The sequence below is a fragment of the Natator depressus genome, chromosome 7 (genome assembly GCF_965152275.1).
Source record: "Natator depressus isolate rNatDep1 chromosome 7, rNatDep2.hap1, whole genome shotgun sequence".
In the NCBI taxonomy this organism is placed as follows: domain Eukaryota; kingdom Metazoa; phylum Chordata; order Testudines; family Cheloniidae; genus Natator; species Natator depressus.
The window spans coordinates 34,662,851-34,734,939 of NC_134240.1; the positions used below are offsets into that span (position 1 = coordinate 34,662,851).

Below are 72,089 nucleotides of genomic sequence, written 5' to 3' on the forward strand. Positions count from 1 at the left end.
CTCCCCCTGGGGAGTAACTTAATTCTTCTAAGGCATGATGGGAGATGATCAGTTACTAAGGTCAGCTGTACCTAATTAGCTTTCAGCTGGAAGAGCTTCCCTGTGCTAATGCTACACTCTGTTTGGGAATTAACCCCTTGAAACCACAGGCCACTGTATATCTTGGCAGGGCTTTCTCTCAGGAACACCATTAGGGTGACAGTCAGAAGGACTGCAGATTCCCCACCCAGGGGGCACAAAAATCCCACAGGTCCTCTCTCAGCATGCTCAAGACTGTGTCCTGGGCTCACTTCTAGTGTTCCCAATTTTGGTTGGAGGGACTCCTGGAGCTTTGATCACATGACCTAATATTTAATTAAAGATTAATCTTTAATTCCTGGCGACTCCCGGACAATCCTGGAGGATTGGCAACCCTACTTGAGATTCTCAACAGAGCTTTCAAATGGTTTGTAAATTCTGCATTTCAAAATCTAAAACTGGTCTAAGTCCCCAGTATTGGTCCTGGCATTCTGAATGCCAGAGTCCAGACACTGAGGGACATAGGCAATGGGTTACATGGGCCCCTGGCCTGCCAACATTTTGGAAAGCAGGCCCAGCCCCACCAATGTTTGAGCTGGGTTGCAACCAGAATTTTGCTAAGGCTAGGGGCCAGGTTATCTGCCTGGCTACCACCTAAATTTGAGTGACATTGCAACTTGGTACATTGGGTTGCCAGACGGTAGGGTAGCTGGGTTAAATTTGAGTGGCATTGTGAGCAGGTGCACGGGTGGCCCTGCCGCCCCTCCATCATCCATGCCTACTTTGGGGGTTTTACTCCTCAGGCCCTCAAGTATAAGGGCTTGGCCACTTATATCCCTACTGGGGGCTTTGCCCCTGACCCCCAGCAAAAATTTTACAAACCCGGCACCTATGCCAAGGGACTCTGTTTCATCCTTCCTGAATCCTGACCTGCAGCAACTGCTTACATAATTTACCCATCCCAGGATGCACTTCTGCAGCCTGCTATTTATTATTTGTTTTACTATTCACTTGGCAGTCTGTAAATGAAGTTGTAAAACTGAGATTTTAAAAACAGGCATTATGGTGGTGAGCCTTGTGATGTATTACAATAGCAGACAACAATGTACCCTGGAAATTTGTAAATGTTATTTATTTATTGTATTTATTGTTTTAAAAACAACCATTTAGGACATAAGTGTATTAACCTCTCAAATTCTGCCCCTGAAAAGATTCCCCAGACTGACTATTATAGGAGATGTTTTGACAACAGAACAGTGCAGCTATCATTAACCTGATAAAAGGGAGCCAGAATTTGGAATATTGATGGTATGTGTTTCTAGGATCTAGTTACAAAATGGGCTTTTAATCACATTCCCTACCATGAATTTGTGTTGTAAGTGGCCATCTTTTTAAAGCTTTCTTTTTTGGGGGTAACTTTGGATCTTTATGCTTATGAAAAATAAGACATCAATAACCCTGACCAGAGCCAAGCACAGTGCAAACTTCCTTACTTGGTTTAGCCAAGGCAGCAGTGAATCTATCGTATGCAGAGTGTCACTGTTGCTGGCCTGTTTTCTGGGTTTATGATAGAATCCAAAGGACTATATCAAGGTGACCAGACTCATCTTGCTCTTCTGACCTAATCCATATTTGAGCCTACAGTTTCACAGCTGATCTGCTAGCATATTAACTCACTGCACCACCTAAATCCTAAAAGCAACCCAGATAGAAAATTAATAGAAAACAATTGTGGAAACAAATGATGAATGATTCAAGGGTCTAACTTGGGCCTTGTCTTTGTTCAGAAGAAAGTTGTCGCTGCTAAATAAAGAGATGGAAATGCATTCTTTGAGTAGCATATGATGACAGTGAATGTATCAGATCTGGAAAAAACGGCTCCCACTTCTCCAGAACATACGCTTTCTCAGAATTGTGAACATCTTGCAAGAAAGATGAGGGCTGTTGGCAGGTCCAGAGAGCCCCAGGCCACTTCCAGCTTTTGAGGCCCCTAGCCATAATAAAAATAAAAAATGATGACACATGAAAACAAAATAAGGCACCAAAATAGAGTGAGACAATTTGAATATTTTTTTATTTGACAAATGCTTTTCTAGCCTTTTTCTGTGCAAACACACTAATTATTGAGGAAAAATCTACCTTTTGTGCAATGTCACAGTTGATATTAAAGCATGGTGAGTCCATTCAGATGCTCTTGTCCCATAGTTGAATGGTGATAGTTCTTTACTTGCTTCGACACATTGAAGGTGCATTCACCGGAAGCCACTGATGCAGGCAAATTGACAAAAATACACAATGCAATTGTGATATTAGGAAACACCCCAGAGAGTCCAAGTTCAAGTATTTCTTGAAGCAATTCCTTTGGCTTGCAATCCAATTTAAAGTTAGTGGAATATATTCGTTTGGGGAAGATGGCCTTGTCACTGAGGTCTTTTGAGATTTCTTTGTTGCGCTGTTGCTGAAATTGTTCAGCTGCAGAAAGTAGATCTTCGTTACTCAGTCTCTTGAACTGCCAAAGAAACCCCAAAAGGGAGCAAATTAGTTGCAGTGACTCAAATCGACGTGTAAGACCTGATTGAATAGAGTCAATGATGACAAGGAAGAAGCTCGGCATCGGATTCAGTAGGTAAGTTGAGATTGGTGGAGAGCTCATGAAATGCCAATATTCTGTGCTACTAATTTGGACTCAGTCAGGATCGCCTCCCATTGTTCACGAATCTGTTGAATGGCATTGATAAGACTTTCAGTGTTATCCCTCTCAACATCAAGTGTAGCATTGCATGCTTCAATTACCAGATTAGTTTGGTGAATCATTGCAAGTAGCTTCATCCACAAAGATGACATCAGAATGCATTCAAATTTGGACATGTGCTTCTGAATAGGCTGAAGTTCAGTTCAAGCCTGTGCAGTGAGATTGAGAGATTCAAGCTCATTTAAAGCCTTTCTCACTGAATTCAAATGCTGCACAACAGGTTGAACATCATCAATCCGTAGACCATCTAGTTTTGGATATCCCATGCAGTGAAAAAGGAAGATATTGCTTCAGAATTTCCCACCTTTGTGGACTGCTACAGAAGAGATCGTACATTTGCTGAACAGTTCCAAAGGAAGTAATAGCCTCCTTGCATGATTCAACACAGTCAACACCTACAAGGTTTAGTGTGCGGTTTCCACAGCTGGAGAAAATATAGTTTGAATTATGCTCAAGCAGAACTGCTTGTACACCTTTGTACTTCCCAGCCATATTAGATCCATTGTCATAGGCTTGACCAACGCAGACTTGAAAATCTAACTAAAAACCTTCTAGAATTGCTAGTACTTGAGCAGCAATTTCTTTCCCAGTTTTTCTTGTGAAATTATCAAACAAAATAAACCTTTCTTCAACTGAAAATTTTGAACTGTTTACAATCTTAACACAGCGAATAAACATCGTAGTCTGTTCCTCCTGAGAACAATCTGGAGTGGCATCAACAATGTTTGAAAAATACTTGGCATTTCGAATCTCATCAAGAATTGTTGTTTGTACGAATGACCCACATTACACATCTCAATAAACTTGTTTTCTATGCATGTGGAGAGATAATGGACTTGCATGCACTTTTGACTCTCTTGCAATTCTCGAACATGTTTAACATGCTCTAAGAAAAGTGGGCCATATTTGCTGAGGAGCTCAACTATGCCTAGAAATTTGCCATTTGCATGATTACCAATATGTTGACTGGAACCAAAGAAAGCCAATCCCCGCTCAGAAAGAAAAAGGATGACATTCAGGATGTGCTCAAGAAGGGGTTTTTTTTTGCCAGTTATTAGTTTCTGTAGAGAGTTCAGTCAAGAGTAAATTCTCAACTGAACTTTCAGCTAATGCTGCCCTACTGGCTGATTTCCATGCAACATAGTTTTCTTTGTGTGATGTTGAACTCTCATGTGATGGTATTCGATCTTCCAACTTCCTCCAACCTCTGTTCATGCTCCATCCTGATTGATCAGAGAGAACTGATGCATTTGCAGCACTTTTGTTCAAAATGAAGCAGGGTGCACAGTACAGAGATTGTTCTTCCATACTCCAGCATAACCAGTCTCTTGTGCAGGTCTCACCATTTGGAAGTTTTTGTCAGCAGACAAGTAGGGAAAGCATGGTTATCAGCATCTCATGGAATGTTACTTGGAATTTCAAAACAACTAATTTGAAGAAAAGATTGCATTTGGGCAGCATTGCTCTTGTCAATAATTCCAATGTCTGTCACAGTTAAACCTGTAGTACTCATAAATTGCTCTTGCTGTGTAAGATCTACATCTTCCTGTTGCTGTTGAGTTTCTTGATCGTACACAGGATCTTCTGCTGCATCTGTTACTGTTGGCATATCTCGTTCTTTACTACTGTTCCCATGTTCAGGTATTGGCATTGAAATATCACCTGTTGCAGTTCTGGAGTTTTCATTATCTCTAGCATTGTTTGTTGGGTAAGGTGTGGTTTCCAGTGGTTTGAGAAATGAAGTTATTGGCTTTGAGCTCTTCACTGCTGCTTCACTCAGTCTCTTGCTTGCACCACTTTCTAATCTCCTCTTCATAGTGATCTATCTGGTCAATATGTAGCCTATCCACACTTGAAATATTCTGCTTTAAATAAGTAGCTTATCTACTCTTGAAATCTTCTACTGTAAACGTACACAAATGCTGAATGGTACACAAATGCTGAAAAGACTTAAAATGAAGGAATACTAATGAAGACCACAAAATGAAACAGTAAGACAGGTTATTATCCTTATCACTGAATCAAAACTCAAGCACGCAAGGTATAATATAACAGGCTGAGCTGAAGACAAAGGGATGACATGTATATAGTAAACACAGCCATGGATACAGACAGAGGGATAATGTCCAAAAATTTCAAATATGTGTCCTCACAAAACTCACTGTACAAGACGGTCCTCACAAATTTTGCCTTGAATCTGAGCCTATAGACTACGAAAGCTTAAGATGATGGCCAAGCTGCCAAGCTAGGGCTCAACCAACCAACCAGTCACGTCTTTTAGCTACCATATGAAGATAATAATGAGGAATTCTCACACATAAATAATTCCTTAGTCAACTCGACGTAAAATTATAAAGACACTAAAATGTAACAATTCTCTACCTTTCAACACACACGTGATCCAGCACCAGCCACTAGTAGTGGTTTGTTTATATAATTAGCTGATCTGAAAGGACACGTTCATCACAGTCTAATCTTGTGCCATCAAACCAATATATTTTTATTAATATTTATGAACATTTTTAACTCTTTAATATGACAAAATCTATATTGGTTAACAAAAAAAATTATGTCTTTTACCAAATCACATCTCTTATTTGCTTAAATTTGCAGCTCTAAGCTGAGAGAGTGTGTCACATTTTGGTCCGATAGGGATGCGCATAAAAACAAGTTGTGAAACTTATCAAATGCCAAAAAATTAACATGTGTCTAAATTTGAGGCACCCTTTGAGCCTGAGACCCAGGCCAAGTGGCCCTCCTAGCCCCCCCTCTTATTGGCTCTGGCTGTTGGTCTGAAGAGAGGGCTGAGAGTCAGGAACTCACAAGTTCCAGTCCTAATTCTACACGTCAACTCACCCTATGGCCCTGGACAGAACACTTAGCCTCTCTAAGCATTAGGTCTCTTCATCTGCCATATGGGAATAATGGAGAGACAAGGTGGGTGAGTGAATATCTTTTATTGGACCCACTTCTGTTGGTGAGAGAGATAAGCTTTTGAATAATGGCAAAATGGAGTTTACCTACCTCACCATGCAGCCCAATACCCAGCAAAGTATTATCTTACAGAATAGGTGAATATGTCAGTACTATTAGTTAATTATTATTTGTATTATCATAGCACCCAGAAGGCCTCGTCATGGACCAGGACCCCATTGGGCTAGGCATAGTGAAGCCTTTTTTCTAAATGATCAGGTCAGCAGAACACAGTCCTGCTGGTTTGGCTCCTTAGGCCAGGAGCAAGTATCCAGTGTAACAGTCCTCTGAGATTTCCACTTGTTTCCAGAAGACCAAATGACAAAATTTACAGTCTTAGTGTTGGTAAAAAAAAAAAAAGCTACTGATTGAAACAGTAGCAGGGTGTAAGGCAACATTCTGAGGCAGGCTGGCTCAGTGGCTCTAGATTCTATCAGGGTTGCACCATGGTTAGATTAATAGTCTCTGTTCAGGATTTTAATCTTTAGAATACTCCCCCAGTGAACCATGGGTTCTGAGGTTCCTTGTCGACTACTTTTAAGGCCCATTTATATTTTGGTTGTGGTAGGCCTTGCTGGTTTCTATGCTCCCTCCTTTGTTCTCACACCTCTGTGGTATATTCGCTAGTCCCTTTTTTTGCCCTGTATTTGTGTTAACTTTCCTGAAGTCCACAGGTTTTGCTCTTGTACCACAATTTTCTGTTGAAATCAATGTTGTATTTCAGAGGGCTCCATATTTTTTTATTTTAATGAGTTGTACTGGTTTTATTGTATAGTGTTTAAATGCTATCTAATAGGCACACTATAAAGGAAAATAGTGCGTATAGACACATTATAGGCTAGGCAAAACAAGTGAGAAGTCTAGATTAGGCTCCAGAGACTGCTGGGAGGGTCTATAGAGCAATTTAGGACTAATACACTATCAGACACCTCACCAAGCCAGATACCCTGTCTTCACACATTACACTCTGCAAAGGCTCACTATATACACACACCTCAGCACAAAGTAAATATCATGTGAACCAACAGAATAAGAGAAAGTCAACAGCACAGTAAGCGATTTGACTCCACTTTCTGAGGAGGGTTTTGTGCTTCATGCTTTTGCTGTGGTGTTGAACCATAAGGAGACAACAATGTGCTTGGTCTTAACCTAGACTGTTACTTCTTCAGACACCAAACAGCTGACCTAGAGTTTTTCATGCTACTCATATCAGCTGGGAAAATCAAGTGTTTCTAGGTTCAGTATCAGAGACAACAAAGAAAGAAACAGGGACTGATTTCTAAAGAGCTCCTGAATTTTATCTTATTTTGAATATCAAATTAGAAGACAGCAGGGAACATGAATTGAATCTGGAGTGAGCATTTTAAATTACCCTCTTATTTCTTCAGTGTTTAGAGATGAGTTTGGTCTCAACACCCAGTGTACATTTCTGAATTTATAACAACTATGGCTGGTCAAGATCTCAGCGCTGTAGACTGGGTATAACCTTCCACACAATCTGTTCCCATTATATGTGGAGTTCAAGCAAAAGTGTGGGTAAGAGAACTATTGTTTTATAGCATCATTAGAAACATCAGTATTATTGTTAATGCAGCACTTAAATTTGAAATGTCATTTAAAACTTGCTTTGGGTGGAAGCACTAACCCATAGGAAAGATATGATACTGTCATATATATACATGCATCGATAACTATTGTTAGGGCAGAAGTCACCAGATGGCACTATTACACAGTCTCAAGAATTCTCTCAGTGTGTGAACAGTGTTGAATTTTTGATGAAATGCTGCATTGTTGTTAATTTTTTTATGTATATTCTTTTAGGGGGGCTGTGGCAAGCAGCAAGGGAGCTTGTTTTCTGCATTAATATCTTTAACTAGTCAATTTCTTGGGGCAGAAATTGGCTCAGGGAAGCAGATTTTGGTGTTTGGGCTGAGATTCCAGAAAGGGGATTGTCTGCCTGCTGTTTGTGATCACATCTGTTCAATGACTGTTGAATATAGTGTAAATAAAACAAGTTACACTAAAAAAATACCCAGGCTCTGCATCACTGATTTCTCTTCCAATGAGAAACAAAACTGCAAGGCTCCGAAGTCTACCACCACTTGGCCGAGGAGCAACAATATACAGAAAACCATGCAAGGTCTGGAATTCTAAAAAGTACAGAAACAGGAGAACATTGTGTACCTCTTTAACGTGAATACAAAACCATTTAATCACATGTCAGCAAGACAGAAGAAGAAGAGCTCTCTGTAAGAGCAAAAGCTTGTCTCTCTCTCCAACAGAGGCTGGTCCAATAAAAGATATTACCTCACCGGCCTTCTCTCTCTAATATCCTGGGACTGATACGGCTACAGCACTGCATGACAGCAAAGTAGGAAGAGACAAAAAAACAAAAGTTAAATAACAGTGTTGTGAAAAAAAGTCTTGGGATCATCCACATGGAAGTGGGGGGATTATTTTCATATGGGAGGCTTGGAGGTGCAGTTTAAGTCTGTCACAGTCTGGCTTCCTTGAGGGAGGTTTATAGGGCACTTAGTGGCCAGGGTAATGGCCTCCCACTCTCATGTAAGGCCAAGATCCCTGGGTAGAAACTCCTCAAATCCCATGGAACTTTCGGTATTATTATGGCAGTAGTGACTAGATGCCCCACAGTCATGGATCAGAAGCCCATTGTGCTAGGTGCTCTACAAACACAAAAAATATGGTCCCTGCCCTAGTTCAGTACAGGCAAAGCATATGCTATGGTAATAGGTACTTTGGAAATGCAGATAGGTTAGAAAGATAAATTGTGTTTCCAACATCTGCAGCACTTCTGCACAGTGTAAAATTGGGGGTCTGGGAAACACAGATAGTGCATATGCTTCCCTACTAAACCAATGTAACTTAGGTGTGAAACACATTCACGTGAAAATGCTCCTCTGTGCAACACTGTCCTATACAGTCCAAATAGGCTGTTTATATACTCTCCAGGGGCCCATTTGAGTACAAATGCGATCAATTCTGAGAGTGTGTATGTTCAGGACACCATGCTCTCCAAAGTACTCAGCATGCCTACTACAGAATGCTATTGTCCCCCTCTTCCACAGCTGATCCATATGGCAGTAGATGGTGTTACATGCATTTTCCAGCATGATAGCCAGAGGTGGGGCTCACTGTGAGAAACAACACAAAGTGATAAGCCATGCTGATCTGAGGGGATAATGCAGTGCAAATAGGAACAACATTTTTATGCATGCCTTTTCATGGATTTCACCCTTTTCCATGGGTTTTCCTACAGTAGGAATCATTATAATTAATATTTTATCATTAGTATCTAAAATTAACATTTATTTGCTGCCTTGCTTCTAAGAAATATGCCCTTTGAGGTGCTTGGAAAATACCGTATGCAATATAGAACATGTGTAATACTGCTCTGGACATGGTGCTGGGTAACTTTCTGACCTAGTGTAGGTTGTAGTCATACCTTAAAACATTTTCCATCTGAGACTGCAAATGCCTTGGGCAGGAAACATGGCCAAAAAGTTCAAACCCAAGTGCCCAAAGTTAACCTCCCAAATCCACAATTAGGTATCTAAATGAAAGTGGCCTGATTTTCAGAAGTGCTGAGCTCCCACTGATTTCACTTTTCAATTTTGACTCCTGTTTTTGAAAAATTGAGCTGTCTTGTGCAGTGCAAACTAGACTGCCAGTGCCAACACTTCAATAACTGATTTAAAACACCACCAAAAAATTTCTGTCTTATCTGAATTCTGGGTTCCGCAAGTTTTTTTTAAAAGCAGAACATTTTAGTTGAGACCAAAGTCAAATCCCCCCGTGGGGTTTACTCATAATTTTCTCTCAGATACTGACGTTAACATTTAGTGCTAGATGCAGGACCCATTTTCTTCCACTAGATGGTGCATTTACAAAGAAAACTTACCTTGTCTCCTCTCTAGGTATTATCAGAACAAATCTGTGGTTCATCTGTGCTTCAAATAGTCCCCTCCCCCGTCCCCCCCGGTGTGTGTGTAAAGTTTGCACATGTGGTTTCCCCCCATATTTTATTTTGTTTTGATCACAAGGTGCAGAGCTGATCATCCACGTCATGCAGTCTGAACCAGGCTAAATATATGCGTAAGGGAACAGTTGCCAAAGAAACTTGATATAAAAATGAAACTTTTGTTACATCAAAACACATAGAAAGAAGAACCACCCTCACAGTACACGTGTATACACACAAATGATTGTGAACATAGCTCAGAATAATGGTGATTTGTTTTTGTGTTAACGCCAAAGGGTTACAATCTCACACCTATCTGGGGGATCTTCGTGGGGTAGAGCCACCCAGTTCCATAAGCAAACACTTCAGGATTTAAGTGTGGATTTTTGCAGTAATAAACAGCTCATATTGCCTTGAGTACCAGTGCCCAGCCACTAACCAGTCAATTAATAGAACGTTTGTACATTGCTTTCCTATTCCTAGCTTTTCAAACTTAGTTATTTCAAATCAACTTTCTAATACAAATCGTGAAGCCCTGTCATTGTTTTTGGCTTTCAGAAAAATACTATGAGCAGAACAATTCCAGCACCACACCCCTGTTATCATTTAGGTAACCCTCCCTGTCTGATATATTTTAAGCGGATAAAAATATAGTCACCGTATCCGCGTTAATTCCCGCAACCCCATGACCGCACAAAACCCTCTCCAACAAGTGAGCATTGTTAAAGGCTCCTGCTCTCGGTGTTTTAAGCAGCAAAATCAGCCCCCCCCCAAAAAAAAAAACCTGACAAACAACTGTAAGAAGGTAATCAAGAACCACAGCTATGGGGAATAGGCACATATACTGCAAAACCGATGAGGTTCGCTAGCAACCAGGCAACAAACAAGGTTAAGAAAGTGAAGGGCAAGCAGAGTAGGTAAATGCTTCAGCCGGTTTGTATAGAATTGCTTTCTCTTAAAAGCATTGTACTGATGATGATGTCCAGTAGCTCCTTGCTATACACTTTCTCCTGATGGGGGACAGCTAGTAGGCTAATGCCCAGTGATACCTGATCCGAAACCATCCTTTCGGCTTTGACACAAAGAGCCCCTAGCAGGACACTTGACTGCCACCGGGCAAGCAGCTAAATGCCCCCATCTTTGTCATTAAATACATCAATCAAAATATAAGTGGAAAGGGCAACCGACGAAGTCTTTAGGCAACAATGAGCTTTTTCTCTCTGGGCTGTTGTCTGGTAGTCTAGCCTTCCTTTAATACAAGTAGATACGATCTAAATTGTCCTGGGCTGAGGACTTCGCTCAGTGGTGCTGAACACAGAAAGAGTTCTCTTTCTCAAGCAGCCTCTGCCATGCCCCTGGCTGACAGGGACGCTGCTGCTGGGAGAGGGTTTATCTCAGTGATCATTTGTTAATCCTGACTCGGAAATCGGGGGGGGGGGGGGTGAGGGGGACGGGGGTGCAGGGAAGTGAGATGAAAAAATTAAGAAGTGGGTAGGCAGAAAGAGGGGAGGAGCATTTGGGCTGGTGGCAAACACATAAAACCAGCCGGTATGTTCACCTCACAGAGCAAAACAGGAAAACTATCCCCACATAAAACTTCAGATCCCCCTTCCCTCCCTGACAGGGGACAAAACCACGCATCAACGAGGGGAGAGTGCGGCGGGGGGGAGGGGAAAGAAAGCTTGGAAAACCCTAAACGATGAAGAGAAAGGAGAAGGGAAAACGGATCATCCTAGCGAAAGATTAAAGCAATGCAGATCGGTGTAGCCTAGCATACTAAAGTGTCAGGACGTTTGCACACCTTTGGGGGGTTCTGCATAGCTTCACAAGCGTATTTACTGCAGTGTCTCATAAGGAAATTAACCTGTTACACTCCTTCTAGTTGGGACTGTCATTCAGTAGAGTCTATGCTCCTTTCCCTGATCCTTGACTTAAGGAAGGACTGCAGAAACCCACATTCCGCTTAGGAGAATCGGTGGTGCTTCTTTACAAGCAGGTGGTCTGTTTGCGCTTTCTTATTCCCTTCTCCCCCCTCACTCCCCCACCTCTCGGCTGGACAACTCCCTCCTTTGGAGAACACGCCCAAGTAGCTGAAGAAGAGAGGGGGAAAAAGAAGAGATAGATAGTAACATTGAACCTGAGGAGAGATCCAGAGCTGCTGCGTGCAGAGAGCGATCACTGCAGCCTATACATTCCCAGCACTAAAGTATTACGTGTGACAGGCATACAAATCCGGAATAAAAAGAAAAAGAGAGAGAGAGAGAGACAGACAGACACAGGGTGGGTGAGTGAGTGAGTGAGAGAGAGAGAGAGAGAGAGAGAGAGAGAGAGAGAGAGAGAGAGAGACCCAGCTGAGGGATATGGTGTTTGTCTCTTGGGATTTACAAACACACACCGCCTGTTCAGATCACAAGAGGGTTTGTCTGTTTTGTCTGCACTACCTTGACCCGGAGCTGCACTGTCTGAGGCAACGAGAAATTAACCAGCACGAATAGCATTAGAGGCATCCTTTTGCATGGTGATCTGAAAAACAGCAAACAAGGAATATGAACAGGAAAACAAGGCGTTGGATTTTCCATATCTTTCTGAGCCTAGGGATTGTATATATCAAAATTGGGTAAGTAACTTAAAAAAAAAAAACCCACACACAAACGATTTCTCTCTGCCTATCCTGTCCAGACCTGTTAATATTTATCTGGGAAAGTTTGGAAGACTGTTGTTATTTTTTTTTAAAGACAAAGCAGAAATGCTATTGCCTTTCAGTGAATTCTTGGTGTGTCGTGTAGAGCTGGGGAATGTGAAAGTCATTGGTGATGTGCCGGAAGCATGACTGGAATGGCAATGTGCTGGGGTTTATTTTTATGCTTTTTCTGTACCTACCGTATCCCCTGAAATCAAACCAAACTCTGCTTTCACATGCATGGCGAGTATCGCTTCAATGGGATCTGAAAGGACATTTGTCAGCCGTTCAGGAGAGCGAGCCCCGGCGAGATTGGCCGCCGGCTCCCTACCCTTTCCTCCCCCGGGACCTCCGGGGAAACCATCTCCTCTCTTCCCAGGTGCAAACTACTTGATGGACTGTTGCTGAGGGGGGATAAGGACCTGCGCCTGTCCCCTGGGCGCGCAACAGCGATCTCGCAGGGCCGCCATGGGTCACCCTGCCATTAGCTGCTGGACTGGTCAAAGTGGGCGCTTTTATTTATTAAAAGCAACGGGAAATAAAATACACGCCAGCGCTCCGGCTACCCGGAGCCAGACCCGCTCCGCTCACTTGTAGATCAGCAGCACCTTTAGCATTACACCTCACCCAAGTCAGAGGCGTTATTCTGCAAGGGCGGGGAGTGGGGCGGCAGCCCAGCATCGGAGGGGAGGGGCCGCTTTATTTTTCCTAACTGCACTAATTTAATAGCTTAATAAAACAATGACGATGATAATAATAATAACCCCCCAGCCCTTGGAGCGTGTGCCTGTTCTGGGCGCTAGAGTTGCATGCGCTCTAATTTATGAATCAGGAAGTTGGGTCACGTTATGGCAAAAGCCCACGCGCTCTTTATCTCTCTTTTAATTATAGACCGAAAAAAAAATGATGGGGGGGGGGAGGGGAGGGAGGGAGAGGCTCTGATGTCCGTGAAATTGATCCACTCTTTCCTTTAAACGTCATTATTCTAGTCTTATCCCCAGGCTCCGCAAGGGACGGTCTGGGGAGGGCAACAAGCCCAGCAGAAAGTTGGGGTGGTCTTGGCCAGGGGCTGGTTGAGTAAAATGATGGTTTGGTTTTGCTGGAGTATGTGCCATAATCTATCAGTGGCATGAGCCAACAGCCGGGGGAGGGTTTGAAACGCACGGTGCCTCGTGAATACCCCCGCAGGGTTACAGAGGATGGGGCTTTCTCTGTCCTCCGCTGGGGGTCAGCCCCTTTATCTCCTTTACACCAGTCTATTGACTGACACAAAGCGGCCTGAAAACCGCTTGCTCTGGGGAGAGGTCACTAAAGGTACTGTCACAGCGTGAATGTGACAGGTTTCAGAGTAGCAGCCCTGTTAGTTGTTCATCTCCTAGGTGCCACAAGTGCTCCTTTTCTTTTCGCGTGAATGTGGAAATCCTAGGTTGAAAGCGCTTTCAAGGCAGAGAACATGCTTTGAAGTGAGAAGATGCCTCCCTCTGAAAGCGCCTGTAAGAAGGCTGCCGCCTCAGGAATCGATTGGCTCTGAAAGCTGCGGTGCTAATTTTATTTGTTCTGAGTCTTTCCCCCTTCTTCTCTCATTCCAGGGGTTTTTCCTCTGTGGTGGCTCTGGGGGCCAGCATCATCTGTAACAAGATCCCGGGTTTAGCTCCTAGACAGAGGGCAATCTGTCAGAGCAGACCCGATGCTATCATAGTGATCGGAGAAGGGTCTCAAATGGGAATCAACGAATGTCAATTTCAATTCCGAAATGGACGCTGGAATTGCTCTGCCTTGGGGGAAAGGACGGTCTTTGGAAAAGAGCTGAAAGTGGGTATGTTACCTCTTTACTGGTTATTGCAAGGTTTGGACCTGAAGTCCACCAAAAGGTTAGCAAAAAGGGTTTGGTACACATCAAAATGTCACAGAATCATACATGCTAGGGCTGGGAAAGACCTGCCAGGGCACCCAGTCTGTGCCAGCCAGTGCAGGATCAGTCCCTTTAGTGTATTTTCACCTGCCCCCTTCTCTAGGATTACCAAAATAGATATCTGTGAATTTTCCCTATAGGATATCTAGTGAAACCCTCCCAAATACTCTAAAAAAGCACTTACATAACAAATAAGCCATCTTCCTCTAAATATTCCACAGTCCTATACTTGTAAAGCCTGTGCCCTGTGCCTTTTTTCATGTATGTACAACACACAACAGGACTTGGAGATTTGGATCTGGTTAGGGGTTTTGTTGGGAGACAGGGTATTGAAGAGAAGCTAGGTTTTGGACTCTACACACAGAAAGCTCATGAGCCATTCTCTGTAGATATCAGCCCCAAAGGGTGGACTATTTAGACCAGTTTTCAGAGTAGCAGCCGTGTTAGTCTGTATTCACAGAAAGAAAAGGAGTCCTTGTGGCACCTTAGCGACTAACAAATTTATTTGAGCATAAGTTTTGGTGAGCTACATCGGATGAAGTGAGCTGTAGCTCACGAAAGCTTATGCTCAAATAAATTTGTTAGTCTCTAAGGTGCCACAAGTACTCCTTTTCTTTTTATTTAGACCAGGAAGCTCAAGAAAACTAACTGTTTATTTGGTGAGAGATTGGTTCCTTCGAAAACAGAATCAGAAAACACACACCTGCCAGTTTAGAATTCAACCCAACCCAAACCTTAGATGCAGTTAATATCTGGGCATTCAAGTCTGAACCACATCCACAGTCAAAGGGGTTCTAATCTGATTTTCCAATTTGGGCTCATCTCTCTCAATCACACATGGTGGGCTTTTTTGTACTAACAGCTGAAGCTACATTTTAAAATTGCACTCAAATAGCAGCAATAAAAATACAAATTTAGATGTGAGGAAATTTCTAAGGAAGGGGGAAACACTGTCTTCAGACCTAGTATTGCAGAACTTATGGCACCTGAGGGCTTCTTTGTGTTTGTTGATCATGCCATACTTGGGAACAGTGAGAAGAGTTAAGGATAAAATTTCAGCCTTAAGGGCCATAGTCTCCTTTCAATTCCCAATTTAAAATGGTCACTGATACCATTATGAGTTCCATGTTCGACAGTAGAATCCACAGATCTGGGGTTCTATGCCTTGGACTGTGACAGTGCCCAGGGACCCAATGAGTTTAGATTCAGGAGGGAACACTGTCATAATAGAGAGCTAAGGTATTCTGTGCGACTTGGGAAGCAAGATGTAGCATTGGCAAGGCAAGGAGCCAAGAGTGCCAGGGGCACTTTTACACCAGGAGTATTGGGCTCTTTGATTTGTTGTGCAGGGCCTTTGGTTCATTGCAAAGCCCTTTGGTTGGATTGGATTCAGGCCCCACTTTGTCTTAATCCAGCCAGGGCAGGTGGACCAGGGCAGGATATGGCCTAACTATAATACCAGTATGGCATTCCTTGTGCACCCAAGATACCTATCAAAGTCATTGGGATTGGTACACAAAGAATGCAGCATTGGCATCTATATAGCTGAAGTTCCTCACTTAGGCAGGTTTAAGTACATGTTTTAGAATTACTCAAATGTAGGTGTGTGTGATTTCCAGTGCTCATGGTTTTATGCAAGAACAAAAACAGGGAAAAGTCTGAAGATTTTTTATTGAAGGTCATTGGGCTCTGAACACCTCTGAAATCCAGCACTATGTCTCAGATTGGTCACCCAAAGACTGGGGCATACAACATTAGTGAATACTTCTCAAATTGTGTCCGTTACACTGGAAGACTGTAACTGCTTCGATAGAGTTGGCTCATTCTGGCCACTGATTTATGCAGGCATGTGTCTGACTGACCTCAACCATAGGTCTGCTTGGAAGGCTGGTAGGATTGGACCACTCTAATCTAACAGTTACATATATATCTGTAAAAAGAAAATGTGTGTGCCCAAGAGCAACAAACATGCAGAGTTATTGTGGTATGTTGGGTAACACTATCAGTTTTTTTCAAAATTGATTTAGCTAGTAGGCTATATTTAGGTACTTTTAAAGAAAGTCAATATTAAAGGAAGTGGATTTGATCCATCTTTGAAGTGTTACCTCATACCTAATTACCCATTATAATGTTTACATAGATAGGTGTATTCAAACATATCAGGCCAAACTCATCCCTGGTGTAGCTCCATCAGAACTTATACCAGGATTGAATGTGGACCATAATGAACAAAACTCACTTTAAACAATGTTTACACTTGCATTTCAAAATACACTATATGCATCTTGCTAGCAAGGTGCATAAGAAAGACAATCAATCCCATGCAAAAAAGCAGCTTTTTTGGAGCTCAGGAGTACACCCTTGGGATCTTTAATGGCAAGTCTGATTTCAGTGCAAACTGTTATGGCTGAGTTAACTCACTGAAAAATAGTGGGTCTATTGGGTGCCACTAAATATTAATAACATTAGTGACAGGTTTCAGAGTAACAGCCGTGTTAGTCTGTATTTGCAAAAAGAGAAGGAGTACTTGTGGCACCTTAGAGACTAACCAATTTATTTGAGCATCACGAAAGCTTATGCTCAAATAAATTGGTTAGTCTCTAAGGTGCCAAAAGTACTCCTTTTCTTTTTGCAAATAACATTAGTGTAACCATTTGTGTTCTTCTCTGTTTCTTGTCTGTAACAGCATGTGTGGAAACCCTTGCACATTTGATTCAGACAATATCATTTTATAAGAAGATGGGGAAAAAATCATTCAGTTCCTAGGATTCTCTAAGCTGCTCACTGTTTTCCATTCCCCTTTATCAACTGTTCTTTCCATCTCCCCAAGCCCTGTAAAGAACGAGTAGGAACTACAATTTACAATAATCTAAGCTAATATTTCACTGTGTTAAGAAGGGCAAATCCTATACCTAGTAAATACAAAGGCCAGATTTAATGCCCACAACTAAGATAAGATAAAAGAGAAAGTCTCAGATTTGTTATCATAAATACTGGCAGTGGGGACAGGAATGACACATGCAATATGAAATGTTAAACCTAAAATATCTCCCATATGGTAACCAATGCACTAATTACAATGCAAATGAATATTAAACTTCAAAATATTTTTCACTACTATATTTTTCTATATGAGTAGTAGCTGTAGATCTCTACTTTCTTATTCCTTTCACACGATTACTCCAGATTGCCATTAGAATGCTATAAGTGTAAAAGGTACTAAAATATTAGTTAATGTGTGAACACTGATGATGTTTCTCAGTATGGTTGAATCTTTAAGATTGTTATCTTGGAAGTAGGCAGGATCCCACAACTGCAATTTGCAATAAAATCATCTGACTGCATGACATCATTCTGCTTTCTCTATTAGTTGAGTGCCATGTGACTTTAAAGTGGCATTGTGGTGCCTGTGCTAAGATTAGGATGCAAATTCAAAAAGACTGTAATGTAACTTGTTGAAATGCGTCATTCAATGATTACAACATTGGCGTATATGTGTACTAATACTATACAAAGTACCCCAAAAGAAATTCTATCAGTCTGTGCGGATTCAGCCATACAACTCCTATGCTAACTGGAGTTGTGTGTGTAAATCTATGATAATAGGTTACCTTGACAACTGCATAGTCATGCATCCTAGACTGTTCTATACACAGTACCTATCTTTAAAAAAGGGAAACAAAGAAGACCTCAGGAACTATAGATCTAGTCACCCTAACTTCAATATCTGGAAAGATACTGGAACAAATTATTGAACAATCAATTACTGTGCATCTAGAGGATAATAGGGCGATAGCCAACATGGATTTGTCAAGAACAAATAATAATAAACCAACGTAAGTTCCTTCTTTGACGGGGTACTGGCCTAACTAATGTGGGGAAGCAGTGATATATCTTGATTTTAGTAAGGCGTTTGACATATTATCACACAACATTTTCACAAGAAAATTAGAGAAATGTCATCTAGATGAAAATACTATAAGGTGGGTGAACAACTGGTTGAAAGACCATACTCAAGTAGTCATCAATGGTTACGGTTCAATATTTTCATTAATGACTTGAATAATGGGGTGGAGAGTATACTTATAACATTTGTAGATGACACCATGCAGGGAGGAATTGCAATCACTTTGGAGGAAAGGATTAGAATTCAAAATGACCTTGACAAATTGGTCTGAAATCAACAAGATGAACTTCAGTAAAGACAAGTGCAAAGTACTGCACTTAGGAAGGAAAAATTAAATGCACAAATACAAAATGTGTATGACTGGCTAGTCAGTAGTACTGCTGAGAAGGATCTGGGGGTTATAGTGGATGAGAGTCAACAATGTGATGCAGTGGTGAAAGAGGCTAATATCATGCTGGAGTGTATTAAGAGGAGTAAGACATGGGAGGTAATTGTTCCACTCTACTCAGTGCTGGTAAGGTTCGAATGGATTATTATGTTCGGTTTTGGGTACCAAGCTTTAAGAAAGATGTGGAGAAATTGGAAACAGTCCAGAGGAGAGCAACGAAAGTGATAAAAGGTTTAGAAAACCTTACCTATAAGGAAAGCTTAAAAAAACTGGATATGTTTAATCTTGAGAAAAGAAGAGAGAGAGGGGACCTTGTGAGGTCTTCAAATATATTAAGGGCTATTATAAAGAGGATGTAATCAACTGCCCTCCATATGTATAGGTGGGACAAGAAATAATCATCTTAAACTGCAGCAAGGGAGATTTAGGTTAGAGATTAGGAAAAACTTCCTAACTATAAATACTGTTAAGTACTAGAATGGGCTATCAAGGGAAGTTGTGGAATCCCCATTAAGAACAGAATAGACAAACACCTGTCAGATATGGTCTAAGTATATTTGATACTGCTTCAGTGCATGGGGATGGAGTAGATGATCTTTTGGGGTCGCCTCCAGCCCTATCTTTCTATGACATCAGATACAGTTTTGTTATCAATCTGAATCCTGGGATATCATTATTTTATTACTTTTGTCTTTACTTGGTAGTCTGAATTCTGATATTGTGCAAGTGTAACCAAACTGATACAAGTTTAATTTTCTTTCTTTTGTTGATTCTGGACTGTGACTCAGGAAATCTGGGTTCTAATCCTAACTCTGCCATTGATCTGCTGGGTAACACTGGGCAAGTCATGTCCCCTTCTCTCTGATTCACTTTATCCATCTATAAAATAGGGATAAAGATTTTGACCTCCTCTGTTAAGATCATTGAGATCTATGAATGAAAAGCACCACATAAGAGCTAGATATTATTATTTGTAAACTTTTTTGGAGAAGTCACATATAACTTTGCTAATCTGTTTTTCAAAGATAGTTTTGGACAAAGGATTATAGCTAGTGACCACTTAAATTTATTCACTATCAACATGGCATATTTCTGTTCAGGTACTGGGTTCCCAAATATATTCACAGTGAGTCTTCATCCCATTTACTGCATATATTTCATTTCTAGTATTATACAGTATACAGTAGTTTGTCCTTCAAGAGCAAGACTTTACTGACATTTGAATATGGATATCTGGTCATAACACTTGGTAATGATAATGTCAATAACAGTGCAGGTGATGTGGTGATTCAATTATGAGTGTTTTTAAAATTAACAAATGCATAATGGTGTCCACACTTCAGCATTTTGGGACTTTCCATCATCAAAGCCATAAAGTCTTCAGACTAAGACAGCCCAAGGATTCTGCTCACATCTATTCAAATGAAGTGTCAGAAAGGATCCAAAGGCCTGACCATGCAGATGCGTCTTTTGCAACAACATGAAGCTCCAATTTGGGCTCTCATGGAACTCCGAAAGAGCAAATTCAACCCTGAGGGGTTTCCACTGAATACTCAGCAGACCAACCCAGAGGGTGTAATACCATGCACAGAGCAAACGTGAACCTGCTAATTGCCATAGCTATGACAGGACACGAACAGAGTGTTAATCTCTCAAATAACTGAGTCCTGAGTCCTAATTCCTGTGGCGATTAACTGCACCCAGAATACGACAGTATCAAGCTGATGTGATGATGCAAGACACAAGGAAAAAGATGTTTCTGTTTCTGATTACCTTAATGACACTGTGATACAGTTGTGCCTTTGCAATGTGACAAGACAAAGTTGAAAGCAAATTCAATGCAAGTCAATAGAAACCTGGCAAAACTAAAACCAACTTCAGTGAAGGTCTTTGAAGATCCTGTGACAGACATTAAACAGGAAGAACTTCAACACAAGTCTATTAAGACCCTATGACTCTGCCATAACGTGACACAGCAAAACTAAAAGTAATTTCAAGGCAAGTCTGTGGAGACTCCCCTCACTGAGACATTGCCTATGAAAAACATTGAACACAACCTTTGGAGAGAGGACACGATGATCCGATTACCCAGAAAACACGAGACACTATTGCCATGCATGTGCCTGAGACTAAAAACGTCAACTTTAAACAAAAGGATCTCACTGCAGATTTGAATGTTAAAAAACCTAAAAATAATGAAGACGTACATTATACAACAAAAGCAAGAATATCCTGAGTGACACATCTGCCAAACATTGCTAAATTAACTCATTGTGTCCATAACTTCCATCGTGATGGACAATCCTCTTCGCCTTGCCTATGCTAGCAAAAATGGGACCTTGGATTGACTGCTAGTACAGTCAATAGTGCAGCTTTAGTAGGCAGGGATGATTAGAAGAGACTGATAAATAGCTGAGTCCTGCTTACGCTACAGCTGACAACATTGGTACCACTGGCAGAGCTCAACAAATGAGGACTCATTTTGGGGAATGTATGTGCAGTCTCAGTGTGTGTGGGCATGGGGTGGGGGGAGGGAGGCTCGCTATAATGTGGAAAGTTACGTTCCACAGACCTTTATCCTGCACATACTACTCATGTGAGTAGTGCAACTGAAGTCAAAGGGACTACCCATGTGAATGACGTGAACAGAATCTGGCCCATGTGCATTACAATTGGCCAAATTCAGCACTGATTTGCACTTTGTGCAATACTTTTAACTTAGGGAGAATCTCAGTCAGAGAAGTTAAGTGCTCTATGCAGGTTCATAGAGGGGACAAGGTGTTAGGAGTTATTAGCTCCTACCTACTTACATTCTCAGACCAACAGACCATGCTTCTCTTCCAGCAATATCCTTAACTCTTTCTTGTTCACTGAGTGATTTACATTCCACATAGTCTCATGATAGTAATGGGAGAGAAACTTCTTGGAGTGGTCTGAGTAAAAGTGGAGTCTTCCATTCTCACACTTCCCCATGAATGACAAATATTCTGAAGGCCAAATTATGCCCTCTGTAATACCAGTGTAACCCTCCTATCTTCCATGGGCTTGCAGTGTAACTAGCTAGCCTTGTAATTGGAATTTAGAAGACAATTGTCTTGCAGATGCACAAAAGTGAAAAGAATCCAGCTCATTTTCCCATACCTGAGGTAGCAGGAGAAAAACGTAGTAACACTTATTTTGTCACTAATGTGTACAGATCTGACTTGCAGTAAACACACATCTGTCCAGTAAAAAAAATGACCATCTTTAGTCACTTTTCAGATTAGAAATGCATTTTCAATTATATCATTTCATCAGAATTATTTTTCTATCACGTCTTCGGACCAACATTTTTTGGTATTCAATTCCAGGGTAATTTCATGGGACAGGCTTTAAAATTTTTGATTTTTTGAATTCCAAAGAGCAAATATCAGGCCTAGGAGATCACAATAAAATGATTTGCAGAAGGAAAGTAGGTTAAAATTAAATTAGTTTTTATAGTCAGAGAGAAGATATCTGCCCAAGGAAACAAACAGGCAAGGCTGCCATCTTAGCAAAAGGTTTCTGTTTGGTATTGTGCCGTTAATACAATACAGACCTTACTTTTTCCAAATGCAACCAGTGATTGATTAGAGATTGACAAATACTATATATTTTGAACCACTGGCACTCATGAGCCCCCAAGATATACTGAAAGGGCCAAATACAGATCCCAGTGAAGTTAATGGGAATTTTACCATTTTCCTCCGTGGGATGAGGACTTGCATTTATGTGCTGGATTTTCATCTCCTGCCACTATATTTTAGCATATGTATAGTATTTGCATATGCAGTAATGCAGGCTTAGTTATTCACAGACAAAAAACTGTTCCTGCAAAAACAGAGGTGAGGCTGAAAATCTGGCATAATATATCTAAAAACCAGCATGTTGCTTTATGCCAAAGAGTCAATCTTTCTAGGCTGTGACTATCACAGTAAGATAAAAACATTGCCCCAAGGTCACATTAGTTGGAATTCACATCAGAAGGCTCTCATACCTGCCTTCAAATGTATCTTGTGAGTACATGTTTTAGAGAAACAAAAAGATTACATTACATTAGAACGTAGAATAACTAAATGCCTATTGCAGGGTCACTATATAGGGTTTTTCTGAAAGAAAATATGACTACATAAAACACATTTTGACACAATGTCGTATAAGAAGTGAAGATATATAAAAGGGACGATCCATATCTTCTGAAATACCGAATGATAGGTCTGATTTTACAATATTCGTGCCTTGAGTAACTATTTTATACGCTTAAAATAGAATTTGCTTTTGAAATGGAATATACCTGTTTGTATCCCATTTCAGAATTTCATATTATTAATCTGTGTTGATGAAACATCATAAAATGTAGACTGATAAATGGGCAATAACTAAAGCCTCTGAAGATGGGAAATATTTTCTGCTTACCTTTTTAAATACAATTCACCCTATTTCTTTAAACCTGTGAGCTAAGAATTTTTAATTTGGCATCCTCAACTTCATTTCAAGTCAGCAGAATTATTGGGAGCTCTCAGCACCCAGGTTTAGGCCCTTAACTGGAAAAATGGTCATACTTTAATTTTTAAAGCTGCCTTTTAAAATTAATTACACATGCTACTTTAAGAATCAAGCCCGTGCGCGCTCTCTTGCTCTCAAAAAGGCAGACCGAGATAAGTAGTCAGAGGATGAGTTCTGCTCTCCATTTTACTAGCTATGAATTATGATCTCTATAGAGATGTGAAGTAATGTTAGTCATGGCACATAATTGGCAAGGTACGCTGTATTTTCCATCTTTCTATTTTCACAATCAACATATATTTCAGTACATGTCACTGCAGATAACTCCCTCCCTGACCCCTTGGCTTTAAATAGCAGAAAATACAACGTATGTTTTCCAGTGAGATAAATACAAATTTGTCTTTTTTATTTCCCAGATTAGTCAATTTATGGTTGGGCTGATACGGGGGGAACAAAACTTTTTAAAAATTTACTCAGAATCTTAGAGTTGAGCTGCTCAACACCACTAGCTCTCACTGACTTCTTTGGGAGTGGAGGGCACTCAGCACCTTGCAGGATTAGATCCTGATTTCCTATGTAATGCCAAACATACCCTGATTATTACGGCACTGATACACATACATTTTACAAAAGGGTTTAATTTAAATTAATTACAAATGAAGAACTCTCTTTTAAAGAAGAACAGAAATGTTTGGGGCAGGGGGGAAAAGACTGGCAATCCCAAATCAAGTAACAGAATATGGATCTATGTTTGCCTCAAGTACACAAACAGATCCCGCACTGACTTGCCAGATCCCAGTCCTGTCAACACTTTATTCATGGGGGTAAAGTGATGGATGTGCAGGTTTGTAGGATTAGGGCTGTAGTGTACAGTACGCATTTCCTATAGTTACATTAAATGTTAGAAGAGCCACACTGTGGCCAACTTAACAAGTGTTAAGTTTATGCTGCGCTCTCTTCTTGACTTCAGTAGCTGTTCTGTGCAAGAAGCAACTGTCATACATACACTTTTAAGTACAAATAAACACATTTAAAAACTAAAAGGGTCAAAACATTATTCCCTCATTCAAGTATTTGCTAAATCTGAGTTCAAAGTTTCCCCCTGAAGCAGCTGATGATGTAACTGATGCTAAACTCACAGAAGTTCGAGATAGAAGAGACCTAGTAGATCACCAAGCCCATCCCCTGAAAGGTCAGGATATTGTTCTTTTCATAGGATATAACTTTGCTTTAGATGTTGCAAGAAAAACACAAGAACCTGAAAGCATGAATTTGTGTCTTGGCAGCTAAAAGACGTAACACCACACCTTAAGTATTTTTTACCTACTGTTTATGGCATATTTCATACCCTTTATTTCTATTTAATGTATTTAATGTATTAATGTATTAATGTATTTAATAATCATCAGAACAAGTGAGCTCTTCACCAAAAAGCACTTCATATTTGACCATGCACTGATATCTTGGTAGTGCTTGTCTATCTATGGATTTGTACTGCCCAAACAAAAGAATTCTTCGTGTTTTATAGCTTACTAAATACTTGATCTGATATTCAGCAACAGAGGGAGTTTCCATTCATAAAGTGTGAGCAGTATGGAACTGGTGGTATTTATGGTTTAGTTTATTCATGATAATCCCAGTGCTTCTATTTATGACATGTAATGAGCTTTCTCAGCATCTCCTGTGGTTGGTATTACTGTGCAGTCCTTGGTGACAGGACTGAAGACAGCTTTGGAATTATCACAATGAGAAGGATCTATTCCATTGTCCAAAGACAGAACTCCAGTGAATCAGAAGACAGATAAGGCACTACCAGTTGCTCTGTGGTAGTGAAGTCTCAATGGTTTTTAGAGCCATGAATACCAAACTATATTCCATCAAAGCAAACAGTACTATGGTACTGGTAGAGCAAGACGTGGGAGAGCAAGAATTTCTTCCAATAGCCCAGTGCATAGGTTAAGTCCAGAAGAAAGTAGAAAAAGCAGAAGATATTCATGTCCAACACTGAAGAAGAAACCTGTGTTCCTAGAGCACTGAAGCACTTGTTCAAGTATAGTTCAGCTTAACGTAAAGATTGTACCTGTAATGTAGCCAAGATCAGAAACAGCTTGATCATCTCCCACGTAATTACAGGAGCAACCTTTACTTGCACAAATAGATATTTTTCTAAAGGTTTCTAAAATCTGATGTTCTAAAGTTATTATCCTTTGTAGGCCTTGCTCACCATAGACAAAAAGGAGGGAATAAGTTACTAGCTGGTTAGGGGGCTTAAGGACAATTTCCTCACTGTGACTTTGTCTCTATGCTTGAATTTCTCCCCCATCCCTGTCTTTAGCTTTGCAGCAACTTCTGCAAAGCAGAAAGAGTGGAGAGTAGGGCAGTGTTCCAGTCCATCAATTGACTTCTTAGCCTAAGTGGATTTTGCCAGGTTGTTTATCAGTATTTATGCAATACAAGCCAAAATATGGCTTCCCCTTCATGGGCACTTCATGGGAACAAGAGGCAGACATAATGCAGCTGCTTGGGAGAGCATGGGGAAGATTGGGGGGTAGCCTAGCATTACTAGAGGGCTGCTGCATATCCTAACGGGGGCACGTCAAAGTGAGTTGCACTCTAGCTAGAGTACCAGTCAGTACAAGCTACAACTTTTGTACAAGAGTAGAAAACTCTCCACCCTCCCCCAGCAATCCTAGGAGGCACCACACCTCATTCCACCCCCCACTCAGATGCCCCAGGCATTCTGCACCCCAGCACTCCATTGGCTGGAAGAACCATAATCTGGATGTATGACATTTCCTTCACTGACCCAACCTCCTGGACTGTGGTTTGCATGGATCCTAGTCATCCCCTCTTAGTTTGTTCATTGTGTAGATGTATATTAAATTGCAGCTCCAAGAGGAGCTGTCAGTAAAGATTATTAAGATTTGCTATGGATGTCACCACCTTGCAAATTTTTTTTTTTTTAATTTCTGGGTCCCTTTCTGATGTTTTTAGCTGTTGGGTTGGAGGATTGTTCATGTGACATATTTCCAGTCTGGCAGCTCATTCCTATGAATATATTCTGTCTCTTCAGAGTTCCCCCTTAAGACATGCTCTTTCGCTTTTACACCCCATGTCTGACTTTCTTAGGCATTTACAGAGTGCCAAGCAATGCCGTTTGGGGTTCTCCAACCTTTCAGGTTCTACAGATGAGAGAGGATCACTGACACAAGCTTTCCTAATCACCCTCCTTCCCCAGGGAAAGTGTTGTGAGTGTTCTGGATATCCCCCAAAGAGGGCTCCATGGTCAATAGTGTGGAAACCACTGCTCTGAGTCCTATTCATCTTTCCCTTCCTTCTTTACAGCATCTCTTTGTTATCCCCTCACAATAAAAACTTGGCAGGAATAATTACTTGCTTCTTTGCCCTCTATTTTCTTTGACTCTAACAATCTTTTTATGCCACTTTACCTCTTCTCCCTGTACAAGTGTTTCTGGTCCCGTCTATAAAGCACTTTTGATGCTATAATCATCAGTAGCTCTGGATTTAAAAATACTTCTACTACTACTAAAATAACTGCACTGGATTGAGGTTAAAGCCTGAGCCCTTACAATGGTACTTCTAGCAATAAGAACCCGAATTTTACACCGCTAAATCTTTGCAGGAAAGTGAAGGTAAGGGAGCTAATTTGGCTGTGAGACGCATATACATACATTCCTGACAGATGGAGGAAGTAGAGTAGAGTGAAATTATTCCACTTTAGTTCTGGCTCTTTCAAAACTCACCGTGGGTTGTTCCCCATGTTGTCCTCACATGGTGCTGTAGCAACATTTCAAGGTGAAGACTAACTGTAAGCGGGTGTAGTTAGTGTATTTTAAGACATCTTGTGCCCAGCCTCATCCCTTCCCCTCCTTAATAGATTACTCCTGCTGTGACATATACCTGCACATAAAGATGTGTGAGGCAGAAGCTGGCCAGAAATTGAACACACTGCAATAGTGCTTTTGATGTGTTAATGCGCACCTGTTTTCTGGCCAAATGCAGAGTGTGCCAAAACCTGGCTCCAAAAAAATTAAAAAAAAAATCTTTATTCAGTAAAAGAAAAAAAGAGACCTGTCCCACCCCCCCCCTTAGTTAATCTCTCTCTCTCTTTTTTTAAAAAAAGTATAATATATGCAGTGTTCGGAGCAAAACACATATTACAGAGTAGGTTAAATCTTGCACTTTATAACTTACTTGCTTGAATACAAAGGTAAAAGTCCTGTTGCACCTTTTGAGTATTTAAAGCACAATCATGGAACTGGCACAAAAGCAGTAAAATTAGATAAACACAAAATTACATATACTAATGCCAGAATGTCTCACTACACCATTTATATTCCTAAGGACAGAACAAGTGTAACTGCTTCAGCATATGAGTCATCTATGCAAAACACAGCAGCCTGAAATAGATGAGACAAGTGTGTGATACATTATGAATACTGTATGAGGCTTTGAGTCTTCCCATGTGGTGAATTCCTTTGGATACCTGCCTTCTTTACAGTGCAATCTCCTATCCTTCAGCACTGAAGAGCTGACAACTGTTTTTCCACAAAAGAGGAGATTTTTTTTTTAATTTGACATTACTTCTGATTTACAGTGGTTTAAGTAGGATTAGAGTCAGGCCCATGTCTTTTTCTTATGTGAAGAAAAGCAATTCCTGAAAACAACCTGTGTTAGATGAGAAATGGTGCATCTAAAGCAAAAATACGAACAGATGTAAATGTAGACCTAAAGAATCCACTCCCTTCCACAGAATAATCTAATGAGAAATAATTTTGCTTAGTATCTCTGCAAGGCTCACCCCACAAAGTTGCCAAGTCATCCCTTAAAGGGTTTTAGGGCCCATTTACTATAGAGATGCCCCATAAACTGTAGGAAATCCTAGAGATCTCAGTGCATCTAACTTTGACAGCCTCCTTCCTGGCAGCACAACCTCTTTAGTAGCCTCCTTAGTAAACTAGGTAGGATGTCCCAGTTTACCATAACTGTCTGAAGAGGTCGGCTTTTATGAAGACAAATCATACTTCACTGATCTATTAGAATTCTTTGAGGGAGTCAAAGAAACACGAGGACAAGGATGCTCCAATGGATATAGTGTACTTGGACTTTAAGAAAGCCTTTGACAAAGTCCCTCATCAAAGGCTCTTAAGCAAACTAAGCAATCTCTTAGGGAGCCTAGTTCACCAAGGGTATCTCTACATGACAACTAAAGACCGGTGGGATGGCCTTGGTTGGCCTGGGTCAGCTGACTGGGAATCAGGCCATGAGGTTAAAAATGCAGTGTAAATGTTCAGGCTCGGGCTGGATCTCTGGCTCTGAGATCCCGTGTGGAGAGAGGGTCTCCAAACCTTGGCTCCAATCTTAGCCAGAATGTCTACACTGCTATTTTTAGCCCTGCAGCCTGCGCCCTGGAGTCAATTTACCTGGGTTCTGACACTTGGAGCTGCGGGTTTTTTATTGCAGGGTAGATGTACCCTCAGTGTTTTGGAGTTGTAGACCAGGATCTTGAACTGGAGGCTACTGGAGACTTCTCCTTCTCCTTTAAATTTTCATGACAAACCACTAGTCCTAACAATAATAGATCGGCAGAGTCTGCAGAGGCATAAATATCCCATCAATTCAACATTGATATAAATTGTTTCTTTTACGAAGGACAAATCAAGAAATCTTTTAGGAAAGTCTTTGATTGCTAGTTCATTTGTAAACATAGCACACAGTACCATCAGTGGAAAGACTGTTCATGCTGATAATTGGCAAAGAAGTTTCCTTATTAATAGATTGTTGATTTTTTTCTCTCCATTATGCTTCCTTGCCATGAGGTAAGAGAGTAGATATTTTTTATTAAAAGAATGAACCACTTAGAGACAAACATAAAAATATAGATCACATATGTGAAGAGAGATGCCGCTGAGAATGAAGTGTCTGTAATATTTCCTTCCTTAACTGATGTTTCTCATGAAGTCTGATGAATAACAGAAATTTGCTTGTTCCATGAATCATAAGCTATCACCAGTAGTTGTTTGGAATATGACAGGGCTGAGTTGGCAGATGTTTAACAAGGGGATTACATCTTCCTATCCATCCTCTCTTTATAAAAGGCCTGATTCTAATCCTATTGAAGCAAATAAGAATTTTGTTACCCACTGCAGTGGTGACAAAAATTTGAAATTTTTCCTTTAAAGTGGGAAAGTTTGATAATTTTGGAAAAAAAAAATCTAAATTTTTTTCAAATTGGGAGTTTTATCAACTTTCCACAAACAGTTCTGATGAATTGACATTTTTCAGCAAAAAACATTTAGTTGGAAAACACCCAACTAGCTCTAATGATAACCCAGAAAAATATGTATGTGGTTATCTGGATAACACCTACGCTTAAATATACTGCAGCCTGGAGCTCTATTTTTTCAGAGAGTGTCTAAACATCAACAAAAATCAAAACTTTGAATGGTGGAGTACTGCTTATGTCTGCATGTTTACAACACTTCTAATTAAAACCATATGGCATTTGCACTGCACTGACTTGCACATATTTTTCTAAATAATCCTATCACAAATGTTGTCCCATATATTTACAGCACTGTTTTAATTTCAGGTAGCAGAGAAGCAGCATTCACATATGCCATCATTGCCGCTGGAGTAGCACATGCGATCACTGCTGCCTGTACCCAGGGAAACCTGAGCGACTGTGGTTGTGATAAAGAAAAACAGGGACAGTACCATAAAGACGAAGGATGGAAATGGGGAGGCTGTTCTGCTGACATCAGATATGGAATAGGATTCGCCAAAGTGTTTGTGGATGCAAGGGAGATTAAACAGAACGCAAGGACTCTCATGAACTTGCACAACAACGAGGCGGGGCGTAAGGTAGGTATCTCTCTGCTCTCCACCATCATATGACAATTCCTTGTCTAGAATCAGAGGTCTGATTACAACACAATGTTCAGAATGAAATGTGCTTTAAGGCTAATGCCATTTTACAGTAGCCGAATAGGCACTTTTGTAAGCTACACAAACTTGTTGGATGATCCATCTGTCAAATATTTGTCTAAATGTTGCTCTTTCCAGTCATAAAACAGAAAATGCAAACAAACAGTTTAGCTGGAAAGTCAAATGGTGCTTAAGATAGAAAGCTTGCCTGCTACTGTGTGGCTGAATCTGCTTCTCTTCAGGTTCAGACATGAACTTCTCATCATTCAGTTGAAAAGGGATCACTTTCAACCCAACTGTCTAAACCTTGCTCTTTGTGTGGGGACTACAGCTAAAGGAAAAAAAACTTGAGTGAAGTGGAACTAAGAGACCACAGACTGACTCATTTTAACACAACATAATATATACACACGTAAGGCAGGGTTATCATTTTAAATGGAGCGCTCCCCCACAATTCCTTAGAACCAGGCAGCTTAAAGCACATTCATGCAGAAACAGTGTTTGAACTCTTGTCTCCCTGGCAGCTTTAAACATGTACATTTTATGTGGAATCTACACAGCAATTCTGGGAATCTTGACATCTCTTGGTTTTGCTTCCTTTGCAATATATTGCAGTGTATTCAGATTTCCTACTGTCATGTGGCAAAGATGGAGGCCTTGGCACTCCTGTGTAGCAGAGCTGTGCTCAGCACAGGACTCGTGAAGAGGGCCACCAGTGTCCTCCTCAGATCCTCGTGAGCTGGGTTGATCCCCAGAGTACATGAGAGCAGCCTCGGAGCACTCTAACTTGTGATAGCTAGAAATTGCCCAACGTGGGTCTTTACACTGGCCAGTGGCACAAAGAGGCCAGGATCTCTGGCCCATAGGACATTAAATTACTATGTGCGAGTGTGGTCCTACTCTGAAAAGCAACTGTGTAAAAACACCTTCTTATTGAACAGATCTGCTCCCTGTGGTTTAGAGTCCTGTCTGCTGACTTTAGTGGTCAGTGATTTTTTTACCGCCTTTTAAATACTGTTAAGTATTACAGAGCAAGAGAGCTAAGGACAGTGAGCTGGAGTCTGTTCCTTCAGGTGCATCATCAACAGAATGGTTCACCAAATAATGGCCTCAGTGACTCCTGTGCAGCCCCATGGCCTTTGCTGGGTTTGCACAGTGTAACTGAATGAAACTCAGCAAACAGTTCTGTTATTGATACACAGTTCCCTTCCAGAGTAGAAGGGCTCTTGAACATAGTAATTCACTGTCCTACAGCCCCATCTTGGCCCTTGCTCCAGCCCCTTGAGTTAAAATAATTCCCATGCTTTCTTAGCTCTTTATTTCACTTTCTCCACTGTTGGCATTTCAATGGAATTTTTCAGGCAGCCCATAAGTGGTGGCTTTGTCTTTGTCTTGGTGTGATTCAGCGCTGGATTTGAGTAGCTTGAAGTGGAAAGTGGCTTGAAGACACTAATATTTCTGTTGCAGTAACAATAATTAGGGCTCTGAGAGATCACAAGACCACAGCATTTGGGACTTGAAAAAGAACGACGGCTTCTGTCACAAACAACAGCATAGCCTTCCTCAGGTTTATTCCCGCTGAAAGCTAGAGAGGTTATGTTAACAATTTCTTTTTTCAGTGTTCCAAATGCCTGGGTCTGGCACTCCAGTGCAGAGATGATCTCTCAGAACACTAAGTTGTTATCACAACAGAAATATTAATGTCTCCTGAACTTATCTCATATAGACTAACTGTTCAAAGAGCTTGATTCTAACAGTCCCTGCGCTAGGCTCCAGTGCTCTGAGAATCAGCCTCTTGGCTGCTCGGCTCCTTACAGCAGATGAGTTAGCATATCTGTTTGTATTCCACCATCTTGTTTAACACGTAGGGTCACATTTATTCTGTTACACCAGTGTAACTCCACTGAAGTCAACGATAACAGAGGAAATTGGACCATTATATGTGGATTCCCACCTTTTTTGTTGTCGCTTGCAAGAGCTGGTTCATGGAGAGGCTCATTTCCACCTAACTGGTACAGCTCAGGGCTGGCAGAAAGAGAAGAAGCTTAAAATGGCTTACTGAAATCTGGCTGGCTGTAAGCTTGTTTGGCACTGGGGATTGTTTTAGGAAAGCATCACTAGTGCACAGCTGAAGGATGGGGCAAAGCATCCCAAACTTTACATATTATAGTTACAGGGCCCAGGTTTTCAGAATTATATAGACAAAAATGTATTAGACATCAGGGTGCTAGGAGGTGATTTTGGGCCCCACTATAGCCGTACGTATGTTTCTGTGGCAGAGCACAGGGGTTGTAGAAGTCCTGGAGCCAGCCAAGGCAGAGGCCCATTGGCCTCTTGTCTTGCTAGACTGTGAGCTTTGTGCTGTGCCTCTGAGACAGGCAGCACAATATGTTCTTCCTGGTCCTTTGCTTTTAGCACCAATGTGCACACAATCACAATGACTTTATGGCTAATTTGTGTGCACAAATTTGTGTGTCCTAAAAAACTGGAGCCTGGGAAGTTTCACTGTGTTTGTGTTACTATCTGGAAGAGCTGTGGTGTGTGCTATCTTTGGCTAACTGCCAGGTCTCCAGCAGGCTCAGAAACTATTCTGATATGGAGATATTTATATGCCTGTTACTGAAACCCTCACAGTGCCGAACTACTGATCTTATTTGAGATCTTTAACGATCCAGTGGGGTGCGAGACCAACACAAGCCTGGGAAGGTGTTATGGCATGTCCACAAACCAGTAGAGAATGAAGAACGAATGACTGTGTTTAGTACAGAGATCAGGCTTTGCTCCCATATACCTGTGAGGGATCACAATGTTTTCATCACCTGTTCCATTCTACAGCAAGCACTGATTGAGGGCTTACATCAACGTGGGAGAGATTGCTGACTTTAAATGCTGAAATTGGACACACAAGAGATTGGCATGTTGTGTGTCAACAGGCAGCACTCGAGGAATATCTGAGATACGTATATTTTTGGGGCTCTTTTTCCAAGAGATTCCAAATATTAGGAATAACCTGGTCTACTCTAGGAGACTTACCTACTGCTGACTACAGTTGTCAGCAATTGGTTCTCTGGAACAGCCTATAGTTTAACTGCTAGTGCAGACAGGATAAGAGAGTTATCAGCTGGGTTTCAGCAAGGGTGTTTGAGACTGATTAAGTAAGAAGAGTAACAAGGGAAGAACGTTAGTAGGTATCGGTAGGTACTTCAGGTATAGGTGTTGATTTTTGCCATGCATTTTTTAGTTTATTCTGATTTTAATCTCAGCCTCCTTCTCCTGACAAGTTTCAGAGTAGCAGCCGTGTTAGTCCGTATCCGCAAAAAGAACAGGAGTACTTTTGGCACCTCAGAGACTAACAAATTTATTTGAGCATAAGCTTTCGTGGGCTACAGCTCACATCATCGGATGCATACAGTAGAAAATACAGTGGGGAGATTTTATATACACAGACAACATGAAACAATGGGTGTTACCATACACACTGTAACAAGAGTGATCAGGTAAGGTGAGCTATTACCAGCAGGAGAGAAAAAAAAAACCTTTTGTAGTGACAGATTGACATGCCCAGAAGAGTACCCAGAAGTCACCTACTACAGGACAGGCCCAACAAAGAAAATAATAGAACGCCACTAGCTGTCACCTTCAGCCCCCAACTAAAACCTCTCCAGCGCATCATCAAGGATCTACATCCTATCCTGGAGGACAACCCATCACTCTCACAGATCTTGGGAGACAGGCCAGGCCTTGCTTACAGACAGCCCCCCAACCTGAAGCAAATACTCACCAGCAACCACACACCACACAACAAAAACACTAACCCAGGAACCTATCCTTGCAACAAAGCCCGTTGCCAACTGTGTCCACATATCTATTCAGGGGATACCATCATAGGGCCTAATCACATCAGCCACACTATCAGAGGCTCGTTCACCTGCACATCTACCAAAGTGATATATGCCATCATGTGCCAGCAATGCCCCTCTGCCATGTACATTGGCCAAGCTGGACAGTCTCTACGTAAAAGAATAAATGGACACAAATCAGATGTCAAGAATTATAACATTCAAAAACCAACTGGAGAACACTTCAGTCTCTCTGGTCACTCGATTACAGACCTAAAAGTGGCAATTCTTCACCAAAAATCTTCAAAAACAGACTGCAACGAGAGACTGCTGAATTGGAATTAATTTGCAAACTGGACACCATTAAATTAGTCTTGAATAAAGACTGGGAGTGGATGTGTCATTACAGAAAGTAAAACTATTTCCCCATGTTTATTTTCCCCCCTACTATTCCTCACATGTTCTTGTCAACTGCTGGAAATGGTCCATCTTGATTATCACTACAAAAGGTGTTTTTTTTCTCGCCTGCTGGTAATAGCTCACCTTACCTGATCACTCTTGTTACAGTGTGTATGGTAACACCCATTCTTTCATGTTCTCTGTGTATATAAAATCTTCCTACTGTATTTTCCATTGCATGCATCAGATGAAGTGGGCTGTAGAGCATGAAAGCTTATGCTCAAATAAATTGGTTAGTCTCTAAGGTGCCACAAGTCCTCCTGTTCTTCTCCTGACAGTGTCTCACTAGTGTAATAGCCAATGAACTCTGATGCCTATAAAGCAGTAACATTCAGGTCAAGGATAATATAATGAGTGCCCTCATGTAGAATTAATTTGTACAATGTGTTCCTGGTCTCTAACCCCATCTATGCTAGGAAATAGACCCAGTACTGACAATGCTTGTCAGCAACTGGTCTCATGTATGTACGGTATCTACAAAGGTTTATCTGCTTGGGTCAAGGGATAAACAGTTTTCATCTGTATCTCTGCGTTTCCGTCTGACCTGTGCAAGCAGAAGTTCTCCCAATTTCTTCAATAGTTGCTCCTGTGGTGCAGCGCTGGAGTTCCCAGAAACTCTTTTTAGGGTACATCTGTACTGCAGCTGGAGGTATAATTCCCAGCTTGGGTAGACATCCACATGCTCACTTTGATTGAGGTAGCACTAAACATAGCAGCATAGCTGCAGTGGTGCCGGTTAGCCACCCAAGTAAAATCCCCTCCAGGCCCTCCTCATTAAGTACTTGCATAGCTAGCCCATGGCACCGCCCGGGATACACTGCTATTTTTAGTGCACTAGCTCAATCAAAGTTAGCACATGAACATCTACCCAAGATGGAAATTACAAATTACAGTCCTGGAAGTGATTTTTGCATGCACCCTGAAAAATGTCCCAATCAATGTTAGAAGCCGTAGTTCATTTGTCTGGCATGTCTGTCTCTGTTAAGAGGGCTCCTGTAGTTCTCTCCCATATCTGAGACATGTCACATCAGGTGTCCCTTGCTTCAGTGAATTAGTATGTCCTGAAATGCTGATTTACCACAGTGAGAAGCAAGCAACATAGGGAGAATTGTAGGAGAATTCATAACAGCTGTGTCAGAAAATGGAGATAAATCTCCTATTAATTTGTAGGCATGATTCTACTACTGACCTGCTCTTAGAATTTCCACTAACTGCATGGGAATCCCATACAAGGAACAACTGTGGAACTGAATCTCAGTTAGCAAATTAGACTTACCACATACAGAGGTACTTGAATTATTGCAGGTAACTCCCACTGCTGAAGGGTAGTTCTGGTCCAGGGGGAAAAAATTACATTTCTACCAGTATAACTGCTAAAATAGCAAAGTACGTATGAAAGGGCCTAGAGATTTTGGTGATTTGACTGAAAGATTTTCATTCTGAGTCAGAGGCAAGGACATTATCAAATTGCTCTCTCTCTCCCTCTCTCTCTGACATTGCAGTTCTGTGAATGACATCTTGCATCAGAGTTACATCATATTAAATATAACGCCACATTATGAGTCATTGTTATAAATCATGACACAGGCTACATTAGAAGGCTTTTGCAATCCAAGGGCACATCAAGGTGGATTTTTATTTGATGTTTCTCTTTGCAGACACACATAGGTGTGCTAACTTGTAATTCTATCATGAATTGGTAGTGCTCCAATTCTTTTTGGGCTCTTGAGTTTAAATATGCATTGTAGACGAGGTTCAGAGTGAGCATAACAGAGGATTACTGTAACTATCAAGCCAGGCTGTGAGAAATTACAAGGGGTGCAGCCCAAATTGATCCAGTAACTCTGAGAATTAATCTACTGTAATATTTACTGTCCTATTTTTTGGGAAGAGGAAGTTGAGATGAAACAGTGCCATAGGATTCCCACAAAACTATTGTGTGATGCGTAACATGATATTCTAGTCCCCTTTCCTGTCCATGTCTCTTTTATTGCCTAGCAAAGAGTTTAACCTCAGAAATAGGTTTTGACTCCTCAGACATGCTGCCTTGTAACTTTCCCCACCCTCTTTTGGTGCTAGTATCAGCACTGGGATCACCAGACCCCCACAGTGAGGTCAAAGAAGTTAACTGCAAATCTGCAGTTGACAGCAGTTCTCACTCAATTCAATCTGAACATGTTTGACTTCAGTCCATGCATGTTGACAAACATGGTAACATGAACATGAAATAACAGTGTAAGCTCTTGGGGGTGGGAACTATTTTTTAAATATAGCACCCTGCACACTATTGACACTTAAAACAACAGTAAGCAATAGCTTGAAAAAATGTGTGAAATTAAAGGCCAGGTAAATATTTTAAAATTTCAAATTGATGCATGAGCTTTAAAGGAACTAACAACATTGCCTGGAGCCAGACAAAATGCAGTCAGGCATTGTAAAAGCTACCAAGAGTTCTACCACTGTACCCCACCCCCTGCCTGTGCATGCTTGAGGCTTGATTCACCCTTGCTGGTGTGGAATAGGGATGGAATGCAGTTGGCAACACCTTGATCAAATGGGAGCAGCTGCACCTGAGGGAGGATACCTCCATTGCTGTCCTTCCAAGGGGTCCAGCCAGGGGAGGGCAGTTTTAAAGTACAATCTGGGTGCCATAGGTGCTCCACGTGTGAAAACTGTCAAGGATTTATGCTGGCTGGCTCCAGGCCCTCCGGAAGAACGCATTTGTGGATTGTCTTGCACAGCTACAACCTCTTGTCTAGTCAGATTTTCTGCGATGAGGGACCTACTTCTTGGGCTCCGCCAGCTTGTGTAACGCTGACAGATGCCAGCATTACACAACCTAGGACCTCTGAAGCTCAGTGTATGTAGCTAGCCTTTGATGTATGAGCTAAAAGCCATGTGGCTACATCAAAGGACCTCTGAAGCTCAGTCTGTCTCGGTAGTAGACTCATCAATCTCTAGATTGTCTGGGTGCCCCTAGAGTGGAACAGAGCACCATACCAAGCAGGCATGGGTGACACTTGCATGGGTGGAACCCCAGGAGAAATCAAGCCTGTGGCAATCCCTTGAACAGATTGCCACTCACCATCATTTGTGTTGCAGCTTTGTTATGTATTTATAGTGTCTCTTGGAGAGCACAGTCATTGTACTATCCTTTAGCAAGGTGCAAAGCCCTCCCTGAGCTAGCCACTGTGGAACAGAGATGGAGCTAAGGCCATGCCTGCCCTCCCCACCTCAGAGATGGCTGTGTCACAAGAGTGCTAGCAGGGAGCAGCCACAGCGCCATGACAGCACGAGGAGTGAGCACGGGGAGAATGCCCCTTGTACTGGGAAAAGAGCCTGCCACAATCTGGCTCTTAGAGAGCTTTGAACAGAGACCAACTGACTAACGTACAGTAACCAAATGTATGTACTTTTGTATTCAAATATCCCAACAGTCACACTAGCAGGAGTGTCTTAAATGGGTTATACATCAGGATAAATGCTCCACTGTGTCTGGAGCTGCTGAAAATTAAGGTAGACTCCAGAGAGTTGAAGAGACCAACTTATAGTGGAATAATTAAAACCTGGGTGAGGCTGCTCTGTTACCATAATATCACTTGATCACTGATACCAAAAGTATTGGCAGCAGAGCCATATGTTTCTTGAAGCTCAGAACTTCCTAATAATGCCCTTTAAAAAGTTACACTAGTTATTTTCTAACTTTGCTTCAAAAACCTACTGATCTTTGCTTTTAGAAACGTCCAGTGTTTAACTTTTTGCATGCCCTTTAAATGTAAAGCTGATAATCCACTTTCCCCATTACAGTTAGGCAGTAAATATGAATGGAATAACCACAATTGCTAGTTATTCCTGAGTGAAAATAGTTTAAAGTTGTAAATAGTCTCTCAGGAGTTGATTCTCCACCTTCTGTTCAGTTGCTCATGTCACTGGGTGTCAGGAACATTTGGAGAGGCAAATATATCCAGGAGAACTGGCTGTGGCACTATACCATTTCAAAAGGGGATGTAACATGTAGAAACACCAATATGTCTGGCTTCGGCGTGTGGAAAGCCACTTAGTCACAGAAATCCCAAAAGTGCCTGTATGTTGTACTGAACTGGTCCAATCTTTTTTCTTTTCTTTGTCTGTTTGCTTCTACAATGAATGGTAAAGCTGTCATGTACAACGCTGAAGTATTAACAGCCAAATCCTGTCCCACTGAAGACAATGGCCAAATTCCCACGGACTACAAAGAAGTAGGATTGGCCTTAAGCCTGGGAGTCTGTCATTGTATTGTACTATAAAACAAAGGATCAGAGTTTGGGTCCTAGGCCCCTGAGGAATGGAGGCTGGGAGCCTTGTGGAGACAAACAGACTACGTCACTGGTTTAACTTCATTGCCTTCAGTGGATTTGCTCCTAACGTGCAATGATGTGAGATCAGGATAAAGCCTAGTATGTGTTCATTCCTTTATGAAGAGGGAATGCTTTTTACGTTGGTCATTTTTTCCCTTCTGGATGGTAGCTGGAGAGATGTTGACAGGTTCCACTAGGAGCTGTATTTAGTCCTTCTGGCCAGAGGAGGTTATTGCAATACTGGAGTCCAAAAGTGTGGGGCAGGGTGAGTGAGGACATAGAGGGGATAGGGATGCATAGAGCTGAAGAAATAAAGGGAATCTCAAAGGAAACTCACCAAAAACACAAATGAAAATATCTTACACGATAAACTGTCAAAAGTAGCGTGCGGCGTTTCACTCAAACCTGTGATCTCAATATATGGAAGCTCTACTGCTAAAACGGCATGTACCATTTTGAAAATACTCCTCTAGGCATCCAAATATCCCACACATTGGCTTGCTCAATGATTTAACAGTGTGACAAGTCAGCTTGGTTGAAGCCAGGAGAAGAACAAACCAAAAAAATTGGGGACTTACGGGGCTCATCCAAATGTTTATGGGTATAAACAAAGGCAACAAGGCTGCTCCCAGCAAGCTGCTTCCAACTTCCCAGTTGATGTGGTTCCTAGGTCCAGCCAAACGCAGAGGAAGAGCATGAGTCAGCCCAATTTAGAGTCCTTTCCTGACAGAGCAGCTTGTTTTAGTGAGACCTGGACATATCCCACCCCTGCAATCCCTGCACTATTGTAGACATTCTGCTCAGGTAGAGTGTATTTACCTTCTCCTTGATGACCACTGCATGGGGCCTGTACAAACCATCACTATAACGATGCTCTGACGTCATAGTTCCAGGCAATCTCCTGAAGAGGCATTAGACACAGCAAGTTGTTTCTGGCAAGCCCACCTACAACTTCTTTGACATGCAGTTTGTAAGGTAGGATTTTCAGGAGGGCCCAGCATTGAATGAACGCTGCTCCCAGTGAAGTCAATGGTGAAACTTCCATTCATTTCAATGGGAACAAAGTAAGGGAAATGAGGAACAATTTGGAATCTCCACCCTCCATTTTCCTCTCTTAACGCTCCCCCCCCGCAGCCGGCATGAATGTTTGCACTACACCTGACAGGCCTATGCAGGGCAATTTCCTAGGTGTGAAAAAAAAATTACAGGTCCTGGGCTCTCTCATAGTATTTTGTTTGTATTTGAAGGGATCAAAGATCTATTTTATGGCTTTCCTACTGCTTTTAGATAATAGTCTTAAAACAAGACTAAACTTGACAGACAAGCTCTGCATCTTCTCAACAGCCCAGAGTAAAGATAAAGGGAACATTAATGTTATTCTAAATTATGAGAAGGAATCAGACTGCACAAGAGCTGTAATCCACAAGAATGAATTTTCATTCCACTTGTCCTCCACTTTCAACTCATCAGAAGTTGTGATACATGGTCCTACTTGTATTTTGGCTTTCAACTCCCTCTTATATCTTATGTGGTTGAAAATTGAATTCCTGATTTACACTGAAGATTAGGGAATGATAAATGCTATCACTTACCTGCAGTCACAATTTTAGAGGATTCTGGCATTATGAGCAAAACAGGCATTTCATGTGGGTGATTACTAGTGCTGACAATGATAGGTAAGAAAGGGCCATGTCCTGTTAATAAATAATAAAACCCCTCTCAAGTTCCACATTTAATATCATGAATTTTTCGTAACAGAAACAATCAGAGGATCACTATAATGATTAATTTGCTTAAATAATACAAAGTCACTGGCTGTGTCACAAACTTTTCAAGGAACATGGGAGATGTTTCCAAAGTTAATCCATGTTTGCTCTTTGGATAGTTGGCAGCATATGTCATTTAGAGACCACTGAGATCCACGACTGTCACGGGGTCCACTCACCACAGCGGCACCTCCTGCTGGCCATCCTGGGGATTAGCGCTGTCAGTTGTGCGCCCTCTTCAGGGGGTGCCTCTCCTGTTGTCCTCTCACCCTGCGGACCTGCCTCACTCCAGGAACTGCAGCATCCTCTTCATTATTCTCCCTTCTGGAGTTACCTAAAGTCCTTCTATAGAAATAGTCCCAGGCAGTCTTCTCCTGCGCTGCCCTGATGATGCCATTTACCCAGTGGCTGGTAGGGGAACCTGGGCCTGCCCTGTACTCTGGGTTCCAATCCAGGGACCCTCAGCTCAGCAGTTCTGGGCTCTACCCTCTCAGCCCTCACTGCTCCTTCCCTGGACTGCTTCCTACTCTTCCTTGTTCCCCCCTTCTCTGAGAGTACCAGCTCCAAACCAACTTCTTCCTCTCTCTTCCAAGGGAGTGACTGCCCTTTTCCCCAGGCACCCTTTCTGTTCTCAGCTCCTGGGGTTTAGGCCCCATTTATTTCTGTTCACCATCAATTCCCTGCTCCCTGGCTCTCGCTCCAGGTGCAGCATGTGGAGTTAATTGGTCTACCTGGCCACTTTAACCCCTTCAAATCCCTGGACACCCCATCACAAGTACCCCAGGAGAAATGAAGGATTATTTTAGACATTATATAGTCCACTGCTCTATAGGTCTGATCCAGTTCCCACTGAAGTCTATGGAAAGATGCCCTATGACTTCAATGTGCTTTAGATTAGGCCCTCTAAGAGTTGTCGGTGTCCCATTAATATTCCAAAACCAAAACACTTTGTTTTACGCTTGTTTAGAGACAACAGTGTATTTACTTATCACATCGCTTACAAAACCTAAACACTGAAAGCAAAGAAATGGAATGTTTAAGAGCATTGTAAATCTTACCCTACTCACATACTAAAAACCATAAACATATTATTGTGGTCAAGATAAAGAAATGCACATTACATTACATCACAACACGGCAACCTGAACTCTGTCCCATGGATGGTAGAGGCTTTTTCTGTATAATTTCTGTTATCTTGATCTTGGTTATGTTGAAATATGTTTTTCTTTGTACTTGTTTTTGGAATTTCCCTGTGTAGTTGGGTGTGTGGGTCAGTGACTTTGTTTGTGTTTTTGATGTTGATTTGCCTACATAAAGGGAAAAGAACATCATAGGCTAACATTTTCAAACTTGGCACCTAAAGTTAGGCCTCTTAAAGTGGTGGCAAGATTTTCAGAGGTAGGTGCTTAACATGACTGGACTGCCATTAAATTTCATTGGGAGTTATAGGTATCCAGCACCTCTGAAATTCAAGTCTCTTATTTAGGTGTCTAAATATGGATTTGTGCATCTATCCTAGGCACGACAATATGGATATTTTGGCCATTAAAAATTAAATAAATGGAATAGAGGAGCCCCCAGATTTTAAAGGATTTATTGGTGCTTGGCAAGTTAAGTTCTTTGCAAGTTTTTGACAATCTAATAACTGTTTGGCTAGGTCCTTCTGGAATGCCATTTTCCACACACCTAAAGAGATGGGTGTTTATACCACACATAATGTTTATTAACACGTGTTAGACTAAGGCTCCTGTGCAGTCTTGCTTCATTCAGTGCATTCCTGAGAAGATATATTCATTCACTGTGCATCTACATGAGTTATACATGTTTAATGCTCCTCCCATCATGGGGTGTCAGCAGGAATGGAACCTGGGGCCTTCAGCGCAAGCTTCTACAACTTGAGCCAAAGAACTGTTGGTGTACCTGACTCTTACCCTATGTGTGGGCCAGATATTGTGGTCTGTGTGTGAGATACCATACCCATAGCTCAGGTATTACATATGCATGCCTCTTCCTCCAAACATCGGTAAACAGTGCTAGAAAGGTCTAACAAGTTCAATAACTGACAATACAAAAACCCATGCTCTCAAAGAGCCTTGCAAAGGTGAGTAAGCATTATAAGCCCACTTTTACAGTTGGCCTAAATAAAGATGTTTGAAGCAATGCATGTGAGAGGCAATGGCTTCAATGGAGTTGCAATAGTTTAAACCAGCAGACAGTTTAGCCCAATGAATGTAAGTTTCTCAAAGTAGCCTGTAGTGGCCCGGTGGGTTATGTTGGTGAGAGTGATGAGCTTTCAGGCTTACACAGATGACCTGAAGAAAGGCTCACCTGCCTTATCTCTCTAATGTCCTGGGACCAACACGGCTACAACAACACTGCATTCTATAAAGGCTGCTTAAGAAGTTTGTAGCACAGTGGAGACTAGAACCCTGCGCTCTGCAAAGCCATGAGCTCTGAGAATGCGAACTGCAATCCAGACATACAAAGGACTTGGCACTAGCCTAGGCCATTCAGATGGGCTAGAGAGGTTTGATTTAATGAAAAGAAGTGCACAGAAATCTGGAAGCAAGCAGTTTAAAACCCATCCAGTAAAAAACCAGCATATCATCTTGGGAAAACAATGGCAAAAGTTAAGATGCCTGTCGTGGAAACACAAGAGAGTGACATGCTCTTTAAAGGGCTAACCTGCAGAGTATGCGCTGTGAGAGCTTGTGAAGGAGCACAGTCTTTGCACAGCCAGGAAAAGATAAGACCCATATTGCCAGACATAGAGCTGAAGATGAAATGCCCATTATAATTCCGAGCATTCTACTAATCAGCACAGAGTAACAGGTACAAGTACTGTTAAATGACTGTGTAGCTAATATTTCCTGGCACTCTACTAATGAGTACAGAGTAATAGGTACATGTACTGTTACATGACTATATAGCTAAAGTGGGAATTAATGCCAGAACTATCATTTGTGTTTTCAAAAATGATGTACTGAAAACTTGTGCGCAAAAGATTTGAGGTTTTTAGAAAAATGATCTGAGTAGAAACATATTCTGGACTTCACTTTAACAACATATTCAGATTTATCATCATTGGGTCATAAATGGTTAAAAGCACTTAACACCTAAACTGATCCAAGGTATCTAAAATACCTAATATTCTAGAAAGGTTAGATGAAAAATATATTGAAGTGCTTGCTCCTGTAATGGCTTTAGTAAAATGCTAAGTCACATATGGCTGCAGAGGAGATGCCAGATTCAAGACCAGAGCAGTGCCATAAGTCAAAAGCAGGGACTGTTGCAAAATCTTTAGGAGAACTGGTTAGCCGAGGTGTCCTGACATTTTTGGAACCTGCAAAGCACACAATGGACCAAACTCCTTTAGAATTTGGTCCATTGTGGGCATACAGAAAGAAGATGGCAGTGTCCACATTTGCAGAAACTATGAAGTAGATTTGGATCCATTTCCAGTGCTAAAAACAGAGCATCTTTTTCCACTGCTAGAAGGTGGCAATATTAATGAAATTAGATTTGCCTTAAGCATACTAGTAGGTGAAACACAATCAAGAGCCTTTAAATATCTGACCATCAATATTCTTATGGGGCTATTTCCATATGGCTTTTCCCTGGAGTGGCTAGCACATTGGCTATATTACAACATATAAATGGTCCAGTATGAAAGTGTTTAAGTGAAGTGATCAACCATTTGGATGGCATACTAATGAAGGTGACAATGATGAAATTTATTTGAGGAGCTTGGAATGCATATTAAAAGAACCCAAAAGGTTTGGTTTACAGGGTTGTTTTTTTGTTTTGTTTTTTTTAAGGAGAAACTTGCCTTTTTTTCTAGTCAGGAGACTTAAGATAAATGATGCAAGTAGAAGCGTTAAAACCTCTTCCAGAAAAAAAAAGTGGAGCAGTTTCCAAAATAACTATACCTAGGCATGCCACAGTAGTCAGATCCCTAGTTAACTGGGTGACACTTTATATTTAAGGTTCCTTTTGTAGACGGTTTATACAGGGCTAATAAGTGATTAATAAATGATTAATAAAATAGATGTTGTAAGCATATTACAGGCATGATATGTATTATAGATGGGTATACGCACACCAGTACAAGATGTGATAGGTAGTTATAAGCCATGATTGCAAGCAATCTATTGTCCTGTTAAACTCGAACTGATTAACCCTTTACTAAAAGATTATTTATTAACCCCTTATAAGCGATTTCTAAATTGAACCTTAATATAAAGAGGGGGCCATTCATTTTATTTGGGAACTTTGCTATCTAACATGTCTACAGTAGTAAATAGAAAGACGATTGTTAATAAAGAATAGTAACTGGGTTCGGAATGAAGAAGGTAATAGGGCATTTGAGCACACCAAGAATTTATTAATATGTACCAAGGTGTCAGTACATCTGAATCCCAAATTAGAACTTTTAGCATGTGGTGTCCCACCTGTAGGTATAGATGCCATCATACCACATAAAATGCCTGTTGGGACCAAGACAAATTAATTACAGATTCTGTAAGCAAAACCAAAACATTAAACAAAGGTTTGTTTAGAAAAAGAATCTCTGGGTATTATATTTGGAATCAGGAAATTCCAGGTACTTATGCATGGGAGGAAATTTTCATTGACAGCAGGCCAGAAGCTCCTTGTTAAAATTCTTGGCCTGAAGAAGAGTGTGCTAATCTTTGTAACCTAGCAGCTGCTGAGATAGGCTCTGATGGTAGGATCTTATCTCTGATAAGTATAATCTATCTGAAAACATGGAAGTGCTGATGTATTATCCCAGTTGCAATTAGAGGTTGCAAATCCTTTAAAGCCAAGTCCAATTTTTAGAATTTTTGTTTTTGGAAGAAGTTTCTATTTCTGCAAGAAGAATGCAGCAGTGACAAAGAGCCAGTTCTTAAATTAAATTAATTAAAACTGCATATTTCAGAGGGTGATGTGAATGTTTTGTATGGTGAACATACGCAATGTGGAAAGATGAACTCACAACAGAGTGACTGTATACTGTTGGGTTTCTGTGCGATGACAATGAAATCCTTGCAAGTCACATTGTTGGAAAAATTGCATGAAGGCCACACTTTAGCTAAAAAAGCTAAAGCTGTCACTGGCACTATTTTTTTAAAAGCCAGATTTGTATCAAGATATCGAGTTGGTGAGTGACAATGTGATATGTCACCACAGGCCCATAACGTGCCTGCTCCTAGATCCCGATATCTTTGGAAATATGATTTGAACCCATGACAAAGAATTCATGTCAATTTTGTAAACCAAAAAGACTTAAGCCTAACTGGGTATTCTTTCCTAAAGAATACTCTTGGAGATTGCAGGGGAGGAGACAGGAGAAAATTGAATAAAAGTGTCATTTAAAAAGTAATTAGTTCAGGGACATATCTTCTGACTGTAAAAGTAACGTTAAGAGATAAATACATCAGTAATTTACTGTGAAGTATAAAATGTTATTAGACTCCGAAGCTTAGAAACACTAACTCTGTGAATGAAACGTGAAGAAATACTGTGCCTTTTCCGGATTCAGAGGATTTATTTCCCTTTATGGGCAAAGCAGAGGCTTGACAGTCTGTCAGTTTTGCCTTTATCAAGACACTGTCAGAGACAGTGCTTCCTAACTAAGAGATTTGGATAGAAGTAGCCGGGAAATCACCTGAAAAGTCTGAATTATAATGAGAAAAAATACACTAGCTGCATTTTTGGGATATATATGCTTTGCACAGTTTTATTTATCCAGTAACTGGAGGGTTAATTATCTCAATGCATGCACATAGGTACATGAGCCTGTGTGAGTTATATTGGTTAGAAATGTTTGGAACCAATAAGAGGTGATATTACTTTGTAACTAGTATTCTTGCCACTACAGGGTTTAACTAAAATAGCACAAAAGAGATGTTTTCTGATGAGCTGTCTGGAAATTGGTGAGGCTGTTGTTTTTGTTTCTATCACTCTTTGGAAGCCATTTTCTTGATAGCTTAAGCATTTGTTAAAGAGATCTAGTTGGGTCACTCATGATTCTTCGATGTAGAATACCAGCATCTCTTAACTCAAAGTACTTGACTCCCAATGGAGAAAGTTGCAAGGAAGATGGAATTCAATGGAAATGAGTCAACAATCGAACACATCACTTTGTGGACATTCGCTGCGACAAGAATGGATTCCAGTTGTGTCATTTCCTGCTTCCATTACAGTCTTTGCCACAATAATGAGGAATGAATCATTCCCTGCAACTAAGATTGCAGTGACAAATGTCAATGACAAGACTCAATGACACAGGAATATTCCATTCCTAGTTGAGTAAGGTTGTAATTAAACCTGAATAAGACAGAACTTTCATTCATTCTATTCTCAAACTCATCACTGTAAATAAGTTTATATTATTACAGCACATTTTATCCAGAAGTACCTTCAAAGCACTTCATAAATAACTTACAGAAATGTGTACTATACATTCAGCAACTTTGAGTGAAAAAGCACAACTATCCTGCCTTATAATGGTAACTTCACACACTACTAATGGAAGAAGCAAGTCTGAAAGCAAAACGTAGGCTAAAGATTCCTCTTTTGTGGCCCACTGGATTTTGTGCCCTGTACTTGGACTGCAGTACTGAGCTCCTAGGTCGAAGTGTGCACTAAGAAAGTGACTTTTTAAACCATGACCATGTCTTTGCTTTTCTTACGTCTGGCAGAGTACAACACCAGTCATCTATTTTATAGATGATCTATCTGTGAACATGCAGCAAGGAAGATAGATCAAAAGGTAATAAGTTGTTATGGTGATGTCAGGTATAATTCCAGAATATCGCTACCGTCGTCTTCCTTGCAAGTTAATGAAAGTTGCCTCCAGGTTAGGGGAGTTCACCTAATCTGCTTTTTTCCTTTCTACATCTATCATCTTTTCCTTCATTTTTGGCTTGAACATGCCATCCATTATCTCTTTGGAGACGAAGGTAATGCACAGTAGGGCACAATCTTATATCAAAAGGGAGATGGACTAGATAATATAATGTTCACCCCACACCCCAAACACCTATAATTTCATGACACCAGCTCTTTTTCCAATCAGTTTCAATGTCACTTCATGAAGAAGCCAGTACTTTAGGGCAACAGGGCCATTTAATCTCATATATTGCAATCTATCATCTCCACAAAGCGTCAGAATTTTGCTTGGATGAGAGCAAGCGACAATCCCAAATAAAACTTTCCTTGTGTCATTGTCCCATTTCACCCAGGACATCTTACTTCTGGTTATGTTTTATAATACATGTAACTATGTATTGAATCGTTCTATGGTTTGGTTACCTTCCAGTGATTGCTGTTGACAACACTTTTAGCCCATGGCAGAACAGGTAGTTTCCTCCCAATGCAGCACAGAAATCAGATGAAATAAATAATCAGATAGTTGCTTTTTCCTGTTAAAATTAAGAAAAAGCTGGAAAATTTAGATTTTTTTTTCAAAAGCTGTTTTTCCAAGTACCTTTTTATTACTCTATTTTTTATATTTCGTATGTGATGACACTTATTTGGCACTGCACTATCTAACCTAATCTAGGTGATAATGGATCTTCCTATGGTTATTTTTTAAAAACAAATGGTTGCAGTTTAGCAACAACAGTGATAGTTATGTTTTCAAACATAATTCCATTTTCTCTGTGAAAATATTTGGATTAACATTTGCAGTCTGTAGATTCTGACATTTAAACGAAACTGGTGCCAGCCTTTGGGGTAGCTGGTCTTTGATATTCACCAAGAACAACAGTAGCCACTGGTTTGATATAAACAAAATTCAAATTTTCTTTTCTAAAACTACTTGTAAGTGCAGAGATGTTTTATTTGCAACTTTATTTTAAAAGCTTGATTGCCAATAAAGTAATGGGGATAAATAATTTGCAATGCATTTCCTGATACAGGAACTCATGTAGTCATACTGGTAAAAAGGCTTGAATGCATAATCATGAAATACTTTTGTTATGAGTCCAGAGCCAACTGACAGAAGAAAGGGTGGTTTAAAATGTTTGCCATTAGATTGCAAGCTTAGTCACTGACATTCACCTTAGGAGTATGTTTGAAATCCAACCTTGAGCCAAGTGATTAAATCATTCATTTCAAAGGTCCTAATTAAACAAGCTGAATTTGTTAGTTTCAATCTACATTTTGGTGGACAGTGGGTGGCAGCTGAGGTCTGTTCATATGATATCTAAAAGGAAGCAATCCAGGAGACCACTGTGTTATCAAACATGATAGAACTGGGAGAAAGGAGGGAAGGGGAAGTAAGAATCTTAATATATGGTTCTACTCTGAAAAGGGACTCAAATATAGAGCATTCTATGTTTATTGTGCCTCGGATTCGGTATCAGATTTGCTCAGTTATCTACAGGTGTTGCTGAGATAGAAGTAACTGTGGGCATAATATGGCAAGCAGCATCTTGGTGAAGACACCTGAGAACTTAGGAATCTAGTTTGACCTCTGGGTCCAAAATTATGTTTTCAGGGTTGCCCCAGGCAATTGTCCTGCTTGCTACCCCCGACTGACAACCCTGGCTTTATATGCAGAAAACCAGTTATTGTGGCACAGGTGGGCTGTGGAGTTTTTATAGCATGTGGGGGGGGGGGCAGGGAGCGGGGAAGGAGGGAGGCGCTCAGAAAGAAAAAGGTTAAGAACCTCTGATTTAGAGCATAGTAGTCCAGTGTGGTATTTATCATCATCACAGGAAAATCAGACATAGGATAGTCTAAAAAAAACAGTTTCACTGCATTCCTCCCAACTTTTCTCTTCAGACTTCTTCTGTGTCCTTCTGGGTATTTTTCCTCTTTCTTTTTTTCTATACAGTGCTGATCAATAAAATATACAATAGCTCTTCTTCCCCAATGACATCGACCTCAGGGAGAAACAAACTAACATTTATTTGAATACTACTCAATTTTCCGGGGCTGACAGCGACAGGGGGTAGCGTGCCTGTGCAATGACATTAGTTTCTTTACTTGTTTATCTCATGCAAATACAAAGCATGTTTGGAAAACAGTTATTATGGGATGGCGACTTTTCCATAATGCAAAAGCAAAGGGACGGTTGATATCCAAGGGTAACACATGTAAGATTAGGGTGTTGTGTTTTTTAAACCCTCGTCAACTATGTATAAGAAAACTCTGGAACTCAGCATGGAGGCCAAGAATCAAAGCCGTCATATGACTGCATAAGCCATGAAAAAGTTACACGGGATACCAGTCTTCACGTTTAGGCTCATATGGAGGTCATCAGCTAGAATCAGGAAGAAATCTATTTGCCCTTCAGAAACAGACCATTTATTATCAAGGTAGGATTATTTATTGGGTGCAATTCTTGAGTTATGTCCCAAAGCAGAAAATACTGCACCTTAGAAAGCACCTCTTGCATGGTCACTACTAGGCATATGTTTCGTCTATCAATAGCATTCTGGGCGTCCTCAAGAACAAGTGAACAATGGTCCTGCTTGATTTTGTTTAGCTGTCTTCTGTTCCTAGCATAAGATTGACTCTCATGGGTGGTGGTGGGGGTAAAGATGCCACATGACCTTGGCGTAGATGGTTGGCAGTTTGCCAGCCACTTTCTATTTGAAACTGAACATTCACCTGCAATCAATGGGGTTGACTGTTCAGAATTCTTGTTGTAATATTTCTTCTGTAGTAGTCGGCTGCCATATTAGTTTTTTGCTAACAGCTTCAGGGGTAATGGCCTTTAGCTCAAGAAGATTGTTAGATGCTGAGGTCCTTTCCCCCCAGTTTACCATGGAATTTCAATTTAAAATGTTACTACATTACTACAGGTTTCAGAGTAGCAGCCGTGTTAGTCTGTATTCGCAAAAAGAAAAGGAGTATTTGTGGCACCTTAGAGACTAACACATTTATTTCAGCATAAGCTTTCGTGAGCTACAGCTCACTTCATCGGATGCATTCCATCCGATGAAGTGAGCTGTAGCTCACGAAAGCTTATGCTCAAATACATTTGTTAGTCTTTAAGGTGCCACAAGTACTCCTCTTTTTACATTACTACACACTGTTTTGCAACAGCTCCCTTTTAAAAAAGAGAGATTTAGTAGTAGTCCACTGAACAGAGATCATCTTTCCTGGTTAATTCAACTAGATCTTTGCTAACCTTGGAGCAAGGTTAATCAAGTAGTTTCAGTGCTCTTCCAAGTTGTTTCAAGCAGATTTCACACTTATCTTTGATAGCAGCATTCATGCCTGGCCAGAAATTGACATCTCAGGCTCTCTTCATACACTGCTCAATGGATAGAGGGGTCTTGTATACAAAGCTTAGCATTTCTGACATCATGCTGTATACTACTATAAACAAGATGTCCTTCATACAGAATATGCAACAGTTTAATCTGTATGGTTCAGATCCACAAAAGCACTTGGACACCTAAGTCCCAGTGGCAGGTGCCACTGTGATCCACAAAATTGCCACTTGGCTGCCTGCTAAACTCAGTTCCTAAATTTTCAGGGTCAAAGTTCCCTAGATGACTAAGTTTCTGCCTCTGGGCATGTGCACTGCTGCCTCACTCTAGGCTTCCAGATGCCCATCTCAGACCTAAGTCCCAGTGAAATCCACAAAAGTGGGGAAAGATAGGTGCAGCAGTGCCTATCTCACCTGTGGTGCCCAATCCAGTAGCCTGTGCTCAGAGGCCACCCAGTGGGTCAGGTCCCATTCAAATTCTGGCTGGAGGAGCAGGTAGTGGTGCCCACCTTATAACTTTTAGCCCAATGGTTAGAGCACTCACATGGGATGTGGGAGATCAGGTTAAATTCCTCCCTCAGGCAGATAGGGAGAAAGGGTTTGAACAGGGATCTCCTCCACCTCTCGGAAGAGTGCTCTAACCACTGAGCTATGGGATGTTCAGATATAGGGTTCCCTCAGTCCTTCCTGTTCAAGCTGTTCCACTTTGGTTAAATAAAGAGTCATTGGTGCAGAGGGACTGGACTTTGGTCTCCCACCTCCCAGGTGTCATTCTCCCTCTCTCTCTCTCTGGTCCAATTTGAACAAATGCCTTTACCTTTCTTGGTTATGGTCAAACTCCTCCGAACCTGATTGTCAAACATTGTGTACTCTCTCATGGTATTGCCATTGTTTTTACCCCAAATCAACAGATTCTCAGGTATTATTTCCAGATCCTCAAAGGTCTGGGGTACAATGCTTTGATACACTTCCTGTTCAAGGCAATCCCAAAGGGAAGTTGCTCAAACATATCTACCACAGTGAGAGTTGAAGGTAAGCAGTTTTGTACTTTCAGTATGAAATTGGACCTGCCAAAACTCTTGGCATACACCCCAAACTTAAACAACTCTTTCATTTGGAAGCAGAGACATGATCTTATTTTACCATCTGGCTAAGCTCCCATTACTAATAGGACTTTATCAGTTGTGCCACCAAAAATATGTGTACCATATATTTATATTGATGTAATTATTTGATCTGTAATGCAACCCATGCTGTTAAACCCCTCATCATATTGTTTTGCCTCCTGTTCAGGTAAGTTATACCCCTCTTTGATCACAGGCATGCGGACTCTGCTCTTCAATTCAAATACACTTGTCTTTCCCTTCCATTATTCTAAACTCTGAGTGAAACCTGTCCTTATGTAGGCATTCTAGTGTGGCTTTGCCACCGGGCTCATTTTATACCAGCTAGGTGAACCAAGCTTAGTTTTAACATTGGGTGGTCACTAATCTTTTTGTGTGTATGCATTCTGGGGTTACAGTGCACCCTGCTCCAGTATCTAATCCAATGTCACCAACCCAACCTGTTGTAGAAACTTGATTTGTAAATGTATTTACAGACTCAAAGAACTGTTTCTGCCTTATCATTTTATCCTGAAAGTGTATGTGAATCTATCTTACCGTTAAAGCATCACACTTCTGCAAACTGAATACGAGCCAACAATGTGATGCAGTTGCGAAAAAAAACATTTGGGACATATTAACAGGAGTATCATATACAAGACACAAGAGGTAATTGTTTTACTCTACATAGCCCTGGTGAGGCCTTGGCTGGAGTATTGTGTCCAGTTTTGGGCACCACACTTTAAGAAAGATGTGAACACATTAGAAAGTCCAGAGGAGAGCAACAAAAAATGATAAGAGGTTTGGAAAATCTGACCTATGAGGAAGGGTTGAAAGATTTTAGCATTTTTAGTCTAAAGAGATTAGAAGAATGAGGGGGAACCTGGTAACTGTCTTCAAATATATAAAAGGCTGTTATAAAGAGGATGGTGATCAACTGTTCACCAAGCATAGGACAGATAGTAATCGGCTTAATCTGCAACAAGGGAGATTTAGGTTAGATATGAGGAAAACCTTTCTAACTGGAAGAATAGTTAAGCAATGGAACAAGTTACCTAGGGAAGTTGTGGAATGCCCAACATTGGAGTTTTTAAAGAACAGCTTAGACAAAACACCTATCTGGGATGGTCTAGGTATACTTGGTCCTGCCTCACCATGAGAGGATGGACTAGATGGCTTCTCAAGGTCCCTTCCAGCCCCTACATTTCTATGGTTCTATGGAAATGATTGCTCTTATTGCATGGATGACAACACACCCCTTATGCTTGACCCCTTTGCATCATCTTGTGATTGCCCTCACATTTATAGTAAACAAATCTGGTCTCTGCTATTTGTTTGCCTTTATTTTTAGGTGGTAGTAGTCATTTTTAATTAGACGCATTTCAGGTTTTTCACTGCTTGCTAACTCTTATTTGTGAAGTACAGTTTTCACTAGCTTTGCAGATCTCCACTGCTCTTTTCAAAGTCAGGTCTATTTCTTTTAATAACCTTGCTTTGCCCAGATTACCAGTTTCAGCACAAATAATTTGGTCTTTAATTAGTTCATCTGGTAACTGATCAAATTCATATGACTTAGCTTTATGACATCAGTCTGTAACACAGGGTATGTCTACACTTGGAGCTGGGAAGCGATTACCACTTTGAGGAGACATATTCACTCTTATTGAGCTAGCAGGGTAAAAGCTGTGGTAGAATGAGGAGCATGAGGAGCTAGACACCCTGAGTATGTACGCACCTGCAATGCTAGGTACATATATGGGGGAAGGGAGGCCTAGCCCCTCCCATGACTCAAGCCACCAAGGCTATACTCTATTTTTAGCACATTCTTGAGCTGAGCTAGTGCAGGTTGTCTCCTCAAGCTGGGAATTACAGCCCTAGCTGAAAGGTAGACATACCCATAGAGATCAACAGTCTCTTCTGGCATGTGGTTTCTTGTAAAGAAAATGTCTCTTTCCCACGTGACATTCTTGTAAGTACTTGTCTTGAAGTTTCTGAAGGATTTTGTCTAGCAGTTGGCTTTACCCTTCATGGTCCCACTAGAAAATTATGTAGATCTCCAATATCTCTGGGTCTGGCACACGTAAATTGTGGGTGAGGTAGGGTGGCCCAGTTTTCGACCAGAACACCCTGTCAAAAAGGGACCCTGCTGGCTCCAGTCAGCACTGCTGACCAGGGCGTTAAAAGTCCAATTGGTGACACAGCAGGGCTAAGGCAGGCTCCCTTCCTGCCCTGGCTCTGCGCAGTTCCTGGAAGCAGCGGCATGTCCCCCATCCATCTCCTACATGTAGGGGCAGCCAGGGGGCTCCACATGCTGCCCCGTCCAAAGTGCCGGCTCTGCAGCTTCCATTGGCCAGGAATCACAGCCAATGGAAGCTGTGGTGGCAACGCCTGGGGATTGGGAAGTGCGCAGAGCCGCCTGGCCATGCCTCAGTGTAGGAACCGGAGAGGGGACATGCTGCTACTTCCAGGAGCTGCTTGAGGTAAGTGCCACCTGGAACCTGCATCCCTGACCCCCTCCTGCACCCCGAACCCCTGCCCCAACCCTGATCACCTCCTGCCCTCCAAACCCCTCAGTCCCAGCCCAGAGCACCCTCCTACACCCCAAACCTCTCATCCCCAGCCCCACCCCAGTGTCTGCACCACCAGCTGTAGCCCTCACTTCCCCTGCACCCCAACCCCCTGCCCCAGCCCAGAGCCCCCTCCCACACCCTGAACCCCTCATTTCTGGCCCCACCCCAGAACCTGCACCTCCAGCCCAGAGCCTGTACCTCCTCCCACAGCCCAACCCCCGCCTCATCCTGGAGCCCCCTCCCATACTCCAAACCCTCTGGCTCCACCCCCTCCAGCCCAGAGCCCCCTCCTGCACTGTAAATACCGCATCCCTGGCCCCATCCCAGAGCCCACACCCCCCAGCCGGAGCCCTCACCCCTTCTCACATCCCAACCCACTGCCTCAGCCCGGAAGCCCCCTCCCACACCTTTGATTTCTCTTTTCTGGCCCCACCCTGGAGCCCGCACCCCAAACTGCAGCCCTCACCCCCTCCCGCACCCCCTAAGCCAGCCCGCTGAAAATGAGTGAGTGAGGGTGTGGAGAGCGAGCGATGGGGGGGAGGATGGAGTGAGTGGGGTTGGGGCCTCAGAGAAGGGGTGGGGCAGGACCTCAGAGGAGGGGCAGGGTAGGGGGTGGGGCAAGGGTGTTTGGTTTTGTGCAAGTAGAAAGTTGGCAACCAGAGGGTGAGGGAACGATTTCATCCTCTCCAACTTCTCTAATACTACTTGCTTACAGTACAGCAGGTAAGTTTTGCAACCACCTCCTCCACTTTTCTGCCATCCTCTCTTCCAGATAGAGGGTGGCTTCATTTTTCCAATGGCTGATTTTTTTTCCTGAATGCCATGTAATAAAGGTACACATAGGAATACTTGTAGGAGACTGGTATATTTCCTGGTCCCTCACATGACATCAGCCAAAGTTACAAAAGATTATACCCCGGTTATGGCAGGGATCAGAGTATGCTTTGACTGCAGTGGCTACATACATTCCTTCAAACACTGAGGATCCATATTTCATATATAGAACGGGGTCAGATTCATCTCTGCTGGTAGAGAGGTCCCCTCCAGCTCAGGGGTTATATTTAGGAGTCCCCAGAGCAGGGTACTCTGCAGAAACCCTGTTGGTGAAGGCTGCTCAGGAGGTATAATGACTTCATGAATCTTATGGCCTGCCCTACTCACTTTTTGGGTGACTTTTTGCCACCAAGGGCCTGTGTCCTAGTTTGTGCTGACAGAGTAAAGCATTCTCAGTGCATTGGTGTCACACCAAACTCAGGATCTTGCATTGTCCATGAAAGGTAGGCTATATTGACCCAGTAAAACCGTCCCAGAACAGTGTATCAATGGATTAGCAAGTGAAATTGTGAAAAATAAACTATTTTAAAAAAAGAAAGTATGGAATTCCGACTAACTTTGGTAACAGAAATGCTACAAGATCTGATCTGACAACATATTATAGAAAAGTGAGACATGAAATTAGTTCTCATCCTGTATATTTCCCTCCTACTTTTTTCTTCTTTGTCCATTGTTTAAACTCCACATGGAAGTGCCCAAAGATGGGATAGCTGCTGGTAATATCACCAGAGAGTACTTGTTCAGGTTTTCCTTTCCACACCCTTTTAATGTAAACTATTTCCCAGAGGCTAATGGCGGGTGAGAGAAAGATCAACAAATACTGACAGTTTACTGTAGGAACTTGAAAAAAAGTGGGGAAAACTAAAAACACTCCCTTTGTCAGCAATTAGCACAGTCCCGAGCATTCACTGGTACACAACAGATGTTCCTTCTGTGGCTGATAATGTTAAGTATGGTAAGTGAAGAAACAAAGGACACAGGTTTGCAATTATGCACTCCCCAGACCCCAGTATTTTAAAGCAAATCAAACTATGGTAAATTAGTTCCTAATCTAATGTGAAAAATATGAGCCACTAACTAAATCTTCAAACAAACAGATCCTGACTTTCCCGAAATATGGCAACTTGGCATTTTTATATTTTTTTTTTTGTAATGGAGAATGATGGGCTTTTAAGGGTAAGCTGCTTCCTTTGAGCAGCAAACATGCAGTGTGAGCTCCCGGAGGCCAATACCTTTGAATTGTGTCCACATTAACCTTAATTCGAAACGACGATGTCGATTTCAGCGCAAATCCCCTCATTGGGGAGGAGTACAGAAATCGGTTTTAAGAGCCCTTTATGTCGAAAAAATGGCTTCATTGTCTGGATGGGTGTACGGTTAATTCGATTTAACGCTGCTAAATCCGACATAAACTCATAATGTAGACCAGGCCAAAGAGAATAGCTCCACACCCCCTCACCAACTACTTTAGGTAGCCACATATCACCCAGGTCTTTCCTTGCATTTATGAAGACAACTGAATTACTGGTGGGATATTAAGGCAACCTGAAAGCATAAAGGTGCCACTGTACGTACCTTTTAATGCAGGACAAATAACCCAAGCATCTGACATCACAATACTACAGTGTAACAAACCACCATATTGCAGAGTTTTGCTTTGCTTCAGGTAGAGGATAGACTGTATACAGAGTTATGTTTTTGATTGGTCTCTTGCCGAACTTGCTCGGTAGTGGATTGGAAGCAGCAGCAGGAAGAAAGGGATAGAGGAGAATAACCTATAAGACGGATGGTGGGTTGAAGGTAGGAAGAGTGGATTAGGAGGAAAGACAGAGGTGGGATGGGAAGTGAACTTGCATTTGCAATTTACAATGGATCACTTATGGAGATATGTCGGGATGAATTTGGCACAGTGACTCTAAACTTGCCCCACCTAGATGATGCATAAAAACACAAAAAGAGTTAGCTTTTCCGTCTAAACTTACATTAAAAACAACTAAAAGGGTACCATCAGGTATGGCACAACACAAAAATAATTGTTTTGTTCTTCTAAAAGGAACCCATAATGTTTGGGTTCATTTACTATTATTCAAAAGTATCATGTTCAAATGAAGTCAGGTCTTTTTATCCCAATGGCTTGCGCCCAGTCCTAACTGAGACCAGAAAACTTCCTCAGCTAGTTCCAGCTGGCATCAAGATATGTCACACAGAACAGCAAGCTCAACACATGGCATAGATCCTTTCAATTGTTGATCCATTGCATCAGCTTACTCAGCTCTTTCCAACCGAACTGTTTATTCCCTCAGTGATCACTGTCTGTAAACGGGATGTTAATGAAATATATGGAAAGGGAACTGAGGCTATCTAAAACGTAAACTACATTTGGGGGGAAAAAACCTCATGACTAGATTGACAATAAAACATCCATTTCAAGACAATTTGTACTATTCTGGGATGGAGGATTCATGTGAGAATTAGTACAAGGCTATTAGGCTTTATTATTTTTCTTGCAACTCTGAACATTTGCACTAGGTTGCAAAACCAGCCTCTTGAACAAGACAAGTTATTAAAATGAGAAATGTATCACAGATCACCTCAAAAGATGGATACATTACAAATAAGGCTGAAAGAATCTATATTATTTTCAGGTTGCTGAGCTCTGGCTCCTTTTTTGTCTCCCCATCTATCTCCTTGGTGTACTACCATTATGAATGACTGAGCAATAACAATGCAGTAACTAAATGAGTGAGGAAGTATCTCAAAATAACCAAAATAATCCATAATGTAAGCCTAAATTTAAGCAGAGCTGCAAAGTTGTTCAGATGCAGATCTGAATCTAAACTTTTCCAGATCTGGATTTTGGTCCATCCATTAGATAGATCACTGCTAATCATTAAATTTGGATCTGGATGCAAACTCTCCCATAATTCCCCCAAATGTGATCTATTGTACCCTAAAATTATTGCCATCGTCTGTTCAGAATTATACTTTCTAGATACTTTACCAATCCTGGCATCAGTCCACCCTCAATGACTTCCATGACGGTCCAACACATGGAACAAAAGCGAGATCAGGCCATATCTAATATTTTTTGAACTCCAACTTTTCAATGTTTGGAAAATTCAAACAAAAACACAAAAGCCTAGTAACATTATTTTTTTGTAGCAGACACGCAATACTGTTCCAACTTTCCTCAGAAGGCTAAGCAATAGCAGTTACTATACGACCTATAAAGCTACAGTATATAAGAACAATAAGTGTAGCACCTATACTTGCAATGCTTAAAGTAGCTTGATTGTTTCCATCTTCAGTAGCCCCAACTTGCACAAGAATTGGTCTGGTCAGCACCAGATATTAACTAAAATTCTGTGGCTGGGATTAAGTAGCACACAATTTAAGAAGCCCACCATTTGTGTTGTGATTTAAGACTCTCCCAAGTACACAGCAAACCTTTTTTTTGAACATATAGAGTTTACATCGGAAGAGAAATCTACAATTGTACTACAATGAAGGCTGAGAATTTTACAGACTAAGGGGTCTTGTCTTCTTCTCCACATGGAGAATAGACTTGAGTACCTGGCACATAATAAAACTACTACATAGGAAAGTAATGTATAGCTTTTCTTAGATGTAACATTAATATGCAGCATTTGTGTGTGTATGTCTATCTATACATTACCATGAGGCGAAACTGGTGAAAGTTTTTCTGCAACGTTTTTCACTAGCTTTTTTCATGCCATTTTCAGGTCTAAGTACTGGAATGGAATTTATTTTCCCAGTTTGGCTTGCAAAATCCATTTGTAGCAAAAATCATTGCATTTTCAGAATTTGGTACATATGAGATTTCATGTGAAAATACCATACTCGAGGTGTGTTATTTGTGCTTCTCTGCAACTCCCCATCTTCTTGGCATACGCCAAAATTGCAATATAGACACATCAGGCTGGGCACAGTATAAACACATAGTAAGCAATGGGAAGACCACAGTTGGTTGTTAAAGACACCATTTTTGCTTTTGTTTGAAATTGGATAAAGTTCTCCTCTCTGATCAACATGGAGTAGGGAGGGAATCAGTTGACATCAATAGGAGTTTGATGCCTGTGACAATTACATAGCCAGCACGTGAGATCTGCAGCCTGGGTGGTCATGAGTTTTGACCTGGGTTTAGTAGCCATTATTATAAAGAGCACTTTTGAGAACAATAGTTCATTACATCAGATCAATGTCTCTTGGATGGAGTCTTATTGTTTTAACACATTCTGTGTTCTTTCAAATCTAGATTCTTGAAGAAAACATGAAATTAGAGTGCAAGTGCCATGGAGTTTCAGGATCTTGTACTACTAAGACATGCTGGACAACCCTTCCTAAATTCCGGGAGCTAGGCTACATCCTTAAGGACAAATACAATGAAGCAGTTCAGGTTGAACCGGTGAGGGCAAGTCGCAACAAGCGTCCAACCTTCCTTAAAATAAAGAAGCCACTGTCCTACCGCAAACCCATGGATACAGATTTAGTGTACATAGAAAAATCTCCAAATTACTGTGAAGAAGACCCGGTCACTGGCAGTGTGGGAACACAGGGCAGAATGTGCAACAAAACAGCCCAGCAGTCCAATGGCTGTGATCTGATGTGTTGTGGTCGAGGTTACAATACTCACCAGTACTCACGAGTGTGGCAGTGCAACTGCAAATTTCATTGGTGCTGCTACGTAAAGTGTAATACGTGCAGTGAAAGAACAGAAGTGTACACCTGTAAATAAAAGCGTGGCTGGGGAAGGTGACTCTAGATCCTTAGGAATGAATACATTTGCACATGAGCTCAACGTAACTACTCAAGACTGTAGCAAAGACCTGCTTTCTTCCAAAAGAAAAGCTAATGAACGGATCTGTCTTTTCCTTTCATGTTTCAGTACTTATGTGGATACACATTAAAGACTTGTATAAATTATCCAAAAAAACAAAACAAAGCAGAAAAACAAGCCACCTGACACACAAAACCGAGGAAAAAAATCACCTCAGCTAATCTGCACTTCCAAACCTTAATGCAGTGACTGCCTTATGAAAAGAACACCCAGTCAAGTGAAAAAAATCGGAGAGCTTGGCAACTGACTCTTTCGGTTTGGAAAAAGATGGTTAAATACACAAGCTACTGTGCATAAGGGATGGGTTGGGTGGGGGAAACAAAACAAAACTTTAAAATGGTCTTTGCACAGGATGGGGGTGACAATGCCCCAGTGTGAATTTCTACTTAAGTGTGGATTATGCAGATTTAGGTTTCTACACTTGTGAAAAGCTTCTGCTGGTCTTGCCTGTCTTTCCATTTCACACAATTTGCTACAGCAAGTAGAACTGTTGAAGTTTTCCATAGACACTGGTTTATCTGCCTTTCTTTTTTTGTGCTGCAGATTTTAGCACAGGGATTTGGGACATCTGGGCATAATAATAGCAATATTTAACAATTTATTCAGATAAAACTAATATTAATTTATTTAAATAAAAAAGAACTCTACAACATTTTTGGAACTATTCTGCAATTAAAGTAGATAGCTTGCTTTCTTTGTGGAATAATTATTTTGTAGATACGGCAAGGAAAAAACTGAAGCTGTATATATTATTCTTTACTTGGATATTTCTACTAGTTGGATTTGCAGGATATTTTCTGCAGTACTAGATGTTTAAGTACAAAAGCAGGCATCTTTTATAATTTTTTTCTGTTTGCTGCTAGTTGTCTGGAAAAATCAAACTGGTAGTGATTATAATCTCTTTACAATACACTTTTTTTTCCAATTAAAGAGGAGCATTATGAAAATCCAGTTTGGAATACATCAAAAATAAATATGAAACTCCAGACAAACTTCCACCTTTGGAAAATGAACCATAGGATAAGAGTATATTTTGTAAGAGACTATTTTTATATGAATATTTTATTTATACTATGTCTGCTTGTATAATTCTATAACCTGTACTTTTTCCTCAAAACAGGCATACAATTTGTAACTCTTAGGCTATTTAACAGATAAAGGCTGATTAGTTTGTGGACACAACAGCAGCAAGCAGGATACATTTAGCTGCAATTGGTAGATGTGTCAAAATGCGGAATGAACTTTCTCTCCGGATGTGTGTACAAACTGGCTCTTTTCCTGCAGTTCAATTTGCAGAATATGCAAAACAAGAACAGGGTATGTAGCATCAATTTTGTCACATGGCTTGAATTCATGATTGGTATTAACTGGATGCTCATTTATCCCATTCAGAAAAAAAATCTGAATTAGCTTCCCACATGCGTCAGTCATTAAACTGTGGTGTTATGACTAGCAAATGTGCTGTGTGTGCTGTCAGTTAAACCTCTATATTGTGTTACTGTCAAATTTGATTTTATCAGTGGAAGACTATAGACTATGACTGTAAAAACTAGCATGACACACATCGCCTGATTCTCATAGATAAGATACAAAGCTTACAGTTTTTGTTCAGCTGGTTTTGGCATTTGCCTTATTCTTTCTCTCCAAAAAGTTCTGAGTCAAAAAACTCAAACCACATTTAGGCAAACATTAAACAATCTATTTCTCCAAAGTCCCATTAAGTCCTCCTTGTGCTTTCTTTTGATATTTCCTTTCTCATCTGGGAAACTAGAAGTGATGTGGGTGAGTAAATAAATATTCCCACTCCCGGCTGGAATCTTTTTGCTTGCTTCTCCTGCCTGAATCATTTAAAGCCTGACCCACAGTTCTAATTTCAATGGTGGTTTTGCGTGAGTAAGGAATACAGGACTGTGCTCTTATTGATATCACATGTTCCAATGTTTGGGACATATGACAAACACTTCCATAGTTGAGAAATGTGAGATCACTCAGTCAAAAAGGTCGAGACAACTGACAACAAGGGAAACAAACAACTTATCTATTAACTTATCATTGCTCTCCAATGACTCCCATTGATATTAATAGGTATTAGAACAAATAGATAACAAGCAAATTAGTAATGGGTCTGATCCATTGATTTTTGTAGGCGTTTGCCTGTACTAGGACTGCAAGGTTGGGACCACTTGAGAAAGGAAATGATGGAAGTAGTACAAGATAATTTTACAGGATTTGGGAAATATAATGTGTTTTCAGAATTGCCCTGAATGCATACTATTGTTTACATATACACACACACAAAATACCGGCTCCTTGCAATGTACAATTAAGATTTAGTGTTTCTTTGCAGATCTGCCATTTACCATGTTACAGCAACTCAGACACCAATATATGAGATATCAAAGTAGAAGTCGGATAAGATTAACACAGTTTACTTTCAACCTTATGACTTGTCAACATGACACAATTTAAAAGTAGTATTTTTTTTTATAACGGAGCTTATATTTTTTCAGGATTCTAAATTTTGTGTATTAAAGATTGAAAATGGGACCTAAAATTCAAGAATATACATACAATATGGAGATTAATTACAGTTATACACATGGTTTAACAATGCAGATCTCTGATATAGTTAATCATGGGGCAATTTTTTTTTAGAGTATGCACTGGCTTTCACTAAGTAGATACACAACACAGTCGACAGTTTGTTGTTCTTCACTGATTACAGTAATCTAACAAAGTGTTATTTTTGCAGTATGTTTTTACCATAGGAAAGCATTCTGTAAAGCTGCTGCTTTCTGTATATTTCGATACATTGGTGATGCACAGTGTACAACTAGCACATTAACTCTTAAAAGACAGGTTTCTTTAAAGAATTTTAATCACAATAATAAAGAACTGGATGGCTATACAAAGAAAATCTATTTATTTTTATTGCAGAACTAGAAAAGAGATTGATTAGCTTACCAACTCTTAAATGTTTTGCAGTGGAAATATTCTCATTTGTGAAATCAGTTTAACATTTACATAAGAAACAACACTGGCCCTGACATTGTTCCTATATTTGCAGTTTTCTGGTGGTCCAAATATTAGGAAGGGTGTCTTTCATCTGTTTTGAAGTTGAATTTCAAGTTAGGAATACTGCATTTGACAAGTAGCCCTACACGTTCAGAAATGAGGAAAATGTAGAGCTGCAGTCTACTAGAAAGTGTCTGAAAGTTTGGCTACATCTCACCAGATAAGAGAAAGTTGGCCCATCTGAGTCAGCCATGAGTCCGGAGTTAATTAGCCATTCCCTAAATTTGACTGAATGGCATGAAGAATAAATAGGCGAAAGAAAGATTTATGATTTCGTAGATATTTTTTCCCCAAACAGTTTGTTCTTTGTCCTCAGGGAATAGAAGAGCTCTGTTTGTACTTGGTAAAGAACCACACAATGGGAATGAAATGCATACAACTGCAGAGGAATACAGCCTTCAATAGAAAAATTCATCTTTTCATTTCTACTAAATGAGTGGAGTGCTGGATTGATGTTCACGTAAATAACCTGGTTAATGTTCAGAAAGTGAACATGTTCAATATTGTAAAAACAGTAAGAAAGTTAAGAAAAACATTTGAACAAGGATAATTATGAGTTTGGAAATTTTAAAAACCTTATTTGACTTATACTCTTTTTTTTCCACATTGGAATTCCATTTTGTAAAACTGAAAATAAATTCCAAGTGGAATTCTAAAGAAAATTAAAAAGGATTCCATTCATCTATTTCACTTCATGGCCCTAATTTTTTTTTAAGTTGACAACTATCTTGATCACAGTTAGCTTGGAAAAGTACTTGCATAAAACAAGAATCCATCAATGACCTAAAGTTTTCTTTGCCATGTTTGCACAAAACTAATGGAGACATATCTTTCAACAGTGATAATTAAACTGAAAACCTCCCTAAAATGTAAAGTTAATTGGCTCATTTGGTAAATGGCAAGGTTATTCTGAGGTTGCAGAGTTAACTCGAGACAAGGAAAGATACATATGAACCATCTCATGAGTACAGGATTTAATAGTATATTTCAGAGACTATAAAACTGTTTAAGCAAAACTCAGTTTTAAAAGCCCATTTGTAGGGTTACATTTGGAAACGGGGCAGGCTTCGGTTGCCCAAATGAAAATTCAGTATAAATACTTCAGATAACATTTGTACATTTAAATAATTGACATTTGGAAAGACCACAATGGACACCCAAGCTGGTATGCTGACACAGCAGCACACACGCACCTATAAAATAAGATTAGTTGCACACAAATCCCCCAACTCTATTGTTGCTAGGACTATTCTGCAGAGTGTATGCATATGAACCTGCCAGAACTGGGGTAGCAAGTTCTGCCATGTGCTTCTGCTGCCAATAACAAAGTTTTCCAGCATATGCACTTACATGTAGTGCAAACTACAACATAGCTTGCAGTATTTAACATAGTGGTTTTTATCATGCATCATGCCATATTGGCAGTGGCCTATAGAATTCTCCTAAATTCTAAAACACTCAACTGAGTAATGTTGTGTGCAACTTTCAGAATATGATGCCTCCCAACTGGTTAACAAGGGATGTTTTCCTCCAGGAAAACATTAATTCAGAGTGTGTGGGAGTTCTTCTTAAAGGCATATTTTCTAACACTGAACAAAAATTCAGAGAATTCTAACTCTGGGAACAAATGTTAATGATATATTGTAAGTTAATCAATGAAGAGGTACAACTGGAGTTAAGGTACTCCTTGTTTGAAGTAAAGGTGCCAGAATCACTCAGCTTTACAATTCTCTCACTCTTACCATTCCAGATACATTTTTAAACCATTTAGACTATTTCTGATCATGCTTTTGGAGTTATGTGAAAGCACCAGTTGTTTCTTGTGTATTCCTGGATTTGATCTACAGCAAAACATTGAATAGAGGGGGGCTGTGTGAGAGAGCGATCTCCCTAATTATTGACACATGTTAAGTTTCAAAATAAACATACTGGATGTGGGATCTGCAAAATGCTCTTGAGTATCTTACAAGAGAGATCACACTTCTCATTCTGTGAAGTATGGCACCCTAAGTTGCCTGTTTTCTCCACTTGCTCTCTGTTGTATCTCCTCTGATGGCTGTATTTTGGACAGTGAAGCCACCATATTACCACCTTCTTCGGCAAACCAACTCCACTGGAAGAAGCTATTATTTTTTTCTGGGGGAAAGGGATGCCAGATATGGCTGTGTGCATGAGAGAGCAAGTAAGTGGGGTGGTAAGAAAGGATACAATCAAAATACCCACTTCACCTGTGAGCACCTTCATGTTTAGATGCACCTGAATTTTCTCCAAATGGATAAGCCCAGCTCTAGTTTTTATGCCTGCTATACTCAATCATCCGTTTTCCCCTCAATCGGTAATGTAGACTGCAAATACCACTTCATAGTCCCAGGTTAACTGACAATTCACAAGCCCCATGCCACATGAACCTAACACTACTAGTTACAGGTCATAATCTTATTTTAAAAAAAGAGATATGCACAAGTGTGCCTTGGGATCAATGCATTGTGCACAGAACCCTATTCTGAAAACCCTTCTGTCACATTTTCACCTCTACTTGGAGCCAGTGTGCAAGTTTGCAGAATGGATGTGCTGCCTGCTCAATAGTTTAGCTAGTATTTTATATCCCTCTTGCACTGGCAGGGAAATTAATTGGGTGTGGGGGGGTGAAATTAAGTTTAGCTATCTAATCTACCTCCCTATATTACTGATGGTTTGCCAATTATCGTAGCAGCTAGATGCAAGAATATGGTCAAACAGAAAGGCATATGGTATAAAACAAAAATGTCCGTCCAATCTTGACGTGCTCCTATCATTCTATCGCATGTGGTATGAGAAGTCTGGAAACAGTCTTTACCTACAGCATGATATCCAGCTAGTAGACCAATTCAGGTCTAGAATGAAAAGTCAGACTGTTTGAAGGTTATTTCATACTAAATCAGCAGAGTAGAGAAGCTCAGCTGTTTCTTTAATTGTGCTACACAGGGAAAATTTTAAACATTCACTAGTGACCAAATTTCCACTTCCATCTGGTCTGTTGTAAATACTGAGTTGTAGTGAAAAATATGGAGGAATAGTGCTAAATTCTGACCTCAGCCATGTACATTTACTGATTTAAACGGGATCGCAGAGGTATGCAAAGAGCAAAATGCAGTGGATGGTGCCTAAGAAGATCTGTTCAAAGTATTTACTCATATTGTTTGCACCCCTTTCTTCATGCATATGTTTCCTTATTCTCATGCAGCTAGTTTTGAACTCACCACAACAACACAGTCTAAATTGTTGCAATGCAAACTGATTATAAGGTGGACTTATAAGATTCTGCAAATGGCCATCTCTCCTTGTATATTCAAAATCGGCTGGGGAGTTTTGTGGAGCCCTCCAATGCTGTAACTTTAAAATCTCAAGTACTTTTCTGTAGTCTCAGCAGCAGAGCATGGTGTTTTTAAAGCAACGGTATCAGGACTTTGCAGAAAAGCAGCCAGAGCTGCTGGGGGTTGGAGTGTTTGGGAAGTAGCTTTAGGCAGGGGAAGGCAGGTCAGGAGACAAGGAACATCCTAAGAAGTAGTGAAAAGAACATTATAGCCCATCACAGAGAAAGAAAGAAATGACCCAAGAGGAATAAAATGAAGCCCAGAGATGTGTTGGAGTGGAGGAAAGAAATAAAGGAAGGTCACTGAAAACCATTAAGGAAGACAGAGAAAGAAGATTATTGGATTCATTGGGGAAAGGAGGGAGGGATATTGGTAGCTTGACTAAACTGACTTGCTTTGTAACCTAAGTTAGTGCTGTCCAGCTGATGGCCCAAAGGTCAGAATTAGCCCACAAGATGATTTCACCTGTCCCATGTCCCCTTTTCAAAATTAAAAATAATATTTATTGGTGTGGTGCACTGGAGTCTAGCACCCATAGGATACATGACCAAGGAGAAAAAGCTTGAACACAGAGGAAAACATTTCTAGCTGTTAACAGCCCTTTAACAATTGCATTGAGACAGCAATAAATCTCTTTTGTGAGGAGGTTCCTCAGTTTCAGTTTATGTTCAATAACTTCACATCTATACATAAGACTATAGAGGTGCATGCACATATGGACAATTTGTTCTGCAAATATATTGTTCATTTACAATCTGATCCTTCATTGGTTTAAAAATAGACAGATCTGGTTTAAGCAACAGGGGAAGTTAAATGCTGGCTTAAGCTATCAGGGAGCACATTTTGTCCAGAGATTTTTGATTTATCCAGCTATATAGTGAGATCCATCTCAAGAAGAGAAGGAAGTACAATTGTGATGAGAGTGATGACTGAACTAAAATCTTTTACTTAAATTATATCTTGTACAAATAAACTAAAATGTATAGGGTTTCCCTGCGTTAAGATAATTATTCTTTGCACTTTTGTAGTACTAACCAGCGAAGCAGCAAAAGTGTTCTGCAAAAAGTATAGTACTAAACCTCATGATACTCTGGTTTGATTATCCAGCGTTATTATCCCCATATAATGAAGGGAAACTGAGGCACAGAAGTTAAGTGACCTGTCCACAGGCACATAGGAAGTCTGTGGAAAAGTCAGGAACAGAAACCAAGTCTCCTGACTTCTAGGATGTTACTTTAAGAACTAGATTAACGTCTGGTCTCTAAAGATAACAACAACAAACAAAATACATGTTGAGATTTAATGACAAAATTTATTTTTTAAACAGAAGTCTTTTTAAAATCAGCTTTCCTTCCTCTTACTGTATATGCCAATAACTCAGGATAGAGATTGCCTCTTTCTTCTCCTATAATGATTTCCCCAATTCCTGAATAATAATGAATAATTAATAAATAGAACCTTCACATTGCTTAATTATTAGTGATGTTGCAGTGGAACTTAGACAAAACCCGAGCTCAGGGTTTGTCTAACAATTTCACCTTTAAATACATTTTTAACACTAGCTTTAAAAAGGAAGGTGATAGACAATAGGCCTAGAAGTCAGAAGACCTGCGTTCTAATCCCAGTATTGGCAGTAAATGAGCTTGGGCAAATCAAAAGCAAACATATAATGGATCAAGCTCTCCATATGTAAAATGGGAATACTACTACTTATCCACCTCTCAAGCGGTATTGTGATGCTTTATCCGGAAAGGTCTAGGAAACTGTTTGGAAATGGAAGTGGTAAATTCTATTACTTCTATATTTAAAGTCTTCAGGGAACGGCCTGCCACCTAAAGAGGGAGACGTGAGGTGACTCAATCTAGATGACAAGCTGTGCTCACACTAAGTACGCATGGTGAGACTTGGAGAATAAGTACAAAAAATGGACTGGAGTCTTTCTGAAAAGTTAGAAAGGCAATTTATCTGCTTCTGTCTCTCTCTTTGTACTAAGTTTGGGCACCAGTCAGATTATTTCAACGCTTGCCCATCTCTAATTGCATTTCTAATGAACTGAATTCAGATTAAACACTAAAGAGAAAAAACTTCTCGGAACATATATTGTGTTTATTTAGGCCAGGCCAGTTTGTATGAAAGTACAAAATCAATCAAGGCCTAAAAGGAAGCTGGCAAACAGTCAGTGCTTTAGCAGATCTTCACTTCCTCCATGAGAAAGCCAGTGGCAGAGGGCTGACAAATTCTTAGCACTTATAACATCAGTTTATTTAATAACAAGATGAGTAAAGGTGATACAACGACTTGAATTGATGACTATGGCACCAAAGTTGTCATTCTGATGACTTGTTTGGGCAGAAAGAGTGGTAGTAGCTGGGAGATAGATTGTTCATTCTTTATCCTGCTACAATGACATCTGCTTTATTCACAGATCAGCCACCAGTTGCTACAACAACGCCAGTGTGCTTTAGAAAATGTTGTTGAGCTGCTGAGAGAATCTTGGCTACCCATTAGCAAAATGTTAACTATGCAAAACCAAATAGCGTCCGGTTTTGTTGTTGGAAAAAAGTCAACGCTCTGCAATAAGTAAGACTGTCAAAAAGAATTTACATTCAAAAAGTAGAGAGGGGGTTTAACCCATGATATCACCATGATTCCACCCTCCCCCCCCACCCCCCAGAATTCATTAGTAAGCCATTAGGTTCAAAGAATGGAGAAAATAAATAATGAGATTTAAACAGAAAGAACAAATGCACTTTCCACAGAACGGCTTGGTGTCTGCAGCATTCCAACATGTACATTGCCCTCCACTTTCCTGTGTACTGTTTTGGATTTTAATAGCAATCCTTTGCTAAGGAGGGGCTTATTTATTTATTTATTTAACACGTAACATTTTCAGAAGATGCCAAGGGCTGCTAAACCCTGTGAGAAATCTGATTTGGATGCCAGATAAAGTCTCTTGCTTCCAGCTCCCATGGGAGGTAAGGGAACCTTGTCTTCCTATATACCAGTCCCCACAAAGGACCAAATTATAGACAAAGTATTCACAGGCATCTGGAAGAGGGTGTCTTTTTCTTCCAGCCAGAGAATGCTGCTGTGACGCTGGGGAGGGATAGGGTACTCCTACTGGCGGGTGAATGATGTGCCCAATGAGGCAGGAGTGATGTCTGAGGGGTGGGAGAATGATCCAATTGGCAACTAGCTATGAACAGTCCAGTGAAAACTCACTCATTGTCTGGACAATGGACAAATATTCTGATACATCTAGTGTGGCAGCAACTACAGGTTTAGGAGATTAGCCCGAGCAACAAAATTTGGATCTGATTTCCCTCAAACTAGAAAAAGTGTTGCTTGTCATTTTATCTTAACGGGATTAAGGCTTAGTCTGCATCCCACTGCAGCTGAGAACTAATTTGCAGCACCCACCATGCATAGAGCAGGCATTGAGGGCAGAGAGCACTCTTCTTCTTTTAGAGCAAGTAACTTCACTATATTTATTACCCAAATAAATTCTCGGTATTTTCCACAGAATAACATTTTATTCCTAATTCTTTTTATCCTGCACACCTTCCAAATGACTCATGAACCACTCTTCTCCCCTCATTTTTATTCCGTCAGCAAGATCTGCCTCATTCTTCATATTTAACCTTATTGGATGCTAAAAATATTAAGGTAATATTAATGTAAGTCTGCTGTGTTCATTTACAGTCCAAATGCGGTATGAAGGAACAGCCAGAAAGGATTTACATTAGCGTGACAGAAGTAAAAGTTTAACAGCTTTATTGACATAATTATCCAATAATTTCTAAGCAACTAATTTCAACACTTACCTCTAAAAATCATAAATATAATAGTACTTTAAAAAAGTATATCATTGAAGTTTTGAACCAGTAGATCTAAAGCTCATTCAGAGACCTGAGACCAGGGCAGATTGGAGATGATACTCATCACTACTGGGAGAAGAGGGGAAGTGGAATCTGGCCAAAAAACTGCCAGGAGCCATTGAAGCTCAGGAAGTCACAGAGATCCTACATACGAGGTAGCGAGACAGTGTTAATACCTTGTGTGAGGAAGAAGAAAATAATAACAGAGAAAACAGCTACAAAAAAAGTTACATATTAAGCAATTTACTTATGCCGAGGTCAGCTGACTAAATAAACCAGTACAGTTGTAGTATTTAACATAACAAGTATTCTACAATGAAGAACATACCTGGTTTTTGATGTTGTTTTTTAACCCTGTCCTTGGCATCATAAGAACATAAGAACGGCCATACTGGGTCAGACCAACTGTCCATCAAGCCCAGTATCTTGTCCTCTGACAGTGGCCAATGGCAGGTGCCCCAAAGGGAATGAACAGACAGGTTATCATCAAGTGATCCATGCCCTGTCACCCAATCCCAGCTTCTGGCAACCAGAGGCTAGGGACACCGTTCCTGCCCATCCTGGCTAATAGCCATTGATGGACCTATCTTCCATGAATCTAGCTAGCTCCTTTTTGAACCCTGTTATAGGATTGGCCTTGACAACACCCTCTGGCAAGGAGTTCCAGAGATTGACAGTGCATTGCGTGAAAAAATACTTTCTTGTGTTTGTTTTAAACCTGCTACCTATTAATTTCATTTGGTGGCCCCTTCTTCTTGTATTATGAGAAGGAGTAAATAACACTTCCTCATTTACTCCTTCTCATAATACAAGAACAAGAGGCCACCAAATGAAATTAATCTTTTGAAGTTTTCTCTGTATATGCTCTTCTTTCCCAGTACTGGGATTTCCATCTCTTCCATCACCTCTGAAATAACAAATAGACAATGTATGTTAATATTATCCTTGTCACCACCACATTGTTTATATTTGTAAAAAGATATTTCATAAAAGTGCCAACAGGCCAATGGAAATGATGGCAGTTCCTCACCATCATCTGAATAGGGGGGATCTGGAAGCTTTGTGAGATAAAATGGATCACATCCTGGATCGGTAGGGGATCTACACTCCCCATACATTGTTTGGATGGGAAGTCATGTTGTAGCCCATAAAGCTTTAGATTGCTCAATCTCATCTTAAAGGGAAGGGACTTCTTGACTTTCCTTGATGCTCTCCACTATTAATGTTAGTCCTGTAACCGTAAAGGCACCTGAAAAATGGGAACATGACTATGTATATTAGTACAGCATAAATTCTATTCTTCAAACCTTAATGGAGGGAAGATACACTTGGAAAATATTTTCCCTTCTTGAAGCTTAAAATATTGCTCAAGTTTCAGAAGTAGTGGTGGAAATTTTTGCTCCTACCCCATATTGTTGCAAGAAAACTCCTTATGCCCATATTTGGAATCCCTACTCAAAATATTTCCCATTTAGATTCCACATGTAATCTATTTTTGAAGTCTGAAGGGCAGAACACCATACCCACCTGTCAAATCACAAATACAAGAGAATATGTAAATGTAAGACCGGGGGAATGGGCAGCTTATTATGTTATTGCTCATCACTTAGAGATTCCTGGGTTCAAATTATTACTTTGTTGCTCTCAATATAGGTCCCATTTGGTCAATTAATAAAACCACCATAAGCTTTGCTACAACTGAGAG

At 40.7% G+C, this 72,089-nt stretch overlaps 1 protein-coding gene across 1 annotated transcript; it reads left to right on the forward strand.

Annotated features, from left to right (window-relative positions):
* Window positions 1–11,508: 11,508 nt before the first annotated feature.
* Window positions 11,509–60,179, forward strand: WNT7A (Wnt family member 7A). Its single transcript, XM_074958109.1, has 4 exons — window positions 11,509–12,339; window positions 13,992–14,218; window positions 29,747–30,018; window positions 59,497–60,179. The coding sequence occupies exons 1-4, from the start codon at window positions 12,269–12,271 to the stop codon at window positions 59,974–59,976; spliced, it is 1,050 nt and encodes a 349-aa protein (XP_074814210.1). The 5' UTR covers window positions 11,509–12,268; the 3' UTR covers window positions 59,977–60,179.
* The last annotated feature ends 11,910 nt before the right edge of the window (window positions 60,180–72,089 follow it).

Bases quoted from the DNA above. Each gene is read 5' to 3' on its own strand.
- WNT7A (XM_074958109.1), top strand. From the start codon at position 12,269: ATGAACAGGAAAACAAGGCGTTGGATTTTCCATATCTTTCTGAGCCTA. The intron at 12,340-13,991 runs GTAAGTAACTTA...CTCTCATTCCAG, and splicing joins ATTGTATATATCAAAATTGG to GGGTTTTTCCTCTGTGGTGG. The intron at 14,219-29,746 runs GTATGTTACCTC...TTTTAATTTCAG, and splicing joins TGGAAAAGAGCTGAAAGTGG to GTAGCAGAGAAGCAGCATTC.